The 72,089-nt window shown below is 36.2% G+C and overlaps 1 protein-coding gene and 1 non-coding gene across 2 annotated transcripts; one reads left to right on the top strand and one right to left on the bottom strand.

Moving 5' to 3' along the window:
- The first annotated feature begins 50,752 nt into the window (after positions 1-50,752).
- LOC131155161 (probable indole-3-pyruvate monooxygenase YUCCA5) lies at positions 50,753-52,453 on the top strand. The gene is made up of 3 exons (XM_058108108.1): positions 50,753-51,418; positions 51,544-51,915; positions 52,229-52,453. The coding sequence occupies exons 1-3, from the start codon at positions 50,753-50,755 to the stop codon at positions 52,451-52,453; spliced, it is 1,263 nt and encodes a 420-aa protein (XP_057964091.1).
- A 904-nt stretch (positions 52,454-53,357) lies between these two features.
- On the bottom strand, positions 53,358-53,431 carry TRNAV-AAC (transfer RNA valine (anticodon AAC)). The gene has a single exon. It is a non-coding gene; the product is annotated as a tRNA-Val (tRNA).
- Between the last annotated feature and the right edge of the window lie 18,658 nt (positions 53,432-72,089).

Below are 72,089 nucleotides of genomic sequence, written 5' to 3'. Positions count from 1 at the left end.
ACTAAGAACACATAGTGGCAATATCTGGTTCGGAAAGTAGTCTTCGCTACATCCTCTGATCTGACTCTCACCTGATGATATCCTGACCTTAATTCGATCTTTGAAAAGACCCACGTCTCCTGCAACTGGTCAAAAAGAACATCGATGCGAGGTAAAGGATAACGATTCTTCATAGTTACCTTGTTAATCTCACGGTAATCAATGCACATCCGCATCGACCCGTCCTTCTTCTTCACAAACAATACTGGAGCTCCCAAGGGTGAAACACTAGGTCGAATGAATCCCCTGTCCAATAATTCCTGCAACTGCTCCTTCAACTCTCGAAGTTCTGCTGGAGCCATCTGGTACGAAGCTTTAGAGATCGGCGCCTTACCAGGCAGCAACTCTATGACAAACTCCACCTCACGATTTGGAGGTAAACTGGGTAAATCATCTGGAAACACATCTGGGAACTCGTTGACTACCCAAATATCTTTGAGCCCCAACTCATCCCGAGGCGGTTCCTTCATACAAGTTAGGTACCCCTGACATCCGTCCAAGAGTAGCCCCCTCACCTGCAATGCTGATAGTATCTGTGGAGCTGAACGCACACATGATCCCTTGAATTCATATTCCTGCTCCCCAGGAGGTCTGAAAACTACTACCTTCCTACGACAGTCGATCACAGCATAACTGGAGAACAAGCAATCCATCCCTAGAATAACATCGAACCCCGACATGTCGTATACAACAAGATTCACCGATAGCAGCTTCCCCTGAATTTCTATTGGGCAATTTACCAACATCTTCCCACAGAAAGATACACTCCTAGATGGCGTAGCCACCGATAACATCTCATTCATGTCTTGGGTCTCAACCCCATATCGTCCAACAAAAATTGCAGATATAAACGAATGGGTTGCACCTGAATCAAACAAAGTAGAAGCTTTATTTGAAAGCAACAATAAGGTACCTGTCACCACGTTCCTTGAATGCTCAACGTCTGCTAGAGTAAGAGAATATACTATGGCCGGAGCTATATTCATTTGAACAGTTCCCGAGGTATCTGGTTGCTCCCTCAGTTCCCACGGAATGCAGACACGTCTCGCTTCAGTGCACGACAATCGCGAGCCATGTGACCAGTCCGACCACAGTTAATGTAGTTACCTTCAAAAGACTGACACTCACCCTCGTGCCGTCTGAGGCACCTAGTACAACGATCACTAGTCTGGCTCCCCTGAGAACCCTGGCACTCGGTATTCTAATGGTAGCCCGAGCCCTTATTCCTCTTCTTCCACGATCACTGACGAGATCCTAACTAAGAACTAGAAGGTACTGTCCTCTTCCTTGATTCCTGATCCACCTCATCCTCTCGGATACCGGTCTCAATCACTGTGACTTTATCCACCAACACCGAGAAATCGCAGATCTGAAGCATATCCACCAGTCTAGGGATATCCTTCCTCAGGCCCTTCTCGAACCTCTGAGTCTTCTCATACTCATTCGATATCAGACACGATGCAAACCGGGACAGCTCTATATACTGAGCCGCATACCCCTGCAACGTCATACTCCCCTGAGTCAGAGTAGAAAACTCATTCGCCTTTGCATCACATACAGAAGTTGGGAAGTTTCTATCAAAGAACACCTTCTTGAAACAGCTCCATGTCATCTCCTCAGGACCGGCTCTCTTCTTCTCCAGCAGACTCACCGCAGTCCACCATTGACCGGCCTCCCCAGATAGCTGGAAGGTGGCATAAAGGACTCGCTGCCTATCCATGTAGTGCAGGACCTCAAAGATCATCTCAGTCTTCTCCACCTAATCCTCTGCTATCGTTGCGTCAAGTCTTGCAAAGAACGTTGGAGGATGTATGCATGTGACCTCTTAATGGTGCACCCCACAGCAGTAGAAGAGCCCTCGTGTCTCCTCACACTCTGCTCGATCTCCTGTAACACATGCCTCGTCAAATCTTGAGGCACAGAAGGGAACTCATCACTTGCAGTCTCCTCGGAGCCACTTCCCAGGTCATTATCCTTAGGCTCCATTCTAAAACACAATAGGAATCTATCAGTATCCCTACAACACATACAGTTAACACAATGATCTACACTAATCGTGTTAACTACTCCCTACCAGGTCCAGGTCTGTCCTATCCCACTAACACGAAAGTCATTAATGATCTCCCCTGCTTTTACAAGAATTATCATGCCAGGAAAAACACGAAATACCAACAAAAAATACTGGTCTAGCAACCGAACAACCCTCAACCAACTCTACCCATATCCAATATCCTATACTCTAGTATGTACTCACAACTAAACGTAGCCAAGTCTACAAGACATAACAACCTAATTTGCTCTAATACCAAGCTGTCACGCCCCAAACCCGAAAATGGGACCTAAGGGTGAAAATGAAATCTAACATATCCCTATATCATATAACATCCAAAGATACAGTACAAAGGATGAGGGTCCGACCCCGTGGGGTTCCCAAGCACCCTAAACACATCCAAACACAACTATATACGCAACGAAAAAAGGTCATTATATATATATATATATATATATATATATTCAGTACCATACCATAGTCTATACAAGAGCAGAAACAGACTCTATCATACAACGTACAAATGGGTGCCCAACACATCCCAAAATGGCAACCCACCAAAACACAGTCCTAGCACTGACCCAAGTGCTAACCGCAGTATACTGGCCACTATGCTCCCTACACCAGAATGCTAGTTCCGGTTCCTCGAAGGACCTGTAAAAATGTACATATTGTAGGGGTGAGACACTTCTCAGTAAGGAAGAACACAGGTTATATCGTCGTGTGGCATTTGAGTGTTATCATGATGCAACATACAAGCAATTAAATGCAATTCTAGTAGTAATTTCACAATAGTGCATACACACACACACACACACACATGATCAACAATCCCGGTGTCGTCACACCCTTTGGCCCGAAGCCAGCCAGCGACATACGGCGTTGGCCCATAGCCAACCAGCAAACATGGCACCACCAGCACATGGCTAGTCCCCGACTCCCATGGCATCGTACCGGCGCTAAACTAGTGAATCCACACCCTTCGGCATGATCTACTAGTATAGGCTCACGCCCTCGGATATAGAGCTAGACACTCTTGCCTATACCACAGGCGATAAACATATGCCCTCGGATATAGAGCCGGACACTCTCAGTACCTGGAACAAATTCGGAATCTCATTCCTACAAGCATTTAAACCAATCACACACACATGCATGCTCATATAACCAAACAAACCACACCCATTTGGTAATGTAAAGTCATGGTTTTCCAAAAAAAAAACAGTTTAAATAAGTCAAGGCATAGCCATCCCCATAACACAGTATAAATCAACGTATATGCTCGATTTTCAACAAAACCAGGGATGCAGCCCATCGCCACCTTTTTCCTAAAACTGTAATCATGAAAAACCCATAATTTTCCCCATTAGATCCCCCCAAATGAATAACCAAAACACATACAAGACCGTGAACCACAGTTCCACTGAGTCCGATTTTAAAAATAACTGATATAAACATAATTCCCCTTACCTTTTCCGCAAATAGCAAATCCCAAACTCTAAGGCCCCTAAACAGCGAATTGAGTTCCAAAACCTACAACCAACAGTACAGATTATACTCACAACACTGTTCTCTACTAAACTACCGGAGTAGAATTGAAAACTGAGTCTTACCTCGATTTTAAACTGAAACCCAAAAATCTCCGAAACGGGATTCTGATCCGTAGAACTTGTAGAGAATCCTTCCACATTCCTCTTGGTAACTTCAGATTTACGATTCTCGCGATGAACAATGAAGAAATCAAGAGAGTAGGGAGAGTTCTAGAGAGAAAGAGAGAAGATATTTGAGTTTTCTTAGCTTGGAAGTAATGAAACTTCTATTTATAACCCTTTGACCCAGCCACTTCTTGTCGACGAATTGCGTCCTCGTTGACGAGGCTCTATAGTCTTCTTGTCGATGAGACCAAGACCTCGTCGACGAGTCTAGGATCTCCGATTTTTTGAAACCCCTCGGCTTCTCCTCGTTGACGAGCCTCTGAACTTCGTCGACAAGAGATACACGGACTTCGTAGATGAACTCTACCTTCATTGACGAATCCTATTAAATTCCCAATTTGCCCCTTTCTTATTTATTTAAACCCATATATCACGGTTCAAGTTCTTACACGGTACATGTTATATGTCAGTACAATCCTCTTCCGACCACACGTTGGGAATACAATAATAATAAATAATTTTGAGTACAAATAAAATACTTTTATATTAAGTTGATGATGTACAACAATAAGCACAAATGCACTCACAAATGATAAGAATTAATATATCCTCAGTAGAGTATCAAATTTATCTTTTAAAAATGTATATTCATCAAGTAATATGAGAGATGATGGTATAAGTGATATTCGATTCAAATGTATAAAAATCAATAAGTATTTTTCAAAGATCTAAGCCTCAAATAATATTATCTCCGCAAAAATGATTTTTTTTTTACAATAAAAATCTAGGAGATAACGAAGATTAGCTTCTCAAAATATTTTTGCAATAGCCACAAGAAACAAGCTTTTGAATCTTGCAATGAGGACGCAAATTAAAGATTCACAAGCTATAGAGAGTTTTCCCAATTAAAATTTATGAAGGAAATATTATGAAAAGCACTCAAAGCAAACTCTTAAGAAAGATTTTCAAGTGTATATAAATATGTGAGAGTATAAGCTTAAAGATGATATATGAGTTAAGCCCACAACAATAGAATTAAACTCCCTTCAATTTGCAATTGATTTGCAAATAAGGAGTATATAAAAAAATGATCCTCTCTTCTTTAAAAAATAATTTTAGCAAGTAAGAATGGAAGAGAAAAAGTGTAATATGCTTGAAAATCAAAGTAAGCATTAGGAGTATAAAATTTTCATATAGAATTTTGCTAATTAAATGGCTAATCTTATTGCTAATCAGGACAAATGAAGGGATATATATAGAATTCCCAATATTTTAGACCATTAGGGACACAGAGGGAATTTTGGATAAAGTTTAATTAAAATTAACCCCGATTAATCGCTGAAAAAATTACGGAATCCGAGAGATTCGGTTAACTAGTGCTTAGCGTTGGTCGCCCAAACACACACAAAATTTTGAATTCAATTTGAGGGTTCAGTTGGCAGTGTATATCTCAGCTTGTATTTTTAAAAGCAATTTCATATAAAAAAAATGATTTTAATGTACTGGTTGGGTTCAGTCCGTCAATTGAACTAGGGAGTCTTAGCCCTATAAGTGAGACCGGTTCGGTTCAACCCGAAATTGAACTGGGGAGTCTCAGCCCCCGTAAGTGAGACTAGTTCGGCTCAGCCTAATAATTAAGCTTGGGTTTTTCTTCGCCCCGTAAGGAGAGGATGTAAAAGGTTTTTGCTCCGCTCAGTTAAGTAAGCAAGTTTAGTAGAATCCTTAGGGGGTATGCCCAAGGCGGGGACGAAGGCCGGTTTGGCCGAACCTCAATAACAAATCTTGTGTCTCTCTCTATCTTATTTAAATTCCTGCACTTAAATTTCAGCATGTGTATGAATGGTTGCTTAATGTCTTAATTATTTGCATACATGTATTTAATTTAAATAAGATATACTGTGCTCGTGTATGTTAGCTTTTAGTGTTAAAATCATTTTACATACACGTGTATATGTTGAATGAGATATGATATGTGGTGAATCAGCATAATTATTTAAATTAGCCAAAAATGTTTTAAAACCCAATTCACCCCCTCCCCCCCTCCTCTTGAGATCACAGTAATTCCAACAGTATATATACAAAGTGGGCAAGGAAATTAAAACTTTTGGCTATCAAGAAATTTTGAAAAGGAATTTGAAGTTCGATACTTGCAGTCCTACGACTAATAGAGTTCTTTTGTTTATTTTAAGGCTCCATTTGAAATTTATAAAATGTTAGAGAAGAAGAAAAAAATATGAAAGAGTTGACTTTTTCAAGTTATCAAGAAAAGTGAAGAAAGAAAATGAAAAAAAATAGTTTTTCAATAAATAAATATATATTTGATTTTATACATTACTCATATTTAATTTTCTTAATTTTCAATCATATGATAAAAAATTATTGTTTTTTAAAAATAGTACTTGATTCAACAAGAGAAAAAAAAATTAATGAATTTTCTTCTTATTTTCCTTTCTTTCCTTCCCCCCCCCCCCCCCCAAAAAACAATGTTTTTAATTCGAACAACCTAAATGATTTAATTTTTTTTTTCTAAAATTTAAGTTGTTTGTTTTGTTTTGTTTTCGCCTACTTGGATGATCACAATGATGAAGTTTGCCGAGAGGACAAGACCGGTTGGTTGTCCAATTTTAAAGCGCAGAGGCCAATCAGCTGAGGTCTAACTTAAATAGTAAAAAGCATAAGGATGGTCGGCCGAGCATTTAGTTCATTTAGGGGCCAGTCGACCGAGGCTTTTTAATTAAGCCTAAAAACACAACATTGGCCAACCTTTGTAAAATAAATTTTAGCCCTATTTTTTTTTTACTTCAAGTTCATTTTAAAACCTTAGTAAGATCTTATCATTTTAGGAAAAGGTTTTCCATGAAGGTGTATGAGTCTCTAGAGTCTATCTATGGTCGTTCTGAGCTTTTCATCCTCATCATTCATGCAATGCATTATTACAAACCAGATAGAAAACAAAATGCAATGACAAATTAAAATATATATGCCTTCTTTTTTTCTTCCCTCTTCTGTCTTCATGGAATGCGCCAAGAGTATGTGCTCTTCAAGTTTCATCCTAGCTTCCATCTTCCCTTTGTCTTATGTGTGTGCCAAAATAATAATCCTATTCAAACACTTAAAAACACATAAGATTCTTGTGCTAAATAGGGATCGAACTCAAAAGGTCAACATTATCATTAAATACTATGAAATTTTCATCTACCCATAATCCTTCATGATGGATCACTTTATAGGATTAGACAAATTGTATAAATGGGGTTATGCTAGAGTAGATATTTCGTAGACATAACGCATGATTGATAGTCCTTGCATATAAATAAATATGAGACATCTCTAACCTTAAAATCCTCTAACAATTGATCAATTCCTAAACCTTCTTCTCTTCCTTCGTTTTTCCTCTCACTTGGACAAATTATGTTTTAAGATGGTTAGCTACAATGGGCTCTCCTTTAATCATCATTCTTCTATCCCTATAAATTGGTGGAAAATGAAGAAATAGCACTCAAATTGTAAAATGTGATATGTCAATAACAAAAATAGAGTGGGCTTTATCATTTGTAACATCGACACACAACACACTATTATAGTTATTTCTTAGTCCATAAGCGGTCTGGTCTCCGATCTGAGACAAGAGTTGAGACCCAATAGACTTGAAAGCCTGAACCCTTTTCATTACAAGATTATAAAGAATAATTTGGCGTTCTTTAAATAAATTTTAAATCAATGCAATTCTTACTAGCTAACATATTAATGCTATATTTTGGAAGCATGAATTTCGAATCTTGGAATTGGATTTGGATGGATTTCATCAAATTTCAATATAAGTTTATATTACATCTTATCCTTATTCAAATCTAACACAAATCCAAATCCAATGCCTCGCCAAATATAGGGTCAAAGTATTCTCACCAATTCCCATGTACCCTATTTCAATTGAATGTAATTTAATTTGACTATTCTAACATATACTAAACCATTCCATAATTTGGTTTGTGAAAGGTCTAGTTTAGCATGAAAAAAATACATCGTAATCCCCAAATTTACTTTGTGCCATAAATTTTCATTTATAATTGTTTGTGCCCAAAAAGTAAAGAAATAAAACAAAAGAAAGGAAAACAAAGATGAACTTAATTGGTATATATACAAAGTGGGCAAGGAAATTAAAAATTTTGGCTATCAAGAAATTTTGAAAAGGAATTTGAAGTTCAATACTTGCAGCTCTATGACTAATAGAGTTCTTATGTTTATTTTAAGGCTCCATTTGAAATTTATAAAATGTTAGAGAAGAAGAACAAAATATGAAAGAGTTAACTTTTTCAAGTTATCAAGAAAAGTGAAGAAAGAAAATGAAAAAAAAAATAGTTTTTCAATGAATAAATATATATTTGATTTTATACATTACTAATATTTGATTTTCTTAAATTTTAATCATATGATAAAAAAATTCTTGTTTTTTAAAAATAGTATTTGATTCAACAAGAGAAAAATTTTTTTTTAAAAAAAAAAATAATTTTCTTCTTATTTTCATTTCTTTCCTCCCCCCCCCCCCCCCCTAAAACAAAGTTTTTTATCCGAGCAACCTAAATGATTTATTTATTTTTTCTAATATTTAACTTGTTTGCTTTGTTTTGTTTCGTTTTCGCCCTACTTGGATGATCACATTGATGAAGTAGGCAATATGTTGATCAAAGATGTCATATAATCTTAGAGATAATAAATTAAACGTGCCCTCGTTTCACAATCATTCCAAATAAAATTAACAATAAACATTTATACAAATAATGAAAGGTACCAATTATACACGATTACACCAAGACTTTATGTTCTTGTATCAAAACATATCGAAACACATGCAAGGAAATATTCTAACTCCAACAAATTGCCCTAATTTAATTGCATGCTTATCACCAAAAGAGAATTGATCACATGAGAAATATAGAAGAAGTATTTGAAGAAAATCTTTCTGAGGTTCTCATGTACATTTTCTAAGAACATGTTTTTTGTTTTCTTATATTGTTTATGCACTATAATTTTATTGGTAGATATGAAGTCCTCATGGCGTGCCATGTGATCCATCTTTAACCCTGAGGAAGTTCAATTATAGAAATTATCGCACTGGCCCCTCCCTCTACAGGGCATTTAAAAACTCATGGTAGAGATTCCTAGCTAGCTACATCAATGGATGCTTAAAAGGGGAAGGGAGGCATTCACCTTTTGATGATTGAGGGCAGCATTACTGGCTGATTCAATAATGATGGTATTAAAAAATAAGGAGTTGGTGGGAGCTAGCAATGAGTATGTGTATATAGTTTATACATGTGACTTCTTAAAGGTTCAAAGCTAGAAATGGTACTTGTTGCAATCTTTTGGGACCCTTTGTTAATCATCAATCGAACCTAATCCTACAATATTTTAATGTGTTCTCCAAGTTCATTTTGAGATATTATTTGCTTGCATCATGTTGACCAAGATGAAGAATATATGTAATTGTATTGCAAGACTAAAACAAAGGCTAAAGGGGCCAAAATTAATTTCTAAATTAAGCTAGAAAAGGCAAGATACACAAAAGAAAATTATATTAAAAGCCAAAGTGGAATACTCTTTTTAAGAAATACGCAATTAATGTTTTAATTAAACTAACAAATTAATGTGTCATGTATAAGCGGGTTATAAGCATTCATTTGTAGGTTTAAGCAATCTATGTATGAATGTTTGTCCTGAATTTGAATTGAGCTAATTTTTTCAAGTTTGAATACTTAATGATTTTTTTATATGATAATATTGTGTAAGGTAACACAACGAGTATTGCCCGATAATTATATCATAGCGGAACAAGAAAGACTCGTTTGATTGAGAATCATAGTTATGTTTCCTACTGTATACATGATATTTACTTATGGATTATCAGGATTTAATTTGGTATAACACATAGGACCTGGTTTAAGGGTTCGGGGCGATACATTTTGGTATCAGAGCAATAGATTTTGGGTTCTGCAAACTTAGGAATGATTTATACCAGAGTATAAGAAACAATTAGGATAAGGATACTTGATGAATAGGTTAGGTGTTGAGAAGTAGGTTTGGTGTAGGGAAGTATAGGATTTTGTTTTGTAGTTTAGAGGTGGAAGTACGCCAACGATTTCCTCTGATTTTTCTGAAGCAGTCAACTGCCTCAGAAAAGCCATCGTAAACTGTAGATGATTTTGTTTCTGAAATGTGAGACTGGTCCTTATAAGGAGAATTTGGATGTATGTTGGATTTAAATTGAATAATTATGTTGTTAGGATTATGATATGGAATTTTTATCTATTTTTTGTCCTATTTTTTAAGATGGATCCTAGAGATGATGACGTAGAGGCAGAAGGAAGGGATGATTCAGAGACTTCTAATGAAGAGTAAGTTGATACCTCCAAGGTGCTACAAGGTATAGCCTGCCAGGTTAGGCAGAGATGAAGAAGGATCCCCAAGAATAGAACTGTCCACCTGTAGGTCAGGGCTGCAGCATTAAGGAGTTTATGATGATGAACCTTCCGATCTTTATAAGAGGACCTGATCTAGTGGCTGCAAAGAATTGGGTATCGGAAATAGAAAAGATCATAGTTGTACTCGACTGCACGGATGAGTAGAAGGTCCGTTATGCCGCTTTCAAGATGACTAGGGAGGTGAAACGCTGGTGGCTTTTTGTAAAAATGCTAAAGGAACAGAGGCTAGTAAAGATAGCTCTTACCTGGGAGAGATTCAAGGAGCTATTCTTTGACAGATATTTTCCTTCATCTGTTAGGGAGAAAAAGATTGAGGAGTTTACTAATCTGACCCAAGGGGATATGACCGTGGCTGAATATGTAGCAAAATTTGTGGATCTATCACGCTTCGCACCATTTCTGATCCCGAATGAGGCAAGGAAGGCTAAGAAATTTGAAAAAGGCTTGAGGTGTAGAATATACGAGCTGGTGGTGGGGTTTCAGGTTCAAACTTTCTCAGAATTAGTTGATAAGGTTTCGGTGTTGGAAAAGAGTATCCAGAGTAGCATAGAACCTTCAGAGTAGAAGAAGAGACCTGCACCATCTAGTTTTCAGTCTGAGGTCAATCAGGGATCAGGGAAGAAAGGAAAAGATGTAGTGGACTCTATAAGCCAGAAATGTAATAAAAGGCATAGGGGCGAATGTTGGTTTGACACTCCTAATTGTTTCAGGTGTGGTAAGTCGGGGCATATCAAGAAAAATTGTCAGGAACTGTTGCCTATGGTATCTGTTCAGAACTAGGACCGGGGAAAATAGTAGGTATCACTTGGAAGAGGTGCTCCAGCTTGACTGTATACACTTCAGGTTGAGGTGGATGCCATCAGAGAAGCAGGTATGGATTTATGATTTAAAAAGTAGTGATTTACTTAAATTATGGATAGCTGGCAAAGTTATATGATGATGTTATGTTTTGAATAGTATGGATATACGAAATAGAATGAGTTTATGAATGCTTGAAATGAGGAAAAAATGAATTAGTAGGAAAAATTTTGAGGAAGAAATTTTTTTAAGGAGGGGAGAATGTAACGACCCGGATAATTTTAACTATTTAAAATAATAAGAAAGAAAATAAAAGAAAAAGGGAAAATAGAAGAAAGGGAAAAGAAATTTTAAAAGGGTAACAAGCAGGTGCTCGTCGACGAGAGATCTTGTGAGCCTCGTCATCGAATATACATGTTTCATCGATGAGGATTAACTAGGAGGGTTTGAGATGTTTTGAAACTCATTGACAAGCTTACGGCCGTGTCGACAAGTGTTCTTCAGTGGTTCATGGATGAGTCCTATCTTCTTGTCAGTGAGTCCACGTGGCAACAACGAATATATAAGGACCTAACGTAGCTTCTTTGTGAAGGAAATCATTTTTCCTTTATTTTTATCTCTCTAAAATCGTCTCTCTCCCTTCTCTCCAAGAATTTGGCTCGGATTCAGCCCGAACCGATGATCAAGGGTCACTACGATGTTCAAGGGAAGATTCTCTACACATCTAGCGGATTAGTGTTCTAAACTAGGCTTTTCGTAAAATGCTCCTAAGTTGAGCTAAGGGTTAGGATTCCTAGTTTTGGGTTTTTAAAGGTTTAACTGAAGTTTATAAATTGATAAAATGCAGAAATAGTAGTTTATTTGGGATTTATTTAATTAAATTAGGGTTTTTGAATCAGCGTTCGGGTGAGCGTCACAAGCATATTTTGGGGATTCTTTTTAACATAGTTCAAAGAGTCGGGCAAGGGAAAATTTATATATTAAATCAGGTTTTCATGAATTAAATGAAAATGGACTATGTTATATATATGTTTTCATGTGAGTATAAAATGCCATTCATGAAAATTACGTTTTCTGAGCTTAGAGCTGCTTATTTAGCAACGTATATGTGAAAATGAACTAATAAAAGTGAAAAATATTTTCAAGATAAATATGCAGGAAAGGAAGGTATATTTTCAATATATAAAAGTTAAATGTTGGTTGGCTTATTTTACAGACAATGTATGAATTTTACTGCAAAATTATGTGGCATGAGTATATGGTAATGCAATGTAAACGTATGTTATATATATGAGATGCAAGCTATGTAAGAAATGCATTGATAATGAAATGTTATAAGGATTACGTTATTTGTGTTTGATGATGCAGCCATGTATACAATGACAGCTAAAAGGAGCTGTGAGTTGTGATAGCAAATTTTAGTGCATATTTATGTGGACTAACTGGTGTACAACAAGCTGTAGTACGAATGAATGAAATGAAAATGAAATGAAATGGAAATGTGAATGAAATGGTTATGAAATATGAAATGTAAACGATGTAAAAGGTGAAAGGCTACGTAAAGTGAAATGCTAAGAAATGCTAAGAAATGCTAAAGTTTTGAACATGAAAAGATATGGATGGTTGAATAACGATATATAGAATAATGTATTAGAGTATTATCAGTATTTATGTTAGTAGAATATGTCATGTTAGGGCGGGGCAAAATCTTCACCTGAGGGCTTGCTGAGTAAGGCGAGTGCACTAGTAGTATCAGATGTAGTAGTAGGCTGCATAACGCACTAGGGCAGAGGAAAACTATTTGTATGGGTTGGTAGATTTCCCTATTCTCAGGGGCCTATGCTGATAAACATTTTTATGAACCGTGTGAGTGCAAGATTTATCTATCACTTGAGGGCTTACTGAATAAGGTGAGTGCCCTTGTATGCTTCAGTTGTAACCTTTGCGTTGCCGAATGTATTAGAGAAGAGGGGTGCTTCTTGTATGGGCGGGTAATCACCCCTATCCTTGGGTAGTCTCGTGGGTAAATACTTTGCATGTGTTTGAATAGGATCAGGAAATGTTTTACATAATTTATGTTAATGGTTTGAGAATGATATTAATATGTTATTTATGAATCTCATTTTGGCCACACGCTGTTTTAATATATATATATATATATATATATATATATATATATTGTTTCTTCCGTTACTAAGATTTGTCTCACCCGAATACAAATTCATCTTTTTCAGGACCTCCATGAGATCAAGCTTAGAGAGCTCGAGGTTAATAGAATTTTTGGGTTATAGATAAAGAAAGGGTATACACATTTTGATAGATTTTTGGGATGTAAATATTTTATGTTTTATATTTTAAGCCTTCTGAAATATGGATAGTTGTGGAACATACTAGTGTTTGTGAATACTGAATATTTTTGGAGATATGTGTATATATGTGAATACAAGTGATGAATGGTTATTATGGATTATGGATAGAAATAGTAAACTCTAGTAAATTTTTATAATTGAGGATCATAGTTATGTTTTCCACTGCGTACATGGTATTTACTTATGGATTATCAGTATTTAATCAGGTATAACGCACCAGACTGGGTTTAAGGTTTTGGGGCATTACATTTTGGTATTAGAGTAATAGATTTTGGGTTATGCAAACTTAGGGATGATTTGTATCAGAGTATAGGAAATAGTTAGGATAAGGATACTTGATGAACAGGTTAGGTGTTGAGAAGTAGGTTTGGTGTAGGAAAGTATAGGATTTTGTTTTGTAGTTTAGGGGCGGAGGTACGTCGATGATTTCCTGTGATTTTTCTAAAGCACTCAACGGCCTCAAAAAAGCCACGGTAAACCTTAGATGATTTTATTGTTGAATTGTGAGACTGGTCCTTATATAGAGAACTTGGATGTATATTGGATTTCAATTGAATAATTATGTTGTTTGGATTATGATATGGAATTCTTATCTCTTTTCTGTCTTATTTTTTCAAGATGGATCCTAGAGATGAGGTCGTAGAGGTAGAAGGAAGGGATGATTCAGAGACTTTTAGTGAAGAGGAAGTTGATACTGCTAAGGTGTTACGGGGTATAGCCTGCCAGGTTAAGGTAGAGATGAAAAAGGATCCTCGAGAATAGAACTATCCACCTGTAGGTTGGGGATGCAGCATTAAGGAGTTTGTGAGGATGAACCCTCCGGCCTTTGTAGGAGGACCTGATCCAGTGGCTGCAGAGAATTGGGTACAGGAAATAGAGGAGATCAAAGTTGTACTCGACTACATGGACGAGCAGAAGGTCCATTATGCCGCTTTCAAGATGATCGGGGAGGTGAAACGCTAATGGCTTTCTGCAAAACTGCTGGAGGAACAAAGGCTGGTAAAGATAGCTCTTACCTGGGAGAGAATCAAGGAGCTGTTCTTTGACAGGTATTTTCCTTCATTTGTCAAGGAGGAAAAGATTGAGGAGTTTACTAATCTAACCCAAGGGGATATGACCATTGCAAAATATGCAACAAAATTTGTGGAGCTATCATGCTTCACACCAATTCTAATCCCAAATAAGGCAAGGAAGGCCAGGAATTTTGAAAAAGGCTTGAGGCGCAAAATATACGAGCTGGTGGTGGGGTTTCAGGTTCATACTTTCTCAGAATTTGTTAATAAGGCTTCGGTGCTAGAAAAGAGTATCCAGAGCAACACAAAGCCTTCAGAGTAGAAGAAGAGACCTACACCATCTAGTTTTCAATCTGAGGTCAATTAGGGATCAGGAAAGAAAGGAAAATATGTAGCGGACTCTTTATACCATAAATATAATAAAAGACATAGAGTTGAGTGCTGGTTTGGCAATCCTAATTGTTTCATGTGCGGTAAGCTAGGGCATATCAATAAAAATTTTCGAGAACTATTGCACATGGTATCTGTTCAAAAGCAGGATCGAGGAAAATAGCAAGTACTACTTGGAAGAGGTGCTTCAGCTCGACTATATACAGTTCAGGCTAAGGTGGATACCATCAGAGAAGCAGGTATGGATTTATGATTTAAAAAGTAATGATTTACTTAAATTATGGATAGTTGGTAAAGTTATATGATGATGTTATGTTATGAATAGTATGGATAAATGAAATAGAATGAGTTTATGAATGTTTGAAATGAGGAAGAAAAGACTTAGTAGGAAAAAATTCGAGGATGCAATTTCTTTGAGGAGGGGAGAATGTAACGACCCAGAGAATTTTAACTATTTAGAATAATAAGAAACAAAATTAAATGAAAAGGGGAAATAGAAGAAAGGGAAAAGAAATTTTAAAAGTGTAACAAGCAGGTGCTTGTTGACAAGCAGGATTTTCTCATTGACGAGAGATCTTGTGAGCCTCGTTATTGAGTACTCATGTCTCATCGATGAGGATTAATCGAGAGGGTTTGAGATGTTCAAAAACTTGTTGACGAGTGTTCTTTAGTGGTGCGTCGACGAGTTCTATCTTCTCATCGATGAGTCCATATGGCAACAACGAATATATAAGGACCTAAGGTAGCTTCTCTATGAAGGAAATCCACTCATTTCTCTCGCTTCTCTCTAAGAATTCGGCCTGGATTCAGCTTGAACCGATGATCGAAGGTCGCTATGGTTTTCTAGGGAAGATTCTCTACACATCTAGCAGATCAATTTTCTAAACTAGGCTTTTCGGGAAATGCTCGTAAGTTGAGGTAAGGGTTAGAATTCCAAGTTTTGGGCTATTAAAGGTTGAATTAAAGTTTATAAATTGAGAAAATGCAAAAATAGTAGTTTATTTGGGATTTATTTAATTAAACTAGAGTTTTTGAACTAAGGTCCTAGTGAGCGTCACAGGCATCTTTTGGAGATTCATGTTGACGTAGTTCAAAGAGTCAAGTAAGGGGAAATTTATATATTAAATCAGGTTTTGATAAATTAAATGAAAATGGACTATGTTATATATATGTATATATGCTTTCATGTGAGTATAAAATGTCAACCATGTAAATTATGTTTTCTGAGCTTAGGGCTGCGTATATGTGAAAATGAACTGATGAAAGTGAAAATATTTTCAGGATAAATATGTAAGAAATGAAGGTATATTTTCAGTATATAAACGTTAAATGTTTGTTGGCTTATTTTACAGGCAATGTATGAATTTTACTGCAAAATTGTGTGGCATGACTAGATGGTAATGTAATGTAAACGTATGTTATATGTATGAGATGCAAACTATGTACAAAATGCATTGATAATGAAATGTTATAAGTATTACGTTGTTTGTGTTTGATAATGCAATCATGGATACAATGACAGCTAAAAGGAGCTGTAGACTAATTGATGACAGCTAAAAAGAGTTATGTTAGCATATTTTGGCGCATATCTATGTAGACTAACTGATGTACAGCTAAAAGGAGCTGTAGTACGAATGAATGAAATGAAAATGAAATGAAATGGAAATGTGAATGAAATGGATATGAAATATGAAATGTGAACGATGTAAAAGGTGAAAGGTTACGTAAAATGAAATGCCAAGAAATGCTAAAGTTATAAATATGAACAGATATGGATGGTTGAATAACGATAGATAGAATAATGTATTAGATTATTATCAGTATTTATGCTAGTAGAACATGTCATGTTAGGGCGGGGCAAACTCTTCGCCTGAGGGCTTGCTGAGTAAGGCGAGTGCACTAATAGTATCAGATGTAGCAATAGGCTACATAATGCACTAGGGCAGAGGGAAACTATTTGTATGGGCGGGTAGATTTCTCTATTATTGGGGGCCTATGCTGGTACACTTTTGTATGAACTGTGTGAGTACGAGATTTATCTATCACTTGAGGGCTTACTAAGTAAGGTGAGTGCCCTGGTATGCTTCAGTTGTGACCTTTGGGTTGCCTAATGTATCAGAGCAGAGGTGTGCTTCTTGTTTGGGCTGGTAATCACCCCTTTCCTTGGGTAGTCTTGTAGGTAAATACTTTGCATGTGTTTGAATAGGATCGGGAAATGTTTTATAGAATTTATGTTAATGGTTTGCAAATGATATTAATATGTTATTTATGAATCTCATGTTGGCCACACGCTATTTACTATATATATATATATATATATATATATATATATATATATATATATATATAATTTCTTCCCTTACTAAGATGTGTCTCACCCGAATACAAATTCATCTTTTTCAAGGCCTCCATGAGATCGAGCTTAGAGAGCTCAAGGCTAATAGCATTTTTGGGTTATAGATAGAGAAAGGGTATAAACATTTTGATAGATTTTTAGGATGTAAATATTTTATGTTTTATATTTTAAGTCTTCTTAGATATGGATGGTTGTGGAACATACTAGTGTTTGTGAATACTAAATTTTTTTGGAGATATATGTATATATGTGAATATAGGTGATGAATGGTTATTATGGATTATGGATAGAAATAGTAAACTTTGGTATATTTTTATGATTGAGGATCATAGTTATGTTTTTCGCTGCGTACATGGTATTTACTTATGAATTATCAGAATTTAATCAGGTATAACGCATCGAACTGGGTTTAAGGGTTCGGGGCGTTACAACAAAGGTCTTAGCACTCTGGTATTGTATAACATTTTGGATGGTATTGTATATTGGGCTTAGACATTGTATGTAATCCGCTGCATGGATAGTATGTTTGGATGGACTGAATACCCGGTACCCCCCTTAGGATCGGGTTATGTGTAATATATGATATCAGAGTAAGTTGACATATGATGATTGATTATTATTGTTGGGAAAAAAATGGTAGAAAAGTTAATTGGCACAACAAATGGCACAATTCTTACAATCATGCCACCTCCAATTGAACAATGTTTGCAAATCATGTACAGACGGCCATAAGTGAAGGTGGAATGAAGTTTTATTAGAAAAACAAGGCAAATATACATGTGAATAAAAAAATACCCCTTTCTAAGATGAGTTGAGATTAATACAGTGAAGGTCAATATTTAGGTAGCCACAAGCAATGGTGCAGGACGAGATGGTACACCCTAATTTTTTATGCTCAAATGATCTAGGGCGCAGTAGGGTGATCTAATCCTACTTTTGTTCAACCTTTATTCAAAACACACATGATAAACTGTAGAGACCCGAACTTGGGAATTAAATAAGAAAGAAGGAAAGGAAAATTTCAACATGGAACAGTAGGCTTCGTTGACGAAGTCAATGTTCTCATCGACGAAGGCCCTTTTGTACTTCGTCGCTGAAATTAAGAGCCTCGTCAACGAAGAGATCCAGAACGTCCAGAAAATATAAGGTTTAGGGTTTGTCAACAAGGTCCTCCCTTCGTTAACGAATAACCTTCTGTGGTTCATCGATGAAGGTGTTATTTTGTCGACGAATTTGACTGGGTCAAGGGGCTATAAATAGGATTTTTTTTTGCTTCTTCATTAAGATATCTAAATCTCTCTCTCTCTCTCTCTCTCTCTCTCTCTCTCTCTCTCTCTCTCTCTCTCTCTCTCTCTCTCTCTCTCTTTGATCATTCGTCGTTCGTCGCCTGTTTCGACGATTGGAATATACCACGAGGATCAGGGGACAAATCTCTACAAGTCTAGTAGAGTAGATTCTAGAACTCAGGGAAAAGTTCGGGTTCTGTTTTTAAGCGTCTCCTATCATTTCTAGGAATTAGGTAAGGGGATTATATTATGTCAGTTATGTTTAAGAGTTTTAACTGAATGGAATGTTAAAATGATGTTCATATACTTAGTTACGACTTTTCTAAGGTTTTCGGGCCTAGGGTTCGGTTAACCGACTTTACTTTCAAAACCAATTGTTAAAATTTAAGTATGTTATTTCTAAAGTATATAAATGGAATTTTTGAATGTTTTCTCTGGTTGGGAAATTGTTAAATTAAACCATAAGCTTGTTTTAAAACCAGACAATGACGGTAGGGTTGTTTATCTCCATTTTTCCTGTAATTAGCTATATATTTATATCTAGTAAAAATAACAACCTGGAGATATTTATACCCCAGTTTTAGCAGCAAAAATTATGTTCTAAAGCAAATAATGTATGTATGAGTTAGCAGATGAAAACTTGAGTGGCATGAGTATATTTGTAATTGGCATAAAATGAGCAGATTTTGTGTAATACTGAAATATAACGGCTATATGTCGAGATATGTATGATAGCTTTATGCCAAAAGATGAGATATGATGACTTTATATGTCAAGTTTATGATACGTCGATTTTTACCGAGCCAGTATCCAGCAGATATGTAGCATAAGTATGTACAATTTTTATGAAATGAATTATGAATACAGTTTTATATACGATGTAAACTGTCATATATGATAGTAGAGCCCTATTATGATGATCTTATGTTAGAAGCACGGTACTGTAACTAAATGTATGTAGAAGTGCAATCCACACACCGAGAGTGTGGATAAGAAAGGCAATTGGTGACCTGGGTAAAGTACCCCCCAAAGGTTTTTTGGGGCTCCATCCGATGCAGTAATTTTGGATGACTCGGCCTTTGGGCAGCCTTCAGGTACAGATTAAGTAGGCACCATCGTACTACTTTATGTTTGACTTAGCATCAATCAGTCGGCTATTTGCTAGGTCCAGCCTTCAGGCCACACAACCCGTCATACACGGAAGCATGTCACACGTGTATGTGATGGCGTGACGACGCTAGTCCTACAGACCAAGTTGTATCTTCTAGGCATATATGGGCACATTTACTATAGAAAGGGGGGCTATACATGTTGATGATAATGTAATCTGTCTTAATGAGAGGTCATACTGAACATTATATCTGGTCTACTTGTTGTTAAGTAAAGTAAGCTTCCTATCATGCCTCGGTAATGCTTGGTATCAACTTGTTTCCCTTTTTCATCCTTGTCTAAACTAGTTGAGGTGCTCATAGGAGTCCCTATAGGTTTACTTTCTTCCATATCAAACTTCTTTAACATGTCTTTAATATACTTAGTTTGATTTATGAAAGTTCCATTCTTAGCTTGTTCGATTTGCAATCCAAGAAAGTAATTTAATTCTCCATCATGCTCATTTCAAACTCTCTCTGCACAGTTATAGCAAATTCATTACACAAGTCTTCATAAGTTGCTCTAAATATAATATCATCAACATAAATTTGTACTATAAGCATATTATTATCTTTGGTTTTTATAAATAAAGTGCTATCTATCTTTCCTCTTGAAGAATTATTTTGGAGTAGGAATTTGCTTAGTCTATCGTACCAAGCTCTAGGAACTTGTTTCAATCCATATAGGGCTTTAGTTAGCTTAAATACATGATTTGGATTTTTAGAGTCTTCAAAACCTGGAGGTTATTTAACGTAAACTTTTTCATTAATATAGCCATTTAGGAATGCACTTTTTACATTCATTTGGCATAATTTGAAGTCTTTATAGGCTGCATAAGCAAGAAGCATTCTTATTGCTTCCATTCTTGCTACACGAGCAAAGGTTTCTTCATAATCAATGTCTTCTTCTTGATTATAACCATGTGCTACAAGCCTAACTTTATTTCTTACAACTACCCCAGTTTCATCCTTTTTATTTCTAAACACCAATATAGTTCCTATGATTGACTTATCTTTAGGTTTAGGTATAAGTTCCCATACTTGAATTCTTTCAAATTGATTTAGTTCCTCCTGTATAGTTATGATCCAAGGTCATCTTTTAAGGCTTCTTCTATATTCTTGGGTTCATCTTGAGACAAGAAAGCATAATGATTACAAATTTTTTTTAATGAGGCTCTAGTGGTTATTCCTTTTGATGGTTCTCCAAGAATTTGGTCTTTTGGGCGAATTTTAGCATATCTCCATTCTTTAGGTAGTTCTAGATTTTCAATTGTGTTTTCTTTTGAGGCTTCATTATTATTTTCTTCTTTTATTTCAATATCTTCTTCTTTTTGTGAAATATTTTCTTTTTCATCAATCTTAATTTTGTTAACATGATCATTTGATTCATCAAACGTTATGTGTAGTGATTCAATAATTGTAAGAGTTCTTTTATTGTAAACCCTATAAGCTTTACTATTTGTTGAGTAACCTAAGAAAGTTCCTTCATCAAATTTTGCATTGAATTTTCCTAGATTATCTTTAGTATTAAGGATAAAGCATTTGCAACTGAATACATGAAAGTAAGAAATATTGGGTTTTCTTCCTTTCCATAATTCATATGATGTTTTGTCTATACTAGATCATATGGATACTCTATTTATTATGTAACAGATTGTATTTACTACTTCTATCCAAAAATATTTAGTTAAATCATTTTCATTTAGCATGGTTCTTGCCATTTCTTATAAGGTTCTATTTTTTCTTTCAACAACTCCATTTTTTTGTGGAGTCCTGAGTGCGGAAAAATTATGGTTTATTCCATATTCATTATAGAATTTTTCAACATTTTTGTTTTTAAATTCCCTACCTTGATCAATTCTAAAATTTGTTATATTATAGCCCTTTTCATTTTATAATTTCTTACATAATATGATTAGCATGTCACAGGCTTCATCTTTGTTTGCTAAAAATAATACCCAAGTGAATCTTGAATAATCATCCACTATTACAAAAGCATATTGTTTACCTCCTAGGTTTAAGGTTCTAGTTGGATCAAATAAGTCAAGGTACAGCAATTCTAGGGGTCTTTTTGTAGATATGTATTTTTTTTCTTTTAACTTGCTTTCCCTTTTGGCATGCACCACACATCTTGTCTTTTATGAATTTTGTATTAGGTAGTCCTTTGACAAGATTTTTCTTTGATAATTTGGATAATAGGTCCATGCAAGCATGTCCTAGTTTCCTATGCCATAGCCAACTTATTTCATTCATTGCTGCCAAACAAGTTACGTTCTGATTTACTAAGTTCTCAAAATTTATACAATAAACATTATTTATCTTGTGAGCTATAAACAAGGTTTCATTGTTCTTAGGATTTTGAATAACGCATTTTTCTTTCTTAAAGATTATTTCAAACCCTTTGTCACTTAATTGGCTAATGCTTAAAAAGTTGTGCTTCAATCATTCTACTAAGAGCACATTGTTAATAGTGAGAGAAGGTTTTTTACCTATTTTTCCAATGCCGATAATTTTACCTTTGGCATTGTCGCTAAAGGTGACATATCCTCCATCCTTTTGTCTTAGAGAGGTAAACTTGGTCTTATCTCTAGTCATGTGCCTTGAACTCCTGCTGTCCAAGTACCACTTATCCGTTGATGATGTTTTCCTAAAACATACCTACAATGGAGGATTTTTTGTGTTAGTCTTTGGAACCCAAATTCTTTTAATTTTTTTTGTGTTGTTGTTAGTTCCATTATTGACTTTCCATTCTCCTTGCACTTTAATATACTTTCTTTTTAGTGGGCAATCGAACATTACGTGACTTTTAGTATTGCACATATAGCAAGTGGTGTGTTCATGTTTGTTGTTTGAGGAAGTGCTAGCATAGTGCTTGGCTTCCTTGACGAAGTATCCCATGTATAATTTCTTATTCTTTTTATTTGTCTTACCATTATAACCTATCCCTTCTTTATTTCCATGTAGCATTTGCTATCGAATCATCTTTTCAAAATTATATTTACCTTTGGTAAAGTTATATATAATTTTCTCCTTATCCTCTACTAATTTCTTAAGTTCATTTACTTCTAAATCCTTTTTATTCAAACTATTTTTATGAGTTTTGCCTAATTCTTGAGTTACTTTATGTACTTCCTCTTCTAACTTCTCAATACAAGTGTCTTTTTCTTTTTCAATGATTTTGAATGATTCAAGTTGCTTTAATAGTTCTTTATTTTGATCTTTCAAAGTTATATTTCTTTTGAAAATTTTTATGAATCTCTTATGCAAAGAAAACAACTCAGCTTGCAATTTCTTATAGGAAGGCATGCTGTCACATGACTCATCACACGACTCATTGTAAGATTCTGTAGAGGAATAGTAGGAGTTTACCTCTTCTTCATTCACCATGAAGCATATATTTGTCATCTCTTGTCCACTTGATTTGTTTTCTGTCTCGTTGGAACTTGAATCATCCCATGTAGCTTTCACAACTTCCTTCTTTTTCTTCTTGTCTTTCTTGAGCAACAGACAGTCCGGTTTGATATGCCATGGTTTCTTGCAGTGATAACATATTGGAGGTCCATTCTTACTTTTATTTTCTCTCCTACTTGTCTCTCCTTTTTCAAGTTTCTTTTTATTGAACTTCCTAGTAAATTTTTTATTTCTTCTATAAAACTTACCTAGTCTCTTAGTGATGAATGCTAATTCATCTTGATCTAAGTCACTTATTTCACTTTCCTCTTCACTAGAGTTGTGGATAGACGCTTTTAGTGCAATGGATCTTTTATGATTTGGTTCAGGATTCCTTTCTTTTAAGGTCATTTCATAGGTAAGAAGTGAACCTATGAGTTCATCTAAAGGGGTGGTCTTAAGGTTTCTACCTTCAGTGATAGTTGTAGCCTTTGGTTCCCATATTGAGGAAAGGTCTCTTAGGATTTTTCTGATCATTTCGTAGGTAGTATAAGTTTTCCCTAAGGCACTTAAGGAATTTATTATGTGGGTAAATCTGGTGTACATACTTCATATTGTTTCATCAGAATTCATTTTGAATGCTTCATATTCACTTGTTAACATGTTTATCCTATTATCTCTAACATCAATAGTTCATTCATATGTCACTTCTAATTTGTCCCATATTTCTTTAGCTGTCTTGCATGCCATGACCCTATTAAATTCGTTAGCATCTTAAGGCACAGTATAAATAATTTATAGCACTTGAATTGATTTGAAGCATTTTATAGTCTGAATCGGTCATATCCTTTTTTTCTTTTGGAATCTATTTTCCATCTACTATTTTAGTGGGAATAAGGTCTTCTTCCATAACTACTTCCCATGCTTTCCAATCCATGTGTTGGAGATAGATTTGCATTCTCTTTTTCCAAAATGTATAATTATGTCCACAAAAAATTGGTGGACGGGTTGAGGTTTGGCCTTCACCAAAGGGTGCTAATCCTATATTTGTCATTTGATCTTTTTATAGTTTCTTGTTAGGAATTACTATAACTAGGCTCTGATACCAATTGAAATTGGAATAGCCTTCTAATAAGGGGGGTGAATTGGGTTTAAATAAAATTATTCCCTTTAGTCTTAGTTTTTTTGAGTTATAATAACAATCAACACTTAGATACAATCACAATTAACACAGCAAGATCAATTACTCAATTTATGTAACAATAACCCTGTATATATGTGAAAATTTGTTGAACACGTTATAAGCCTTGTATCACAATTATTTTTCTTCCTAATGTTCAGTTTCTAAATAAACTTTTAGATTAATAAGTCAAGGATAATCAACCAACGTAGTCCCTTTCGGTTTCCGCAATCAATGTTGATTTATCCAAAACGAATTACCTTCCGGTTTATTTAACAACCAAACATTTAGATTTGAAATTTAAAGCATCCACATAGATTATATCTTTTGTAAAAATAAAAATAATGAGTAGAGTAAAGAAAAAAGAACACAGAGATTTTTACGAGGTTTGGCTTCAACACAGCCTACATCCCTGCCTTTGGCAAAACCACCAAAGGATTTACTATTATCGTTCCTTTATCAGCCAGAACAAAACCAATTACAAGCACTCTTTAGGTAAGGCTAGAGCCTGCCTTCTCTAAACAATATCCCCTTGTTTGGTCCAACGATTCAATACTCGAACCATCAACTAATCCTGTTACAAAGATAGAAAACAAGACGTACAAGAACTTTCTCCTCAAAGAGCTGATTAGTACAAATTTGAAACACTTATGTACTTCAGTAAATTCAAAACATGAATTTCAGAATGAAGCTCTTAGAAACTTATCACCATAGATATCTTTCAATGGATACAAGAATAAACAACTTGATGCACAGCTCAGTAAGAAACTTCAGCAAAGCTTTTAGAAAATTTTGAGAGTGATGAGAGCAATAGCACACTTTCAGAATTTCAGTAGGCTTTGAGAGAGAATGAGAGTTGAATTAATTTCTTGGTATCTAAAACAATGATCCTTGAGGGTATTTATAGAGGTATAAAACTTCCTTGCATGTTCCTTAAGAATACTTAGAATTGTTTCCAAATATTAAAATTATTTAAGTTTCCAAAAATTTGAATTTCAAAAATTATATCCATTGGAAGTTTGAAAAATGTCGCAAGGCAGACGACTGTGAAGTCCTGGCAATCGTCTGTCCATATGTTATAACCAAAAAAAATAGATAGAGAAGTGGCAGTCGTCTGTCCCTTGAGTGGCAGTCGTCTGTCACCCCTATAATGTAGATATGATACAACTCAATGAGGTGGCAGTCATCTGTCCATATGGCAACAGTCGTCTGTCCATGAACACTTCAAATTTTTCAATATACATAGAGTGGTGAACAGTCGTCTGGCAGAACACTCACAAACTTCTTACTTGGCAATGGCAGTCGTCTGTCAGAACCTTGATAATCGTCTGTTAGGCTTCTGTCTTTAGTTAAGCTTCACTAAATTGGTCAGTCGTCTGTCCATTAACAGACAGTCGTCTATCCAGGTCGTTTTTCTTCTTTAAGCCCTTTTTGATTTCTCTCTCTTTTATTTGAGTTTATCTTGGAATATTAACTTATTTAACTTTTAAAAATATGTTCCAAGGCTTAAGTTATGGTCTCTAAGTCTCCTTTTGCCTAATGAGCTTCAAAATGAACACTTCATATTTGAATAAACTTGAAGTACTTACAAAGACTTGGACCTAAGTTGTTTTGATATTTTCTTGGCTTTAAGGTCTCTTGATCTTCTTTGCTGAACTTCTGATCTTCCAAACTTCTCTGAGCTTTCAATTTGGATCACATGTTAAATTTTGGCTTTTTATTCTTGAATCCATGCCTCAAGCTTGATATAATTATCCTTTTCTAAAGAACAAGCTTTCATGAACTCTTTATCCTTACATTCTTCATTTAGTCCTGAAAATAACAATACTTAACCAAATATGTTAAGTTATACTTGTTTGTTAGCATCAAAATAAGATATTAAGCCTTGTAAGGCCAACAACCTTATCACATCAATAAGAGATGAAGGAAAAGGGGGACAACATTAAAAATCCCAAGGTCACAATCTAGATTTACAAAGTCATTTGGATCTTACTAGATAGCAAACCAATTGATTAATAAATATAGTTAGGTCAAGACCAACCAAAGCTCAAGAACCAAGGACCGACACCATGAGTAGAATCTCAAGGATTTCCAAAGAGAAAGGAAACAAAAAGAAAATTAGGTCAACTATATTGTAAATAGAAAAGTTAGACTTCATATATTTCATATGAACCTACCAAATAGCTACTTTCTTCTCAAAAATTTTAATGGAAAAACAAGAGAAGAATATACGTACCCCCAATTGGTTCCTTAACAATGGAGATGTGGGCATAAGGGGCAATTGATGATGCATAAATCCACCAAATTAATGTGAACAAACAAGCTTGGGACATTGAAGGTTCAAGTAAGTGATTGACCACATACCATTTAGGTTAGCTCAACACTTGTGAAAAGTTTACTAACATATGACATTTATCAAGACCAAAGGTTAGTGAAACAACAACGAGCAAGGTTAGCCAACTAAGAGGCACATAACTAGATTAGTCAATCTAGTCACAAGCCTGCAAAGTCGAATCAACTAAGTGAAACATTAGAGAGGCCAATGCAGACTCACTTTGCAGAGACCCGAAGAATTATAACAATTAAATAATAAAATAAAGGAGAGGAAAAGGAAATTGTTAAGGAGGTCACAACAGGATTGCGTTCGTCGACGAAGCGACTTATTGGGATCGTCGATGGTGACACGTGTCTCGTCGAAGAGGAATTATCAAGAAGGCTATTCCAGGGCCTGAAATTCATCGATGAAGGTTATGAGTTCTTCAACGAACTCCCTTCTTGACCTCGTCGATGAAGTGACGTATCTCGTTGACGAAGGCAAGTGTATAAGTATGCCAAATTCGGATTTCAACGCAAAAAATTTGCATGCAACTCTTTCTCTCTCTAGATTTTTACCCTCCTCTACCTTCTCCTTAAGTTCCTGGCTAGGGTTTTTGCCGTTTCGATGATCCAAAGCCATCACACTACTCCTGGGAAGATTCTCTTCATATCTGCTAGAGTAGATCATTGATTAGGCTAACTTGGGAATCATCCCAAAATTTGCGTAAGTAAATTTCAGTATTATTGGGTATTTGGTGCTTTTGTACTGAGAAGGATATGTTAGGAAAAGAAAAACTCAAGTTTTGTTAGGGAAAATGTTAATTTCAGCGTGCTATTCTAGGAACACTACGAGTGTAAGAATCGGGGATTTTGTGGGCTTCTTAGTAAGCCAGGTAAAGGGATAAACTAAGTCAAAATTTTTCATGAAATTATTTATTATTTATAGCATTAAATTTTAGGAAAATATGTACATTATATAATTATGTTCGAGAAATACTGTTATGAATAGGGATATGATTTAAATATGTTTAATCAAAAAATATGATTTTGGAACAGGTTTTACATTCAGGAGATTACCCTAATTTTTTGTGGCATGAGTTTAATTTCCATAAATTTGTGTATATCAGAATAGAATGTTTTTTCCTAGATCAAGCATGATATGATAGTTTTCATGGAAATTATAAAACAGTACATAAATCATGATTTTACATATTAAATAGTACAAAAAAATTATGTTCAATATATTATGTTATACCGGCGCAGATGTCGTGATTCATGTTATGTTATGCAGGAGCAGATGTTATGATTCAAGTTATGTTATATCGGTGCAGATGTCGTGATTCATGTTATGTTATGTCGAGGTAGATGCCAAGATTCATGTTGGCGCAGATGTCATAATCAAGTATGATCAGACAGAATTTATGATATATGAATATGATAGTTATTACTATGAAATACGAAACAGTTATGTTTAGTATATGGAACTTATTATATGATATTAAAACCCGAATGACATGGTTTAGTACAGTTTCAAGAGCATGGTACCGTAGCTATATGTTCAGAATTATGATAGTGCTACCACACAACCAGTAGTGTGGGAGATGATAGTCGATGTGACTTCAGTGTAGAGTGGGGTAATCCCTCTAGAAATACGGGACTAGGTAGAGGTGGATCCATCATACTTATAGACTTATGTTTGATCTAGCATGGTCGGCCAGTCATTGCTAAGTCCCATCTTCGGGCTGCACAACCTAGTCATGTGGCGGTAAGACATGACATCAGCTAAATATCCATCCTAAGTGTTATTTCAGTATTTTACAGTTATATAAGATGATTTTCATGTATATAAATCTAGTATGCCTTATTATGATATGACAATCGTGTTTTACACAGCTATGCTACAGAAAGATTTTACCAAATATGCTTATTATACTATTTATATATATAACACAAAAATGCTCATAACGCCACACACTCATATTAGTTTATGTTGACTCTACGAGTCCAATCTAGGTTTTGATAATAACAAATCACTAATTTGATCTGTACGTTAAGTTTGTGAACATGACTTATATTAAGCATGCATGGAAGGATAACGAGTCATGGAAGCCTTAAAGTAAAGCTTACATATCTTGGCAAGATCCATGGAACTCAAGAATACGAGAATCAAGATAGAAGCGGCAAAGTTCAAGCACATCTTGGGAATGGGTACTTAGACCTCATGTATTTACATTTTTGTATGATTTAATTTGCAACTCAACATATACCTTAGAATGATTTTAGGACTCATGCATTTCATAAACATCATTAAGGGACATTCATGGATTTAGAAATAATGTCAAAACCCTAGAAAATATTTTTATAAAAGAGCCAAGAAAGAAAGCAAAATAGATTTTTGAATTGGAAAGAAAATATGCAAAAATTTGGAACTTCAGATGACTGAACTTTAACTTCAGTTGACTAAAGAATTTCCTCAGATGTTTGAAGAATAAGTTCAGTCGTCTAAAGTTTTATGGGTGAAAAACAAAAACTGGCAGAAGCACCTCAGATGATTGAATTTGACACTTTGGTCGTGTGAACTTGACACTTCGGTCGTATGACACTTGACCTTGGTCGTCTGACCCTATGTCCAGGCTATTTTTTTAAAGGATAAAATGACTTCAGTCGTCTGGGCTCTTGACCTCAGTCATCTGAACTTGCAGGAAAGATTAAAAGTGTAATTTTTATTGATCAAACACGCGAGCTATCTCATTGATCCAACGGTTGAGATCAATTCTAAGGTTAAGACACTATATATACTGAATATCTAAACCCTAGTACGTTAGCTAAACACAAGAAGATCAACGTAAAGCGAAGAACACATCTTGTTGAAAATAAAACTGAGATACTTGAGCTGATTGTTGTACGTTTGCCCACACTATAGTTTCTATACATCATCTTTGGGAAAATCACCTCAAAAAATCTAAAGGGATCTTTATTATACATTTTGTGCTTCAACTTGGTTTGAGGTTTCGTTATTACATTTAGTTTTGTTAGAGAATCTCATATCACCATCTGTTTTGATAGTTTTAGAGAAGCTTGATATTAAGTTTTCACATTCATATAATGATCGTTTTTGACAAACTTGAGAAATTTTTGTATTTGACCATTGATTAAATTTTCTTAATTCAAGTGTATTTTTAGTTTAAGGCTTATATTTTTGAAGACATCTAAACTATTTGAATATACATATATCCTTGGAAGTGCATAACTATCTATATACATATTAAAGGATATTTTCAGAAAATCATATAGTAAGAGTGTTGAACTTTGGTATCATCATCTTAGAGATACATATACATATACATCAAGTCAAATATTACCTAGATCACATTAAGATTGAAATATTATTGACGTTAAAATATTTCGTGAAATAATTTTTACAAAATGGGGGTAACATCTTTGCAATCTACAAAGTTATTGTTATATTCAAAGATCTAACTTAAGTTCTCCAAAGCATTGAGCTATACAAATATTTTTGGGGAGATTTGATAAAAAGGAATTTGTGTATTGAAGCATATCATACATAAACGATTGTATCGTTTTTCCTACATTCTAAGCTTCAAGTTATATCATATGTTAATGTATTAGAAATTTGAATTGTACTCACGAGCTTTTTTTTGGAAGCATTTTTGAGTGTTTTTACAGATTATATTGTATTCATGGTTCGGTGTGTGAACCGGGGTGTTGATTAAGGTGTAATCCCAAGAGGGGGGGTGAATTCGGTATTTAAAAAAATTCTTGAAACTTATTTACCAATCAAACCCTATTTCTATATTTAACTGATTAACGGCATAGACTTATGTCTGAATTAAAGTTATTTTATCAATGAATTCCTTTTTACCCAATTAAGTACGTGTAAAGTTATTCAACATACACAAGCAAGCAGGACATTAAAATACGTTGCAAAAAATAAAAAGGATAAGGGATGAGAGAATGCAACCACGATTTTATGAGGTTCAGCCAACCTGGCCTACGTCCTCGCCTTGAGCAACCCACTCAAGGATTCCACTAAAATCTCTACTCCTTAAATTGGGACAGAACTTCCCTTACAATCCACTGCTTACAAGAGGTACAGCTCCCTCTTAATCCGCTGCTTACAAGAGGTACAGCTTCCTCCTCACACCTGGTTCACAACCCGAACCGTGTTTACAATTTAGGCTCAAATCTGCAAACACTCAATGTTGCTTCTAACAAAAGCTGGTGAGTACAATTCAAAGTGCTAGTACATTAACATATGATGTAACTTGAAGCTCATAATGTATGGAAACAATTCAATCGTTTATGTATGATATGCTTCAACACAAAAATCCCTCTTTAACCAAAACTACCAAGTAAAGAAATATTTGAAATGCTTTGGAGTATATTAGGGTTCTAGTTCACATTGTAAAGATGCACAAATATGTCTAATGTCAGCTTAATAAAAGCCTTATATCTTGAATATTTTATCAATCTATATCAAAAGGCTTTCTTTCAAATTTTTTAATCACAACCCGATCTTTGTAATATGTAAATAGATATATGATATGTAATTCAAAGATCAAAATATTGAGTATAAGGTTTTCCAAACAAGGTATCCCTCAATAAGATAAATATTTATGAGCACCAAGGATATATATATTCAAGTGTTTTAAAATATCTAACTTATGAATCTGTTAACTGAAAAACACACTTGAATCAATTCTTTCAATCAATCACACAACTTTAATCAAGTAATTATCTTGTTTAAAATAATTATGTATATGTATAGGCACTTTCAAGATCAATCTTTTAATCAAAATAGATTTTTCAATAATAAGCTCTATGAACTATATATATGTATATTTATATACTCTTGAATCAAAGACCAATCAACCAATAGCAAAAAAACTTTATCAAGTAATGATCTCGTCAAAAGCAATTTTTATATATATATGTGCACACTCAAGATCAAACTTTTCTAATGATGTTGAATAACAAGTAATGAGATGAGACGTTCTTGAAAATAATAACTTGAATGATCAAACCTCAATACTAGATTGAAGTACAGTAGAGTAAACAAGTTCCCTTTGAAAATCTAAATTGATTTGCCTAAGTTTGAAGATATGAGATTGATGTATAGGCGAATGAATAGCACTAAGAGTAGATAATCAACAAACTAGCAACAAGGTGTGTTCTTCTCTTTCTTGTGTGTCTCTCTATCTCTTCTAGGGTTTAGATATTCATAATATATAGTATATTACCCTTAGAATTGATCTCAGTCATTGGATCAATAAGATACCTCGCACGTCTTTTTAATAAAGAACTGATTTTTAGGTTTTTCCCACGAGTTCAGGCAACCGAACTTGACTTCAGGCTCCTGAAGTGTCAACTTCAGGCGCCTGAGGTTCCAAGGTCAAGCAACCGAGGTACCTCTGCTAGGTTCTATGTTTCCCATTTAATTCTTCAAGCTACTGAACTTAATCTTCAAGATACCAAAGAAATTCTTCAGGCTACTGAAGTGAAGTTCAGGCTACCAAAGTCCAAATTTTTTATTTCCTTTTTCTAATTTTAGAAAACGCTTTGCTCTTTTTCTTGGGCCTTTTATAAAACATATTTTCCATGATTTCAAAAACATTTCTAAGTCTATGAAGGTTCCCTAATGATATACATGAAATGCATGAATCCTAAAATTATTCTAAGTTATGTTGAGTCTCTAGGTAAATCATACGAAAATGTAGATACATGAGTTCTAAATACCCATTCCCAAGACATTCTTGAACATTGCCGCTTGCATCTTGATTCTCATACTCTTTGAGTTCCATGGTACTTTCTAATATGTATAAGCTGTACTTTATGGCATCCATAACTCGCTATCTTTCCGTGTATGCTCAGTGTAAGTCCTGTTCACAAACTCAATGCACAGAACAAATATCAAGTGATTTGTCATTATCAAAATAGGATTAGACTCGTAGAGTCAACACGGGGTTTGAGGAGAGAGTTGTATCTCTTGTAAGCAGCAGAATAGGAGAGAGTTGTACCTCTTGTAAGCAATGGATTGTAAGGGAAGCTCTATCCCAATTTAAGGAGTAGGGATTTTAGTGAAATCCTTGAGTAGTTGCTCAACGCGAGGATGTAGACCGAGTTGGTTGAACCTCGTAAAAACCATGTTTGTCTTCTCTCTTCCCTTTACTCCTTACTTTCAGCACTACATTTAAATTGTTTGTCTTGTATGTGTAGGTTGAATAACATTGCACATAATTAACTGGGTAATAAGAACTCATTACTAAATATACAAGTAGGGATTAAGTGGTAAATAGATTCAAAGAATTTTAAAATACCCAGTTCACCCCCCTCTTGGGATTACACCTAATTCAACAGTTTATTTCCCTTACTGAGAGATGTCTCACCCCAACTATATAAAAATTTCAGGAAATCCAAGTAGAGGAGCGGACCGAGCTCTATGACAGTAGAGATCGATGAGGCTACCCTGTCTAAAGGGTGAGTTGCTAAGGTAGGGTCAAGTTTATTTTTGGGTTATGACCCTAGGGTACATTTGGCCTTTTTGGTGGATGATTATAAATATAACACATTTAGTTGAACTCTGGTATTGTGGTTGGCTGGATGATATGTATATGATTACATTTTCGCCTGCATAGGTATTAGAATGGTGTTTTGGGTGTATCCCTGGTACCCATGGGTCCAGATTGTTGATGTTATTCAGTTGAACAGGATATCATATTTATTACATTAAATGTTATTATGGAATATATATATATATATATATATATATATATATATATATATATATATAGTAAATTAGGTAGGTCGTTACTGTTTGGTATCAAAGCCTAGGTTGCAAGGTTCCGTAGACTCTAGAGTATGGCAGAAACAATACTAGAATATCGGAAAAAGATTTAAGGTTCTGTTTTTCAATTTAGGGACAGAACTTCCGTGGTGGTTTCTGTGTTTTTCCTAGGGTGACAAATTTAGGAAAGTCATAATAAACTATTGTTGGGTTGTGTTTCTAGGGTGTAGGACTGGATCTTGAAATAAGATAAGGATGTCAAGATAGGGGATTTTAGTTAGATGCGTAAGTTATAAGGATATGGTCCTTAATTCATGTTTATTGTCTTTTTAGGATGGACCCTGAAGGAGGTAGCGCCCATGTGAGCGGTAGTGACGGTGCAGGGGCCTCGAGTGCAGGCAGAGCTGATTTTGATGCGGTATTACGCAGTGTGACTCAGCAAGTTATGGTTGAGATCGCTAGGACCTCCAGAGAGCAAGGTGGCCCATCTACATGTCATGGGTGCATGATAGAGAAATTTACCAAGATGAATCCTCTGGTATTTTCAAGCGGAGTTGATCCTGCAGCTTCCGAGAATTGGATGCAGGAGATTAAGAAGGTTTTGACAGTATTGCAGTGCACAGAGGAGCAAAGGGTCCTCTTCGCCACCTATAAACTGACAGGGGAGGATGAGAGGTAGTGGACTGCGGTGAAACTTTTGGGCCAACAGAGGATGACACCCATAGTTATGACACGGGACCAATTTAAAGAATTATTCTTTAACAAATATTTCCTAGCCATTGTCAGGGAAGCTAAAGTGGAAGAGTTTCTGAATTTAAAGTAGGGACAGTAGTCGGTCCAGCAGTACGCAGTGAGGTATATCGAGTTGTCCCGCTTTGCCCTGTATATTGTTCCTAATTAAGTAAAGAAAGCAAGACAGTTTGAAAGGGAATTGAGGCGTGAGATCTACAGGAAAGTTATGGTGTTGAAAATACAGGACTTTGCTAAGCTTGTGGATAGCTTTGGCTGAGGTTGGTGTGTAGTTAGGCGCAAAGGAATAAGGATAGAAGAAGAAGTCCAAACCTTCACGCTTTTAGCAGGGTTTTGGTCAAGGTCAGTGGAGGAGAGGAAACTACAGTAGAGGTCAGAGGCAGGAGACTGGGGGTCGTGAGGTTCAGGGTACCCAGACCTACCCTGTATATCATATATGTGGAAATAGGCATCAGGGGGAATGCTGAGTTGGGAGAGGTGTATGTTATCATTGTGGAGGATCGAGGCATCGAGAACGAGATTGTCCTACACCTATTGGTACTACTCTTGCTCCCAGGCAGTTTAAGGGAGGTTACCAGGCATCTCGTGGAGATTAGCAGAGGAATGTAGCCCCGATGAAGGTTTATGCTCTGACATAAGGAGACACTGAGACTGTCGCGGACGTAGTGACAGGTACCTTTACTGTATTATCATGCCATGCTATTGTTTTATTTAATTCGAGTGCTACTCATTCCTTTGTGTCTGTGAATTTTATTAAATTGTCTAAAGGTGAGACCCAATTATTAGATGTAGAAATGTCAGTAGCTTCACCAGATGGTTCAGTGGTAAAGTGTCGTAGGGTGCTCAGAGGTTATCCCGTAGAAATTCAGGGGAGAGTGCTACTTGCTGATCTAATTGTACTTGAAATGTATGGGTTCGATGTAATACTAGGTATGGATTGGTTGGCATTTAACTATGCTAATATTGACCGTTATTTGAAAGAAATTATTTTCAGATCACCAGGCAAGCAAGAATTCAAGTTTGGGGGTCGCAGGTGTGTTCCCTGCCTCAGTTAGTGTCAGCTATGTAAGTAAGAAGGCTACTCCTAGATGGTTGTTCGGGGTTTATGGATTTTGTAAAGGAGGTGTCAGGAAATGAGTTGAAGCTTAGCAATACACCAATGGTTAAGGAGTTTCCAGATGTTTTTCCAAAAGAAATGCCAAGATTGCCTCCTAACTGCAAGTTAGATTTCCCTATTGATCTACTTTCCGGGACGACACCAATCTCTAAGGTTCCATATAGAATGGCTCCGGTAGAGTTAGGAGAGCTAAAGGGTCAGTTGCAAGATTTGCTAGATAACGGTTTTATTTGGCCCAGTGTATCACTGCGGGGAGCTCCAGTGTTATTTGTAAAGAAGAAGGACAGGTCTGAGGATAAGTATAGATTACAAGGAAATTAATAAGGTGACAATCAAGAACAGGTATCCTCTACCCCGTATAGATGATCGATTTGACCAGTTTCAGGGTACGCGAGTCTATTCTAAGATTGACCTCAGATCAGGCTACAGCCAAGTGAAAGTAAAAGCAAAAGATGTCTCAAAGACAACCTTCAGGACCAGGTATGAGCATTATGAATTCCTTGTTATGCCTTTTGGTTTGACGAATGCTCCTACAGTATTTATGGATTTGATTAATAGAATCTTTCATTAGTATTTAAACTGGTTTGTCGTGGTTTTCATTGATGATATACTGGTCTATTCAAGGAGTTTTTAGGAGCATGCAGCACACCTACGACTAGTACTTCGGACGCTTAAAGAAAAGAGATTGTATGTCAAGTTCAGTAAATGTGAATTTTGGTTGGAGAAAGTGATGTTTCTGGGGCATGTTATATTGGGGGATGGTATTTTTTTGGATCCCAGCATGATTGAAGCAGTAATGAATTGGGCTAGGATGAGGAATGTTCATAAAATCAAGAGTTTCTTGGGGCTGGCAGGTTATTACAGATGATTTGTTGAGGGATTCTTAGCATTGTTAGGGCCTCTAACGCGTCTGATTAGGAAAAATGTCAAGTTTGAATGGGATGACAGCTGTGAACAAAGCTTCCAGGAATTGAAGCAGAGGCTTGTCACTGCACCAATGTTAATCATTCCATCAGGGGGGTAATGGTTATGTAGTTTACAATGACGTGTCTTTGAAAGGGCTCAACTGTGTATTAATGCAGCATCGTAGGATTGTAGCTTATGCCTCTCGATAATTGAAAAAGTATGAAAAAAGCTACCCTACCCATGATCTGGAATTGGCTGCAGTGGTTCACGCATTAAAGATTTGGAGGCATTACTAGTATGGTGAGAAATGTGAGATATTCTCCAATCACAAAAGTTTGAGATACGTTTTCCCTCAAAAAGAGTTGAACATGAGATAGAGAAGGTGGTTAGAACTTATTAAAGATTATGACTGCACTATTGGTTACCACCCAGGGAAAGCAAATGTGGTAGTTGATGCTCTAAGCAAGAAATCAGTGGGACCACCCCTAGTAGCTGTGGAGGTTCAGCATCCGATCCAAATGGATCTAGAGAGACTCGGTGTAGAGTTGGTAGAGAGTGGTCCCCAGGCATTTATTGCCAACCTAGTATTGCAGCCTACTCTATAGGAAAGGATTAAGACCGCTCAGAGGGATGACGTAGAACAAGCAGAGCTAATAGCTAAGGTGTAGGACGAACAGGGAGATGAATTCAATATTTTTGATGATGAGGCTTTGAGGTTCTATTCCAGGTTGTTCGTGCTTGTAGATATGGACATCAGGAGAATAATCTTAGAGGAAGCTCACAGGTCCTTGTATACGGTTCATCCAGGTAGTACTAAGATGTATAGGGATCTGCGAGAGTCTTATTGGTGGAGTGGCATGAAAAAGGAAATTGTCGAGTTCGTACAATAGTGTCTGACGTGCCAGCAAATAAAAGCTGAGCACCAGAGGCCGGTGGGCCAGTTGTAGCCACTTTACATCCCATAGTGGAAGTGGGATCATGTATCTATAGACTTTGTGATGGGTTTGCCACCGGCACTGCATTGTTAGAATGCTATTTTGGTGGTCGTTGATAGATTGACGAAGACCACTGACTTCATTCCTATTAAAGTCAACTACTCCATAGACAGACTGGAAGACATTAACATTCAAGAGATAGTCCGTTCTCATGGTGTTCCAGTGTCTATAGTGTCAGACCGAGACCCACGTTTCACATCATGGTTTTGGAGGAGCTTTTAGGAGGTTTAAGGTCTCAGCTATCATTCAGCACAACATTTCATCCTCTTACGAACGGCTAGACTAAGAGGGTGATTCATACATTAAAGGATACGGCATGCGTACTGGATTTTGGGACTAGTTGGACATGCCACTAGTAGAGTTTGCATACAATAACAAATATTAGGCCAGCATTGGCATGGAATCTTATGAGGCGCTCAATGGTAGGAAATGTCGATCTCCTCTTTACTGGGATGAGATTGGTTAAAGGCAAGTTTTGGGACCAGAAATTGTGCAGTAGGCGTGCGATAAAGTTTGGCTCATCAGAGACAGGATCAGTGCAGCTTTAAGTCAACAGAAAAGCTACGCTAATACGCGCCATAGGGAATTGGAATTTGAAGTTAGGAACCATGTATTTTTTAAGATAACGCCATTGAAGGGAGTTATGAGGTTTGGGAGGAAAGGTAAGTTGAGCCTTAGGTTCATTGGCCTTTTCGATATTTTTGAAAGAGTAGGATTAATTGCCTACCGGCTGACTTTACCACTAGCATTATTTAGAATTCACGGCGTATTTTATATTTCCATGTTAAGTAAATACGTCCCAGATTCCTCTCATATCATCAGTTATACCGAGTTAGAACTCAGTGATACTTTGGCTTGTAAGGAAATTCCAGTGCATATTCTAGACAAAAAGGAACAAGAATTGCGCAGTAAGAGGATTCCATTAGTAAAAGTCTTGTGGAGGAATCACGCAGTGGAAGAAGCTTCTTGGGAGCTTGAGGAAGAGGTATGAAAAAAATACTCACATTTGTTTAGAGGGAAATAGAAATAATCAAGAAGAGATAGAGTAGATATGTAAGGTTTTTTTTATGTAGGTTAGTCTGTATATGTAATAATTTTCAGTTGTAGGTAGCGTTTTGGTTTTGGAAGAATTTTATTTCATGTATTTGTAATCTCCCAGAACCCTGAATGTAACCACGGTATTCCTCCGCCACAAGTGAGGATAAGTAATAAAATAAGTAGTCACTTTCTCTTAAAGGGATGATGTTTAACAAGGATAGTAAATTTCAAGGACGAAATTTTTGTAAGAAGGGGAGAATGTAGAGACCCAAAGAATTATAACAATTAAATGATAAAAGAAAGGAAAGGAAATTGTTAAGGCGGTCACTGCAGGATGTTGTCGACGAAGCAACTTATTGGGATCGTTGACGGGGACACGTGTCTCATCGATGAGGAATTACCGAGAAGACTATTTCAAGGCCTGAAATTCGTTGATGAAGATTATGAGTTCATCAACGAACTCCCTTCTTGATCTCGTCAACAAAGTGACATTTCTCGTCGACGAAGGCAGGTGTATAAGTATACCAAATTCGGATTTCAGTGTAGAAAATTTGCATGCAGCTCTTTCTCTCTCTAGATTTTCGCCCTCCTCTACCTTCTCTTTAAGTTTCTAGCTCGGGTTTTCGCCAGTTCGACGATCCGAAGTCGTCACGCAACTCCTGGGAAGATTCTCTTCATATCTACTAGAGTAGATCATTAGTTAGGCTAACTTGGGAATCATCCCAAAATTTGGGTAAGTTAATTTCAATATTATTGGGTATTTGGTATTTCTAGACTGAGAATGATATGTTAGGAAAGGGAAAACTAAAGTTTTGTTGGGGAAAATGTTAATTTCAGGTAAGGGGATAAACTAAGTCTGAATTTTACATAAAATTACTTATTATTTCACACCATTAAATTTTAGGAAAATATGTATATTATATAATTATGTTTGAGAAATACTATTATGAACAGGGATATGATTTAAACATATTTAATAGAAAATGTGATTTTGGAACAGATTTTACATTTAGGAGATTACCCTAATTCTGTGGGGCATGAGTTTAATTTCCATAAAATTGTTTATATCAGAATAGAATGTTTTTTCCCAAACCAAGCATGATATGATAGTTTTCATGGCTATTATAAAACAGTACAGAAATCATGATTTTACATATTAAACAGTATATAAAAATTATGTTTAGTATATTATGTTATGTCGGCACAAATGTCGTGATTCATGTTATGTTTTGCTGGCGCAAATGCCGTGATTCATGTTATGTTATGCTGGCGCAGATGTCGAGATTCATGTTGGCGCAAATACCATAATCAAGTATGATCAGACAGAATTTATGATATATGAATACGACAATTATTATTATTATGAAATATGAAATAGTTATGTTCAGTATATGAAACTTATTATATGATATCAAAACCCGGATGACATGGTTTAGTACAGTTTTAGGAGCACAGTACTATAGCTATATGTTCAAAATTATGATAGTGCTACAACACGACCAGTAGTGTGGGAGATGGTAGTCAGTGTGGCTTCAGTGTAGAGTGGAGTATTCCCCTTGGCAGTTCAAGACGAGGTAGGGTCGGGACCATCGTACTTACAGACTTATGTTTGATCTAGCATGATCGACCAGTCATTGTTAGGTCCCGCCTTCGGGCTACATAACCTAACCATGTAGGGGTAAGACATGACATCAGTTACCTATCTATCTTGGGTGTTATTTCAGTATTTCACAATTATATAAGATGATTTTCATGTGTACAAATATAGTATGCCTTATTATGATATGACAATCATGTTTTACACAACTCTACTACAGGTAGAATTTACCAAATATGCTTATTTTACTATTTATATGTATAACACGAAAATACTCAAAATGACACATACTGATATTAGTTTATTTCCCTCACTGAGAGGTGTCTCACCCCAATTATATAAACATTTCAGGAAATCCAGGTAGAGGTGCGGACTGAGCTTCGCGACAGTAGAGACCGATGAGGCTACCCTGTCTGAAGGGCGAGTTACTGAGTTAGAGTTAAGTTTATTTTTGGGTTATGACCCTAGGGTACATTTGACCTTTTTGGTGGATGATAGTAAATATAACAGATTTAGTTTAACTCTGGTATTGTGGTTGGTTGGATGATATGTATGTGATTATGTTTCTTGCTGCATAGGTATCAGAATGGCGTTTTGGGTGTATCCCTGGTACCCATAGGTCCAGGTTGTTTATGTTATTCAGTTGAACAAGATATCAGATTTATTACGTTAAATGTTATTATGGATATATATATATATATATATATATAGTAAATTAGGCAGGTCGTTACACACTTATTCCACTTAAATTCAAAGAAACCTTAGTTAATTGGATACAATTGCACGTTATGCCTAACATAATAGAAGGCATAAATGATAGATGTTAAAATCAGTACCACATTTAAACTATAACTTTATTTGTAATGCCCTCAAAATCACGAGAGATTATAAAATATGGATTAGACATCTAACAAAAAGGTAAAAAACTTAAAGGAAAAAAAGATAATCTAACTCAAATTCTTTTCCTTGTAAGATTCTTAAGAGCCTGAACTAATTTAGATGTCAAAGAGCCATTGCCAGCACTTCCTCCAGCATGATCTTGTTTTGTAAGTCATAAATTTGTTGATAAAGTAGTCAATATTGATTTGAAAGAGTCCATAATTATTGATTTGTTCAAAATCGTGCAACATCACATACATATAGATACAAATACATATACATGTAGTTAATTGCAAATTTTGTCATTGAACTTGTCAAATAGCTTCGATTCAATCACTAAACTTCAATTTGATATAATTCATACACTCAAGTTTAACAAAACAATCCAATTTTAGTCAAAACCTGCTAACATCTATTAGAATCACCGGACAGAAAGATACCTTGGCATATTCCAGTCAGCCACTCAACACCCACTCATTAGTTCAATTAGGATTTTACCAATTCACATAGTGAAGTGCCCAACCCCTCTCTCTCTCTCTCTCTCTCTCTCTCTCTTTCATCCAATGCTCCTAATGGCATTAGGTTTTGGTTAAAATTGAATCACTTTCAAAACTTGAGTACCCGAACGACATAAAATTGACGCTAAGTGACTAAACTGAAATCAAGTGACAAGCTTTACGATTCAAATTGTCATTAATCTCATATACATATGCGCCTGCGCACACACATAACATATATAATATTAATGAGGTGCACGTACAATAATTAGCTTTTAGGAAAGTACGTTGGCAAGTGAAGAGGCTGTACGTATATCCTAATTGACTAATCTAACTATTCAAGGTTGGTAGGCATCTAGCTAGACGAAGCCGCGCGCGGTGATATCCCAATGATCCAATTTGGCCCTATAGAGCTTTTCATTACGCGTGACTCAAACGTCATTATACAATTCACAAAAACTTCTTTTGGTTAGTCTAGTTTAATTACTCCCCCATGAACACCACCACTAAAGGCGTTTTCGCCACACCATCCAACACCTGCATGCTTCATTAATTCCAAGTCCCGCCGACCCCGGAGAGCCAGAATATATATCCACGAAACCCCTAGGGACTTGCATGCCCTAAAGTAAAAGCGAAAAAAATAAAAATAAAGTCATTCAAAGATAAAATATAGAATATACAATCCCCAAAAGAGGAAAGCTAGAAAGCCTCCAGATCGAACGAACCCCCAAGCTGGCTGTGGCCTGTGCAGCACTCATGTAAGCAAGGCTGGTGGGAATACCACAGCACATATATATATATATATATATATATATATATATATATATATAAATATTAAACATATACACATACACATATCCCAAGCTAGCAGACCCATCAGATGTGCCATGCATGGGATATGACCAAGTGTTATCTTTCTTTCTCCTTTCCCCATTCCTTTTGTATGTTTCATTTGGAGGCTTGTTTTCTTAAATGGGCTGTGGTGAAGATTCTTCTCATTTCAAACTTTTTTCTGTAAATTCAAAGAAAACGGAGTTATATATATGCGTGTACAAAAAATCATATACACAGACTCGTATAGAAAAGCCAAACTCATAGGTCTCGATCTTTTTTCATGAAAAGTAGAGAATGTAAGAGGCCCTCAGCTTCCTGCACATGCTCCCCTCTACTTCTTCCCATGAATTTTTACTCTTAAGGATATACATGACATGGGTGGGTGGGTGGGTCATGCATGCATGCACAGTACTGCACCATGATTTTCCCAACTCAATTAACAACATTGACACAAACCACAGGAGTGCACAAGAACCACAGCCGAAGTATGTGTAATAAAAGCTCAAAAACTTAAAAACCCACTTTGGTTACTTACTAGTGACAATCATGACAGCCTTGGCCACCTCATGACTATTATATTGAGCTCAGAGTAAGGGCGCATATTGGCCTTACACGTATCAAGTTTAAACATTAGGGTTTTGGAGAATAGCAATAAGATATTCATGCATAAACCATGGAACAAGGCTAAACAATCATAGCTCATAATATTTTACCATTGTGCTTCTTCCATTGCCACTATGAGTTAACTAGCATGCTTTGGATTCTTAGTGCAGAATGGACCAATGCATATAAGTGATCACTGGCATTATTTAACCCATGGCATGCATAGGTAAGGATGTGGATTGGAAGCTACAAACCTATCCATATATAAAGAGTTTGGGAAAGGAAAGGTTGAGGTCATTTCAATTAGTAAATTATTTTTTAGTTAAATTGTTTATTTAAGTAGTAGCTACCAGTGCTACATTTATATATTATTTAAACATTGTACTTTATATATATATATATATATATATATATATATATATATATATCCACTACTTTGTATATAATTATATCAAAAATATGTATATATAATTAAAAAGTAAGTAAAATAATATAACGTATATACAATATGTAATTATATCATTTACTTTTAGTTACTCACAAAAAATATGCAGTTAACTTCATTCTTTTTGAGTAAATCCCAAAAAAAAAAAAAATGCCACTTAAATAATAAAATTTATTACCTGTTTCTTGTAAAAAAATATTTTCATTTTTATGTCCAGTTTTTAAAGAAATTAAAAAAAAAATGTTGCCTTCTTTCAATTCGTCAACATTTGTATAGGAAGAAGTTTTGCAATTTAATTTTTCTATCTATATATAAATATTAGAAAATAATTAAAAAACAAGGTGAATTTTTTTTAATAAATAAAAATAAAAATTATTTTTTGTGATTAAATATATATAGACCCTTAATTTTTTTCCCCTTAATTACTTCTTTAATTTTAATTTTTCACAAACTTCCTTTTCTGTCTTTCTCTTGTCCTGTTGGAGATTACATTGTAAATTTGGCATCTGTTGCACTTAATATGGAATTGATTTATTTATGTTTAACACATGTAGAATTTCTCAAGTTTTCATCTGTTTCTTAAATAACATTTCAGGAATGATTGATCATATCGAGCTAAGATGTCGAATGATCACCTCGAGCACTAGTTCTTGACTATGATTTTTTTTTTTTTCTACTTCGTCATTACGGCTCACACCTTTACAAGAAAAAAAAAAAAAAAAAGGAAATTAATTGTATAATTGATAAATATATGTACTAATTAAGTCGCTTTCATCTTTCCATAAGTGATCATAGTCCTTAGCCAATTATCATTCTAGCTGATGAATATATTTAAATAATGTGAATTCTTGATACATATGCAGGTTAACTTCTTGTAACTAGGAAAAAAAAAATGAACTCATCTTTCTTTAATTTATCTTTTTATTAATTGATTCTAAACTCTCCTGTGTGTATTGTGTTGAAGATCATGTAAATAAATTTATTTCATGTGTGGTCTTTAACTCAGTTAATATATAATTAATAAATAATGGCATCTCTCTCTTTCCTTTAAACTTGACCTTCCAAGTAGAATCTACACATAAACAATATTAATTAATCATTTAACACATTCAGTTTTCTCATGATGTGTTAATGCATTTGAGGTTATGTAGCTTTTGCTTTTCAATTGAAAGAAGCAAAGATCGAGGAACCCCAAGTGAATGATCCTAAGATTAACAAAATAAATGATAAAATTAATTAACCACACTCAATGAACCCAAACAAGTGGGTGACCGAAAGTTGCATGTAGACACATAAAAACTAATATATAGAATGTTTGACTAGTCTTTTTATTTTTATTTTTTGGGGAGTGCACTATAAAAGTACAAAGAAGTGTTTGTAACTTAGTAAAGAAATGGTTAAATGAGGGCCAACCTCTCTCTCTCTCTCTCTCTCTCTCTCTCTCTCTCTCTCTCTCTCTCTCTCTCTCTCTCTCTCTCTCTCTCTCTCTCTCTCTCTCTCGTGGCGTGAAGTGAAGGCTGGTTGGAAAGGACTAGGGGTTTGTGGGCTGAAGCAGCCTTTTAAGCTAGCTACCAACTCCCAATCCCAATGCATGAAATGGAACTAGCTAGGTTGCTTTGGTGAGGGGGTGTAAGGGTCTAGCTAGGCAACAGTACTATTAGGGTGGATCTAGGAGTAATAATCACACACGATCAAAATTACACAAACAAGAATGGAACACCAGATTTACGTGGTTCGGTCAAATCGACATACATCCACGGAGCACACACAAATTCACTATAACAGGGAGAATAATACAAGAAGGAGAAGGTTATTGCCTTCAACTCAACTCTCTCTCTTTCTCACACAATGCACATAGTTCTGAACTTCCCCTCTACACACATCCACCCACAGATACACCACAACACACGGCTCTGCACACAGCTCTCTGCTACACACACACACACAACCACGCCCAATTCTACATCTTGCCCCCACTCACAATTACACACATCTCCTTTATATAACCTTTAAAGGAGGGGTGTAATTCAAATAAGGTGGACATGTTGGTGGCTGCATTTCAACCATGGTAGGCAAGGTTGGTGGAGGGCTGCTGGTCTCCTCTGCAAAATCAACATAAGCTGCTCGGGTTGGTGGCTTTCGTCTACACCTATGGTGCATAGCTCAAGTTCACAAACATTAACCCTTTTTCTTGTGTAACTTTCGGTGTTTTTGCCTGCTTTTCCAATGCGCTCACCAGCCGCACTGAACCCACCCTCAGGGCATTATCCTCTTCCTCCTCGCTTTCCAACTCTTTTCCTGAAGTGGAAGCTTGTAAGGCATTGAGTAATCTCTTGTGTTGACACTCACTCACTTTGTGAGATCCACCACACAAGTAGCATGAAATTTTATTCTTCCCCTTTCCATTAGGTGTGTTGAACCCTTAAGACGACGAAACTTCCTTTGAGGTTGATGATTTAGAGTTGGCTCCCCCACTCTTGGGTTTGCCTTTCTTAAAAGACTTTCCACTATTTCCCTCTCCGCCAAACTGTTTGGATGAAGCGATATCATCACCAACGTAGTCAGTCAAGCATTCTGCAGCTGTTTGTACAATTAACAAGTCTTGAACCCTTTGCCTATGAAGTTCAGTTCTTGCTCACGGTTTCATCCCCTCTAGAAAATAGAACAACTTGTCCTTTTCCGACATATCCCGAATATCCAACATTAAAGCAAAAAATTGTTTCACATATTCCCTGATCGACCTCGTATGCTTGAGATCTCTCAGTTTTTCTCCTTGCATTATACTCAACATTCTCATGAAAGAATTGGGCCTTGAGCTCTCTCTTCAAGTCTGCCCAACTATCGATTACACAGCTTCCATTTTCAATTTATCTGTACTTGGTACGCCACCACAGTTTGGCATCACCAACCAAGTACATGGTCGCAGTATCCACCTTTGCCTGTTATGAGGCCATCCTCACAGCGCAAAAGTACTGCTCCACATCAAACAAGAAGTTCTCTAATTCCTTGGCATCTCGGGCACCCCCATACGTCCTGGGTTCTGGTACGTTGGTCTTGCTAACTCCCGGAGTGTTGGAGTTCCCCATAGCAAGAACCATCAGATTCACCTTTGCATCTAGATCAGCCATTCGCGACTGCAAAGTTTCAACTATATGGTGAAATTCCTCTAACATGTCACCTATCAAACCTGCTTGATGTTTTTGTGATCCCATCACTTCATCAACATGTTCTCTCATCTGGGCCACCTTCGCGGCCATAGTGTTGGTTGTTGTCTCAACTTGTGCTTCCAGCATGCTAATCCTCTCAGCATTATTTGGTGTCATGGTCACTTACCAAAGGTTTCCAAATCCTGCAACGAAAGCAATTGAATTCACGTAGCAACTCAACCTTGGGCTTTGAAGCCAAGTGTCACGAACTTAGCTCTGATACCAAGTGTCACGGTCCGACTATTTTCACACCCTTGTGAAGGGTCGTGCAATGCTAGCTAAAGCACTCTTGTTTAACCAGCCAGTCTATCATTTATGAACATTCATCCACGAAACACTTTCATTAGCATTCAATCAAATGGTAGCAGAAATAGTAAGCATTCATGAAAGTCGTGGCAAGCAAACTGTAAACATTGAAGCAAATGTAATTCATTAACCACACCTCCATTGACATCGTGTGTTTAGCGAGAGAGGCAAGTAGGCTAAACACGTTGACAATAGTAAGTGAGTTTTACAATGACTGATGAACACTCATCCTCCCCTAAAGAGGTTTTTATGTAATTATCATCCTGACACTAGGAAACATCAAAGTGAGCGAGGAGTCATACTGCCTTATTTGGCATACAAAGACTCTATTAGCAGAAAATAACCCTACACTAGTATTTACATGATGGAAACTCATCCCAAGCACACGAGATAAGTGGTCACAGGCAAGCATAATACCCTGAACAAGTTTAACTCGTGACATACAGCTTTGCACACAGCTCTTTGCTACACACACAGAGCCACGCCTAATTCTACATCTTGCCCCACTCACAATTACACACACACACACATGGGGGGTTTAATTCAAACAAGGTGGGCAGGGTTGGTGGCTGCATTTCAACCATGGCAGGCAAGGTTGGTAGAGAGCTATTGGTCTCCTCTACAAAATCAACATAAGCTGCTGGGGTTGGTGGCTTCCATCTCCACCTATGGTGCACAGCTCAACTATCTTCCACTTGGAGACAGAGACATCATATCAACCAGTGTGTAGATAAATGATGTGCTCACATCTGTCTTCAACCATGAAGACCAACTGAAGTTGAGTACAACTTCAACTTCTCTACAGTCACCACCTTCGTCAAAACTGATCTTGTGGTCGTCAACTTCATAACTGGTGCAAAGATGTCTATGTAGTCAATTCCTTCCTTCTGCTCAAAGCTTTTGACTACCAATTGGGCCTCGTACCTTCTGCAGTCATCCTGGTCCTCTTTAATCTTGTAAACTCACTTGTTGTGAAGAACCTTCTTACCTTTGGGCAACTCAACTAGTTCCCATGTTCTGTTGGAGGTGGGGGCACTTCATCTCGTCGTTCATCGCAAGATCCCACATTTCATCATAGCATTCAGGCTCTCCTCCATTTGTAAGAAGTAAAAAATTCATATATTTTTTATTTGGTACATTGGTGTCGTCAAACATCTCGATTTGTGAGATCTCCTAGTTCGACATCTCTATTCGCTAATCTAGAGATGAAATCAGCTCAAATGGATAACATTGTTAGATTTAAAACGACTGAAAACCTTTAAAATGGTTCAAGACGTTCAAAAAATCGACCCAAAATGGCTCCTAAAAGCTCGGTCAAACTTCTAGTCAAAACGGCCAATTTCTATTAAACTTAATGGAATATCTGTCTAATGACGTGGCACTATAGGGCCTAGCTGTTGACATGGTACCGAGACCCACTTGTTGATGTGGCTTGTTGACTCGATGCTAGCGTGGTGAGCTGTCATCAACGTCTTCAACCTCCAGACATTTGCGGGTCGATTGATTGCGCGTGGGAGCACACGAGGCCACCTACTGGCATGTGGGACGTTGCCTGGCCATCGGTGGTGCGTGTAGGCACGTGTGGCCTCGTTTGAGCTCCATTCGAGCTTTGGTTACCGCTGTTGGCTTTGTCTCGACATGAGGAACGAGATGATGGCCTCAAAACACAATTTTCAGATACTCGACAAAGGCTCCAATCTGGCGATTTTGCTCTGATCTGAAAATTTTGCTCTAACCTCGCTCTAATACCAATTGTTGGGGTGGATCTAGGAGCAATAATCACACACGAGCAAAAATACACAAACAAGAATGGAACACCAGATTTATGTGGTTTGGTCAAATCGACTTACGTCCACGGAGCACACACCAATTCACTATAACCAGGAGAATAATATAAGGAGGAGGAGGCTACTGCCTTCAACTCAAATCTCTCTCTTTCTCGCACAACGCACACAGCACATAGCTTTGAACTTTCCCTCTACACACACTTCCACCCAAAAATACAACACAGCACACAGCTCTGCACACAGCTTTTTGTTGCATACACACAGCCACGCCCAATTCTACATCTTGCCTCACTCACAATTGCACACACACACACACACACACATCTCCTTTATATAGCCTTTAAAGGGGGGGTGTAATTCAAACAAGGTGGGCAGGGTTGGTGGTTGCATTTCAACCATGGTAGGCAAGGTTTGTGGAGGACTGCTGGTCTCCTCTACAAAATCAACATAACCTGCTAGGGTTGGTGGCTTCCGTCTCCACCTATGACACACAACTCAACAAGTACAGTGGCTCACCTATCCATGCATGTAGGTGCCACTGTGTCCATCCTACTCAGCTTGGGTGCACTGCCACGTTGGCACTCGATGCAGACCCATCCAAGTCAGCTTTGGTGCAATACTACCACTTGGCATCAAGTGCACTGCACCCATCCTACTCAGCTTGGGTGCACTGTTGGCATCAACTTGGCTCTCTCTCTCTCTCTCTCTCTCTCTCTCTCTCTCTCTCTCTCTCTCTCTCTCTCTCTCTCTCTCTCTTAATCAGATGTAAATTAATGTTGGCGGACCAACAAAAATGAGACGAAGATGTGAAGTCACTTTCATGGTTCCTAAATTCTGTGTATAATGGTATGTTTAACTGTGTTTAGTGAAATTTTTGGATGGATTATATATATATATATAATACCCCTTTATTATATTAATATTGTATATCTATCATTATCAAGTTATCCCTCTCTTTAGTCTCCAACAAATGTTCATTATAACCTTTCATCATTGACTCATATTTTGTGGGTCTATCAAATCAAAAGAGAGGTGCATGATAGGCCTTAATTAATGACGAATGAAACAACTTGCAACTTTATAATATGTTTATTTTCTTAACTGTTGTAAGGTTTAGAGTTTCTAGAATATTGAAATTGGTAAATTATACAAAAGTCTTATGTGTAATGTATATAAGAAAATGTTTAGAGTTATGGACCCAATAATAATTATGGATCTGTATATTACGTTACTCAATCTATATATTGTCAATTGTACTAAATTATAAAATATGGATAAAATTTAGAAAAATAATAAGTATGATTAAAAAGAATTTCAAGTTTTAATAAGAAATACTCCCTCCCTCTTTGGCACTACCCCCTATAAAACAAGCTTGTTTTTTTTTTTTTTATTCAAAGTGAGGGTTAGGTGGGTTATGCACTAAACGTCAACTCTGATCCATATATTTAGCTTAAAATTTTCAATTCACCAGTCAATCCAAATATTATTCAAAACTACTTTTCGTAAGTAATTTGGTTCAAGATGGTTATTTAAGTCAGGTTTGTTAGTTCTTTAAACATATCAAGTATTCATGTATCTCGCACATCCTTCTAACATAGGCTAAAAGAGTGTATGGTGCACATCTTCTTCATATAAATATATATAAAATAAAAGGCCTCTTTCTTTTGTGCATGATCAAATCAATCTAAGATTGATAAAAAGCACTAAAAGATGCAATGATTAATTTGTTATGATTTTAGAATTGAAGTAAGCATGTAAACATTTGATGAATTAGAGATGGGATGACATTATATTACCATCTTAAGTAAATACATAATATACCTCCTCCTCTTACTATACCTTAAATCATTCGAGACCCTACCTCTAAGCAAAGCTCTAACTATCATCATGTATGCTAACCTATACCTCAAACTCGCACCAAATATTGAGTTAAATTTCAATTTCTTACATTTTAACTATTCTCAATGCTCATATAGATTCTATCATATATCTGCCTTAAATTATAGAATTTTTATCAATTTTTAACCTAAAAAAGGAAAAATTACTATTATAAAATTTTCCCCACAAAAACAAAAAATAATCCCAAGAATTATGTCAATCCTTTAATCAAATATTATATGCATAGAATAAGGTCATATCAAAATATAGTCATTCAACCCATAGAGTAAAATAATAGAAGGCAGCCATAGGTTTATGATTTGCGACTGACCCCAACAAAGGCATCCACTTCCCACTGGCACCACCCGCACCTCTAATGCCTTTCACTCCTATATAAGCCCCCCACCAGCCTCCCTCTCCCTCCAAACTCATCTCCCTAACTCTCTAGCTATCTCCCAACATCAACATCAACATCAACAACAACAACAACAAGAACAATTTCCTCAATTCAAATCTCGTCAACAATCCCACATTCTCTCTCTCATTTCATTTTCTAGAACCCCTTCCAACTGTCCCACAGCACTCTTTCTTCCACCTTCACCATTTGCAGTTCTAGAATTTGAACTTGTATCGCCAGTACATGGAGAAAATGTTCCGCATTTCAGATCACGAGGACTTCCTCGCCCGCCGCTGCGTGTGGGTGAACGGCCCGGTGATTGTCGGCGCCGGGCCGTCGGGGCTGGCCGTCGCCGCCGGCCTGAGAGAGCAGGGTGTGCCCTACGTTGTCCTCGAAAGAGCCGACTGCATAGCTTCTCTCTGGCAAAAACGCACCTACGACCGCCTCAAACTTCACCTACCCAAGCAATTCTGCCAACTTCCCAAGCTCCCATTCCCTGAAAATTTCCCCGAGTACCCAACCAAGAAACAGTTCATCGACTATCTCGAATCTTACGCGAAGCATTTCGAAATCAATCCGCAGTTCAATGAGTGCGTGCAGTCGGCGAAGTACGACGAGACTTGTGGGCTTTGGCGGGTTCGAACCACCGTCGGTTCTAGCCGGTCGGAGATCGAGTATATTTGCCAATGGCTGGTAGTGGCTACAGGGGAAAATGCAGAGTGCGCGATTCCGGAGATTGAAGGATTGGGGGAATTCGATGGGGAAGTAATCCACGCTTGTGACTACAAATGTGGGGAGAAATTCCAAGGAAAAAGAGTTTTAGTCGTTGGCTGTGGGAATTCGGGAATGGAGGTCTCCCTTGATCTCTGCAATCACAATGCCATGCCATCCATGGTGGTTCGAAGCTCGGTGAGTTTTTAGTTTTACTTTCTTCATTGACATGGTTTATAATATATGGCAAAATGGGTATTTGCAGAACGATTGGGATGAGCTTGGGTTGTAATGGGTCATGTTCTGTTTTTTTTTTTTGACAGGTTCATGTGCTGCCGAGGGAAGTTTTGGGGAAATCCACGTTCGAATTGGCTGTTCTGATGATGAAATGGTTGCCCCTTTGGCTGGTGGATAAGCTGGTGTTGATTCTGGCATGGTTGGTGCTAGGAAATGTGGAGAAGTACGGGCTGAAAAGGCCGTCAATTGGACCATTGGAGCTGAAGAATATAAGAGGAAATACCCCTGTTTTGGACATTGGCGCGCTGGAGAAGATCAAGTCTGGTGGCATTAAGGTGGTTCCCGGAATCAAGAAGTTCTCGAAAAATAATGTGGAGCTTGTTAGCGGCGAAAAGCTCCACATCCATTCAGTTGTTCTGGCCACTGGGTATAAGAGCAATGTGCCTTCTTGGCTTAAGGTGAGACCCTGTTTCTGATTTTTAACCTTTTTTTTAGTAATATAACAGTTTTTGGCAGTTGATTTACTGTTTATTTTGGGTTTGAATTTGATCAGAGAAGATTGTCAGACCCTGAATGTCCTTGGCAGTTTTGACTTTGTTGCCAAAAAAAAAACAACAATAATAATTTTTTTTTAAAGAAAAGAACAGAGTTTTGGAAGGTTCTTGTATGACTTGCAATTCAATTCTTTTTTTTAGATGAATGGCATATTTATTTTTGTTTAGGGCAAATGGGTAATGTAGTAATTGTTGCTGTTTGACAAATGATGTACAGGAAGATGAATTGTTCTCAAAGAATGGGCTCCCAAAGGCGCCATTTCCAAATGGGTGGAAGGGAAAGGCAGGGCTGTATGCAGTTGGGTTCACAAGGAGAGGGCTGTCCGGTGCATCCTCAGATGCCATTAAAACGGCTCAAGACATTGGCAGGGTCTGGAAAGAGGAAACTAAGCAGAAAAAGCAAAGGGTTGCTTGCCATAGAAGATGCATTTCTCAGTTCTAGTTTTGTATTTTGTAATGTCTGGTGATCTTCTTTCTGTTTTGTTCCCATTTGTAGTCTTAAGAGTGAAAATTATGCTGTATAAAAAAAAATAAAAAAATAAAAAAATAAAAGGAAAAAGAAGTAGATAGGAGACAGAGAGAACAGGTAGCCCTCTCCAGAGGCCCAAGTTTTGATGTGTTTGGGCATTTTGTATACCCCCCTTCACTCCAGGATGATGAGGCTTTTTCCACAGTTCTTTTGTACCATAATTCACCATTCATCTTCAATCAAATAGTTCTCTTCAATTCCTCTCTCTCTCTCTCTCTCTCTCTCTCTCTCTGGGTAAGAGTATGACCGTATGAGGAAAGAACAAACCACACTCCTCTGATCCTCGCTCTTTCATGTTAAATGAGTTCATCCTGCTTGGTTGAAATTTTGAAGTGCGACTTTCTTGAATGGTGCTTTCTTTTTCCTTTTTTTTTTTTATTTTTTATTTTCAGTAGAGTTCTAACAGAGCGCATTAGCCCAATTATTTGCACCCCCAATATCCATCAAGTCCAACAAAAATAAAAAATAAAAAATAAAAAAAGGGTTCCCCCCATACCCATCAAGTTCTGTTCTTTCTTTTAAAAAAAAATAATAAGAAAAGAAAGGAAGAAGATTATGGCCCACTGATTGAATGATTATTAAGATGAACAACTTGCCGATGGGTTAATCTCTACCGTTGGATGGATGGGACCCGTGAAAGAGTGTGTGTGTTTTGGGGATGGCCAAAAACAGAGGATTTGATGCACATCACCATTCCCTAAAATATAATTATCTTGTTGAGTTTGACCTCTTCTGTTCTCTGCAGATCGAGTTTGTAAATGGGTTGTTCAAAACTGTAAGCCCTGCACAAAAATTTGAAAAATAGGGCAAACAAAATTGGCGTCGCCCGGACTCGAACCGGAGACCTTCAGTGTGTTAGACTGACGTGATAACCAACTACACCACGACACCACCCCACCCTCTGCATTTTATGTTCGCAATATTGTACTATAAAAAGTGGCCGATACATTTTCTTCTAAACTGGAATATAATAGCTTGACGTTTCAAGCATGAAGGCCAGTATTAGAAAATTATGCCTTTAAAAGAGTGAGTAGTGAAGGTTTGAAGGAAGGTTTTGCTCTAGCTCGCCAATGCACTCGCAAAACAATGCTGTTCCTCCCACTCTTTGCAGCATTCTGCAAAGAAAGCCCAATGTTAATTGTTACGGTCTGGATAAATTACTTCATGTTAAATGCTAGCAGCACGAGTAACTGCAGGGATTACTATGATCATACTTCCAAACCAAGAACAGACAGGTCCGCATATGATGTCGATCGAATTCAAACTCGAAGCAAGAGCACTCCAGGGGTCTGATTAATCAGATTCAAAATTTTAAACGATAATAATAATAATAAAGAAGAAAAAACAGCCCACATGAGTCTCCATGCTGCCAATTCAAATATACAAACAACGGTCCCTCTTGTTTTTCTCCACGCCACTGCTTCAAATCTGCAACTCGGTTTTCCTCAAAACTTGACCGCAGCTTACAGCTGCAAATTGTCCTTTTGTTGTTGGTTTATTCGCATGATTCTGCCTCACCATTTCAACCATTCTTCTTTGGCCATCGCTGCTTAATAGTTAACAAGAGTAAAATCACACATGGGAAGGTCAGAGCCTCTCCTGTTACTCCTCTTCCCATCACGGGGCCCCATTTCTTCTACTTGCATAGAACGTACATGGTCTGCAAATCATAATACGATCCTCCACATGGTTCTGTCCACTTTGGACTCAAACAAGCAATCTGGACTGGCCATCCTCTGCACATATTTTTGCAAGAAATTTAAAAATATATATAAATAAAAATCGCATAGGTTTTAGAACAGAGAAATTTAACTATTCCATTCACTTATCCATTGTCATCTCCTTGGTAATTCAGCTACTGCTGATGTTTTAAACTCCAAAAGAACAGGCTGCTAAGTCCATTTAATTTCAGAGAACATTCTGTTGAGGATCTGAACTTGGTGAAAAACAGAGAAGGCAAAGAGTAATATTGAATTGTGAATGAATGAATTTTTACGTCATACTTGAGTCTTATTTATAATACATCAAATAACAAAATAAACTAATAACTAAACTCTTCTAACTAATTCTTTTCTTCTTTCTTTAACTACTCTCTACTAACTAACTTTCTCTTCTAACTTTCTTTCTATTTTAAGTCTTTCTTCTTTCCTTTTTAATTCCATGTTCTCAATATGAGATGGAACACTCCAAACCCCCCCCCCCCCCCCCCCCCCACTTCAAGATGAACATGGATGTTAATGATATTTATCTTGTGAAGATTATGATGAAAAGATAGAGAGTCGAGGGGCTCTATAAAAATGTCTACTAGTTGCACAATGGAATATGGAAAAGTTTAATAACATGCTGCTGCAATTTTTCTCCAATAAGATGGCAATCAATTTGGATGTGTTTCGTCTCTCATGCTGAACAGGATTTGTGGCTGTGGACATTGCTGATTTACTGTCAGTATATAGCAAAGCAGACTGTGAATGATTGATATCCAAGTCTTGTAAGGCATATAAAAGCCATTGAATTTCACATGTTGTGGTAGCAAGGGCTCGGTACTCTGCCTCTGCAGATGAGCGACTGGTGGTAACTTGTTTCTTTGATTTCCATGAAATCAATGAGTTGCCAAGAAAAATTACAAAACCAGTGACACTCCTTCGAGTATCTACACAGCCTACCTAATCACTATTGGAAAAACCCTTTAATTGAAAATCTAAAGAGGATGGAAAGAAGAGACCTTGCCCCGGAGTTGCCTTTAGATACCTCAATACTCGAATGGTTGCTTAATGGTGATTGACAGTAGGTTTTGCTAAAAACTGATTGAGCACTTGTACATGAGAGGCTAAGTCAGGCCTAGCAAGAGTTAAGTAATCTTCCAATAAGTATTCGGTAACCTGATGGATCTTCATATAAATTGGTATCATTTGCTGATAATTTGAGGGTAGATTCCATAGGGAAGGCAGCAGGTTTGGATCCAGTTAAACTAGTTTCTTCTAGTATGTCAAGTATATACTTTCGTTGGCATAAAGAGATAACAGTTTTGGACCTTGCAACTTCCAAGCCAAGAAAGTATTCAAACTGTCCTAAGTCTTTAATAGTGAATTTTTCATCTAAAAAAGACTTCGACTTTTCAATTTCCTAAATGCTATCACTTGCCAAGAGCACATCATCCACATAAACTAATAAGGCCATAAAGGAACTGTCAGATTTCTTAATGAACAAAGAACAGTCAAAATTACCTTGAACAAATCCATAGGAAATAAGAGCATCGGATAGCATGGCAAACCATTGCCTAGAAGCCTGTTTTAAGCCATAGAGACTCTTTAAAAGTCGACAAACTTTCTGTTCTCCTTGGACAACCAATCCAGGAGGCAATTCCATGTATACCTCTTCATGTAAATCATCACGCAGAAATGCATTATTTACATCTAGTTGATGGAGATGCCATTGTTTAACTGTAGCTACAACAAGTAGTAATCGAATGGATGTAATTTTGGCCACAGGAGAGAAAGTATCAATGAAATCTAGGCCTTCTTGCTGAGTATACCCTTTAGCTACCAATCTAGCTTTATGTCTTTCTATAGTGCCACCAGCTTTATATTCCACTTTGAATACCCATTTACAACCAATAGTCTTTTTGTTTTTAGGAAGAGTAACAATCTCCCAAGTTTTATTCAACTTCAAAGCATTAATTTCATTTTTCATGGCAGCTTGCCATTCAGATAGCATAGAAGCTTGTTGATATGTTTTGGGTTCTAGAGAGTTATTGATAGAGGTTAAAAGAGTTTTATGTGATGTAGATAGTCTACTTGTAGAAAGAAAATGCTAAAGAGAATAGAAATTACCATTAGTTGGAGAGTAGTCAATTGAAGTAGATGTCTGAGTTGCACTTTGAGATGAAGAGATATTACCACAATAATAGTCCTGTAGATATGAAGGTTTGTTTTAAATTCTAGTTGATTTTCTAAGCTATAGGACTTCTGGGTCAATTGAATTAGATATTGGATCCATATTGGATGGAGAAGGAAATGTAGGTGAAGCTGATTCAACATCTGCATGAGGTTCAAAAAAAGTAGTAGAATTATTATGAGGTGATGCAAATTCTATACTTTGATATGAATTGAAGAATGAGCTGGTAGAAGGTGAATCTAAAAAAGTTTGTGAAATAGGAAACGTAAAGGAATGAATTTCAGGATTTTGTGGTAACACTTGGAAAGGAAAATTTGTTTCATGGAATATGACATTCCGAGAAACAATTATCTTATTAGTGTTTAGATCCATAAGTTTATAACCCTTAATACCATAAGGATATCCTAGGAATATACACTTTGTCGCTCTTGAATCAAATTTCTGTCTATGACTGGTTAAAGTGGATGCAAAGCAAAGGTAGCCAAAAACTTTTAAATGAGAAAGGTTAGGTGTTTAGGTTAGGTGTTTTGTTAAAGGTTTTTCAAAAGGAGTTTTATTTTGAAGTAGAGGAGTGGGAATTTATTATGTGTGCTACAGTAAGCACACAGTCACTCCAAAAAATTAATGGTAGATTTTCTTGAAACATTAAGGCTCTAGCAGTGCTTAGTAGATGTTGATGTTTTCTTTCCACAACACCATTTTGTTCTACAGTTTCCACACAACTTCTCTGATGCAAAATACCATTTTTATGATAAAATTTTGTGAGTAAAAAATCTAGTCCATTATCAGACCTTATAGCTTTGGCAGAAGAAGAAAATTGGTTTGCTATCATTTTACATAAAGTTTTGATTAAAGATGGCACTTCTGATTTAGCTTTAATAATGTAAAGCCAAGTACACCTTGTGAAGTCATCAACTATAGTTAAAAAAATATCTAAAACCATAATAAGAAGTGGTGCCAAAAGCACCCCATATATCACACTGGATCAAATCGAAACTTTTATTAGAATTACTTTGTGATACAAAAAAAGGAAGCCTTATTTGCTTTGCTATAGTACATATGTCACAAACATTTGTACAATTAAAGGTGATAACAGAGTCAATCTATTTGAGGGAATGTAATTTTGAATTAGATACATGTCCTAAATGACAATGCCATATATCTAATTGTTTTTTAGTAGAAGATAAAGAAAAAGGTACAGAATTAAACTAAAATGAATTGCAGGTTATAGCTTTTGATGAAGCTTGAGTTAGATGGTAAAGTCCTTCTTTCTCAAGAGCAACCCAATCATCTTCTCCATTGACTAGTTCTGTACAAGACAATGAGAAGCAGTAAAGGTAACAGAAAGATTAGATTGTTTAATGAGTTTGGAATAGATCGTAGATTAAATTAAAAGTGAGGAACACACAAAACATTACGCAAAAATAAGGAATCTAAGAGACATATAGTACCAATATATGTAGCTACAACTGTATTGCCATTAGGAAGATTTATGGATGCAGTAATTGGTTTAGGTGTAGAATGATATAAAAGTGGTGAACAGATCATATGATCTGTTGCACATGTGTCAAGAATCCAATATAAATTGGAATTTGGCTTAGAAGTTGTTAGCTTTGGTGTATTCCCAAGAGTGGGGTGAACTGTAACTTTAAAATTTATCTCCTAGGTTAAATGAGATAGCTGTATAGCACACCCTAGGGTCTTTCTAAGCATACACCAATTGCACAAATAATGATATGCGAAAATTAAATCATGCGCAACATTCACAATATAACATACATGTGTGGTAAATATAAAGTGCGGAAATATAAATAGACACACGATATGTTATCAGGGTTCGGCCAACTGTGCCTACGTCCCCGCCTCTAGCTCGCAAGCTTGAGGATTCCACTAATGCTCATTTAATGGGTGGAGCGGCACCTAATACAACCAGGTCAATTAACACAGGGCTAACCTCAACCATTACAACCTCTCCTTGCGGGGCAGAGAAGGCCCTAGGTCAAATTCACAGGGCTGACCCCAACCTTTACACAATTCTTATCGGGCTGGATTACCGCCCCCTCAGGCCACGCCTGGAAATAAAACAATATGTTTCACAATATAACTGGTACAATGATTATGCTTTTCAAGTAAAGTAGATATGTACCCCAATACGCACAGTATACTCAATCAATCACATACATAACAACAATGTAGGTAAATGTAAGCTCAGTGATGTGTATTTTTATGCAAGCCACAATCAACAAGATATGATCGCTAATATGCTCAAGGGTTTTCTAATCAAGCTATTTCTTTGAAATAGTATATATCAAATCTCAATAATAATCAGGGTTTCAAAGATGCTGCAAATATTCAAAATAACTCAAAATATTTTCTTCAATGTAATATGCTCAAGAGTTGTTTGAAAGAATAATATAACTTGTAGAAAAATATTTTTGCACAACAAAATCAAGCTATAGGAATATATGCAATGACAATGCAAAGATCCTTAAGTTAATGAGTTTTTCCCAACACTAGATTTATCAAATAAAAATATGTGGAAAAACTCTTGCTTGACTCCCCAAAAATAATATCAAACAATCAACTAAACAAATGGGAGTACTAGCACTATATAATGAACACAAGGACAATCAATAAACTCTCACACTATCAAGATGTATCAAGGGAGTGAATATTTGAGAGTATTTTGGGAAAAATGAGATTTTGAGATAGAGGGGATTTTTGCTAATTATTTTGGCTAATTTCACACTAATCCTTACAAATGAACCCATATTTATAGACAAGGTAAAAAATATAACCGTTTGGGACCTATTGGGTATTTTTAGAAAAGTTTCAAATTGTTTAAACACAATTAACCTTCATTAACTCAATTTCACCTCAGTTAATTAATTTTTAACCCGGTGAGGTTTGGGTGGCTGAACCATGGTTCGGTTACCCGAACAGACACAGGAATAAAAGGTATTTAAATAGGCTAAGTTGCCCGTGTCATGCTTCAGCAACCCAAATCAAAGTCAGTAGCCTTTATTCGTAACTTTGGGTGCCTAGTCATAGGGTCGGTCGCTCGAACTCGTGTGTTTGGTCGCCTGGGGTCTCTTTTTGAACTATATCTCTCGATAGTCCGAGCTGGTGGAATGTCCCTTTTGAAGGGTTCGAGCGCCCAAGGATAGTATGCATAAAATGGTTCAATCGCCCGAGACCCTAAGTCAACTATTGACTCTTCAACAGTTCGGGCGCCCGAGGAGTTTTGAACTCCTGGGGTTCGGTCGCCCGAGCTCTCTCAAATTCCTTAGAAATATTCAATTTAAGCACATTTTTAACACTCCTGTATTTTGTATGATATATGTATGAGGGTTGAGACCTAGAGTCATACTAGGGTCTTACTGAGGCCATTTTGAGATAGTCCCAAAAAATTTGGCGTCGGTCGACCTGCCCTAAGGTCATTCGGTCCCTATGGTTATTCTACGGTCATTTTGAGCTTACAAAACCTTCATGCATGACATGCAGAGATTATTACAGACCGATATCCTAATTACTATTACAGACCCATATAATATAAATTACAATAAGAAATAAATGTGCCAGGGTCTTCACTTCTCTTCAGGTTACCGCATGCCATTATATAAACTTGTCAATGAGAACTTGCACACAAACTTGACAACCATTAAATACTTGAGTATTTGTCATAATCAAAACTAGGTGCGACCTTTAAGGTCAACATTCTCCCCCTTTTTGCATGATGTATTTGATGACAAATACATCATGCAAAAAATGGGTATAGCCTTAAATGGCTCCCCCTAACAATGTGCATCATGTAAAATTCAAAATAATGAGTTCAATTCAATTCAATCTAATACGTTAACCCAATTTTTGCCCCTACATCTCCCCCTTTTGGCAACAACAAAAAGGGCCATAAGAATGACAATTCAAGGCAACAACAATGGGTAATAAACATTGTTATACACAGGAAGTTTGGAAAGATTTAGGAAAATTTCGGCAGAGTGTCGTTTGAAAATGGGACTTTCCAACATAAATCCTGTTGACCTCATGTGTCACACCCATTTTTGATAATGACAAATACTCAAGTATTTGATGGCTATCTAGTTTGTGTGCAGGGTTATATTAGCATATCAATTGACGGCACATGAAGTAAAGCCTAAAGGCCCAGAAGATTTGTCTCGTGTTGTAATTCATATTATGTTTATCATTGGGTCTGTAATAGTAATTAGGATATCGGTCTGTAATAATCTTTGCATGTCATGCATGTAGGTATTTGTAAGCACTCAAGAAGAACGTAGTTTGACCCTAGGGACAATATGACTTTAGGGCACCCTTCGGTCGACCGACGCCAGGTTTTTTGGCGTACTCAGAAAGACTTTAGAAAAGACCCTAGGTCCCAACACTTGCACAAAAGAAAGTCACCAATATCACTTATAATATCAAGGGAATTAATTAAATAAAAATTTGGACTTAATTGAAAATATGTGAGAGGTCGGGCTACCGAACCCCAGGTGTTCAAAACACCTCAGGCGCCCGAACCGCTGAGAAGTTAGCAGGTTGACCAGGTTTCGGGCGACCAAACCAGAAATGAGCGCATCTCCCTAGGGCGACCGAACCCTTCTCAAAGTACTTTTCACCAACTCAGGCGCCTGAACCTTTTAGTTCAAAATGAGCCTCGAGCGACCGAACGCAAGAGTTCGGGCCACCGAACATTAGACTGGGCACCCGAAGTCACGAACAAATGTTTCTGACTTTGATTCGGGTTGCCGAAACATGATACGGGCAACCAAACTCAGTTGAATATCTTTTAAAACTGTGTCTGTTCGGGCGACCAAACCTTGGTTCAGCCACCCGAACCTCAGCGGGTTAAAAATTATTTAGCTGCGGTAAAACAAGGTCAAGTTGGGTTAATGAGCTTTTAACATTTTGAATCTTTTCTAATTATTCCGAACAAGTCCCCAACGGTTATAATTTTACCCCTGCCTATAAATATGGGTTCATTTGTGAGAATTAGTAATACATTAGCAAAAATCATTAGTAAAAATCCTCCTTATCTCAAATACTCTTTTTATCCAAATACTCTCAAATTTTCTATTCCTTTGATACATTTTAGTATTGTGAGAGTATATTTGTTGTGCTAGTGTATATTAAGTATTACTAATACTCCCAGTGTGCTTGTGTGATTAAGATATTATTTTTAGGGAGTTTAGCTTAGGTTTTTCCCACATATTTCATTTAATAAATCTTGTGTTGGAAAAAACCTAATAGCTTAAGGATCTTTGCATTGTCATTGCAAAGATTCCTATAGCTTAATTTTATTGTGCAAAATATTTTTAACAAGCTATATTATTCTTTCAAGCAACTCTTGAGCATATTACATTGAAGAAAATATTTTGAGTTGTTTCGAATATTTGCAGCATCTTTGAAACCATGGTTTATTATTGAGATTTGAAATTTACTGTTTCAAAAAAATAGCTTGATTAGAACACTCTTGAGCATATTAGCGATCATATCTTATTGAGTGTAGCTTGCACAAAAATACACATCACTGAGCTTACATTTACCTACATTGTTGGTGTGCATTTGATTGATTAAGTATACTGTGTGTATCTGGGTACACATCTGCTTTACATAAAAGCATAATCACTGTACCATTTCGTTGTATTTCAAATACTGTTGTATTTCCAGGCACGGACCTGAAGAGAGAGATTAGCCCTTTGAAATAGTCCCAGATTGGCTTAGACCCGGTTAGGAAAGTTAGGTGCGCCATCCTGTTAAGGCGTGTAGGTTGAGGTCAACCCCGCTAAATGACTTGGTTAAGGTTAAGGCTAGCCCTGTGCTAATTGACCTGGTTGTATTAGGTGCCGCTCCACCCGTTAAGTGAGCCATTAGTGGAATCCTCAGGCTTGCGAGCTAGAGGCGGGGGCGTAGACACAGTTGGCCAAACCTCGATAACATATTGTGTGTCTATTTATATTTCCACACTATATATTTACCGCACGTGTATGTTATAGTGTGAATGATGTGCATGATTTAAATTTCCGCATATTATCTGCACATTTGGAACAGCATAGACAGACCCTATGTTGTGAATGTACTGCTGTTGAACTAGCTAAACTTAGGATTAAATTTTAAATTCCAATTCACCCCCCTCCCCCCCCCCCCTCTCTTGGGAATACACCAAAGCTAACAAATCCTATATAAACAATGACCTATTTAAGTTTATAAATCCTAACAATTTATCCACAACTACTCAAATAGTTCCAGTATGATAAAAAATTATTACTTTTGACATCCAAAGAAATAATAAAATCATACAATGTACAATAAAAGACAAAGTATGAAGTACAGCAATTGAGCTCACAAACTATATAACTGGTCATTTAAATGATTTAAATGACATAACAAACGAAATTAGACTAGAATTTTCCTCAAACCATAGTAGTTTAAATCATATCATAAGACTCTTAAAAGATTTGAGTTAAAAGCACACGGCATATGATACCAAATAGAAGGTTTGAGCATAAAATAGTCTAACTAGTTCGCATGCATTTTCATGTGAAGTTACTGAGCCAGTTATGCGACTTTAAAACCATATATGTATATAGTAGTAATGAGGCAAGAGAAAATGTTTTAGTTTTGAAATTAGTTTTTACCATAAAGTATTACAATAAATATATATCCCCCTTATGATGTTAACTTAATGTATTGGGGGTTGCTTGCCAAAAACAAATTTAAAGATCAGGCAAGCAAGCAACAAATTTTTTGGTATCTCCATTAAGCACATACTAAAGTATAACCAGAAAATCACAACCACAATGATCCTAAAGATGTCAAACAATTTAAAGCAAGGATCACATGGCAAATTCAAACAACATGTGGCAAAGTAATATATATCAACTTAAGATTTTCACTTCACAGAGATCATTTCATTCAAGCATATGCCACATTTGATTCAACAACATACCTAAGCTAAAATGTTTGTGAGCATAATATGATAGGCATTTTAATTTTAGATGCTCCCTTTATCAATTTGAGTACGTGCTTAGATTCTTTAACTACTTATACTAACCAAAGATTAATTTCATTTTGCTCAGTAGTATAAGCCATCAATCCAAATCTTTAAAATCAACTATACTGAATATTCATCAATTACATATTATCACTTGATTAGTATAGTTGTCCCTATAGACCATGGATGCATCAGAAGATATATATTAAGGCATGCAATAATGTTCATGACCCAAGAACATTCCATATCAAACCATAAAACTTCAAGCGCAGGATATAATGTTCATGGATTTCATAAAAGCCTCAATAATTCAGTAGACGAAGGTGATGCATATAGATCATTTAGGTGCTTCCTATAAGGATGGATTTGAGCCTTTCTAAATATCTAATGATTATACCAGGATGAAGTTTAATTATTCAATTGATTTTCACTTATTCTTTGAAGAACATTTTAACATTTTTATTATCATAATCATCTTTAACACAAGGTTTTGGTTTAAGAAAAAATCCTATCAAAATTTCGGCAGCATGCCGTCTGTAAATCAGACATTTCCCAAATTTTCATGCACCAAAACCTTATAGATTTAAGCAATCAATTCAAAATAAATCAATTTGAGCATGCAAGAACCTATAATCCACTACCAGCATGCAATTCTCATCAACTGCATTCACCATGTAGGAGACATTCTATACTAAGCATACATTCCAGTAGTATAAAAAATTTATAAAACATAATCTATCCATCAAAGAATATGCACAGTAAAGAACAGATGATAGAATGCTTCCCCTGAGTTATGCAATTAATCATTTTATGCCTTTTTCTTATAGTTCAAGTTCTTTAGCCAAGTGTTTTAAGATTTTCAGTTATTATATCTTGGCGGTAAATGCATAGGCATTAAAGGACCAAAGAGTCACAATCAATATTCCTTCAATGAATAAAGCCTATAACTGCCTCTTTTCTTATGATCTTTAAAATGTGAGAGGCACGACTTCAAATGGCATTAAGCTTTAAGAATTGTGCATAGGTTTCTTGAAATTTTGCATCTTCATATATGTTGAAACCTAAACCAATCATGTTAGCCATTTAACTTAATTCACAAAGATGAAGCTCTAAAGGTTTTGACTTAAATTTTGAGAGCTTGTGATGATGATTTAAATACTCTTAGTAGTTAAATTTCTATTAGGTTTAGAAGAGTATTTAGAAGAGGTAGGATATTTTTTTTTTAATGTTTCTGTGATGGTAATCATGTCCATGCTTGGGTAAAAAGCATATAAGATATGTGAATGTTGAGAACAACGCTCTTTGGTGATTAGAAAGTATCCTATAAATATAATCACAATTTAAAGCAATGATACAAATAGATAGGTGAAACCTTACCGAATATGATCATGGTTTGGTAAGGATTCCTATGGATGGGATGGTGAACCAAAATTAGAGAAGTTTCATATTTTAAACACAAAAGAAATATTTGATTTAACTAGATGATTTGATTTCCTTAGTGGATGCCCATAATTTGGTTATAACTATGAGAAGCACTCAATACATTAGTCATTTATGATCAATAGTGCTTTAAGCCTAGAGCGATGACTTGATTTTGATTTAGGCTTTTCATATTCAAAAGTAAGTCTAGGGTATAGTGATATATGATATAAGATGGATCCCTAACACTCAATCTTGTGCAATGGACAACAGTGGCTCAACTTAAAGTATTATATTTAAGCATTGGTTAAGCATTTAAAATTAATTACTTGGCAAAGATGCCATGTCCAATTGGAAGTGAATTTTATTCAATTTTTGAATTGGCTTTCTAATCTTATGATTCTTAGTATGGAAAAAGTGTATAGTGAATATATATACTAAGAATTTTCATTTTAAGGACAAAACACTTCCTAAGCCTACAGTCATTACAACCCCTAAACCTAGGAACTACGGGAAGATTAAAATATTTATACAATTTCTATTGGAATTCGGTCTTCCTTAGATCCTATAGGGTTTGCCTTCATAACTACCCACACCATCTCCTTATCTAAGCCATTGGCACTTCTAGATGGACAAGTAAATTGAATGTGCCATAACATTTCACCAAATAAGAAAATTTTGTGTATGCGTGAAAGACTATGCTTATTTATTCTGGTTTTACTTATTAAAGCATTTTTATGACTGTGGGACTTCAAAAATGAACCCTTTTTGAAAGATTTATTTCCTTTAGCTCCTAAGGGTTTATCATGATTCTTCATTTCATTTTCTTCCAAGTAGTTAATTTTCAATATCTTCTTAATCTTTTTCTTCCTTAGAATAGCATGATAAGCTTTTAATTTGTCTAATTGCTTTGCTATCCTTTTATTCTTATTTTTCAAGATTGTTTTCTGCTTAGACATCCTAACTAGAAATTTATGCATTTTAAATAAAGTATATTCTAGAAGTATATTCTAGTTCTTTGTTCAAGGGCATGCTTTCCTCATAAGTTTCAATATATGATTTATCACAAGATTTATCTCTATAACTACCATATGAATCCATGCATGCTTTGTCAATAGATTTATTACAAGGAATACTAGATGATTCATCATACAATATATTGCAACATTCAGTATAAGAATCATCACATGCATTATTGATAGAATTATCATGAAATTCAACAGATGATTCATCATTTGACATATCATAACATTCGGCAACAAAATCATCTACGAAGGCTAAGATAGGAACATATACCTTATTGTCTGTTAATGCAACTGCCCTATTATTTACCACTTCCTGAGTGGTGGTCTCATTCTTCTGGGACTCTCTATATTTCCTTTTGAGTTCATCCCAGATATTTTTTGTAGTCCGACATGCCACAAACTCAACAAAAATATCAGAATCTAATGCAAGATATAACATGTCCATGGCATATGAATTTGCATGCATTATCCTAATATCATATTCATCCAAGGGCATACGAATCCCATTAACAATCACCCGCCAAGCCATCCAATTCATTGATTTTATAAATATGCTCATTCTAATTTTTCAGGTGGTGTAATTGACACCACAAAATACAGGAGGCTTAGACAGTGACTGTCCCTCTCCAAATTGGGATACACCAATGAGAGTCATTGCGATCTTTTTGCAAAAACGTTTAAGTCTAGTGCAACGAGGCTCTGATACCAATTGTCAACTTTGGCGTATTCTCAAGAGGGGGGTGAACTGGAATTTTAAAATTTATCTCATAGGTTAAACGAGATAGTTGTATAGCACACCCTTGGGTCTTTCTAAGCATACACCAAAGGCGCAGATAATGATATGCGAAAATTAAATCATGCGCAACATTCACAATATAACATGCATGTGTGGTAAATAAAAAGTACGAAAATATAAATAAACACACGATGTGTTATCGGGGTTCGGCCAACTGTGCCTACGTCCCCGCCTCTAGCTCGCAAGCCCGAAAATTCCACTAATGCTCACTTAACGGGTGGAGCAGCACCTAATAAAATTAGGTCAATTAGCACAGGGATGACCTCAACCTTTACAAACACTCCTTGCGGGGCGGAGAAGGTCTTAGGTCAAATTCACAGGGCTGACCCCAACCTTTACACAATCATTACCGGGCCGGATTACCGTCCCCTCAAGCCATGCTTGGAAATACAACAATATGTTTCACAATTTGACTGGTACAGTGATTATACTTCTCACGTAAAGCATATATGTACCCCAATACGCATAGTATACTCAATCAATCATATACAAATCAACAATGTAGGTAAATGTAAGTTCAGTGATGTGTATTTTTGTGCAAGTCACACTCAACAAGATATGATCGCTAATATGCTTAAGAGTTTTCTAATCAAGCTATTTCTATGAAACTATATATATCAAATCTCAATAATAATCAGGGTTTCAAAGATGCTGCAAATATTCAAAATAACTCAAAATATTTTCTTCAATGTAATATGCTCAAGAGTTGTTTGAAAGAATAATATAGCTTGTAGAAAAATATTTTTGCACAAAAAAATCAAGCTGTAGGAATCTTTGCAATAACAATGCAAAGATCCTTAAGCTAATGAGTTTTTCCCAATACTAGATTTATCAAATAAAAATCTATGGGAAAACTCTTGCTTAACTCTCCAAAAATAATATCAAACAATCAACTAAACAAATAGGAGTATTAACACTATCTAATGAACACAAGGACAATCAATAAACTCTCACACTATCAAGATGTATCAAGAGAGTGAATATTTGAGAGTATTTTGGGCAAAATGAGATTTTGAGATAGAGAGGCTTTTTGCTAATTATTTTGGTTAATCTCACACTAATCCTCACAAATGAACTCATATTTATAGACAAAGTCAAAAATATAACCATTTGGGACCCATTGGGTATTCTTAGAAAAGTTTCAAATTGTTTAAACACAATTAACCCTCATTAACTCAATTTTACCTCAATTAATTAATTTTTAACCTAGCCAGGTTCAGGTGGCTGAACCATGGTTCGATCGCCCGAACAGGCATAGGAATAAAAGGTATTTAAATAGGTTTGGTCGCTCGTGTCATGCTTTGGCAACTCGAATTAAATTCAGTAGCCTTTGTTCGTAACTTCGGGTCCCTGGTCATAGGGTCGGTCGCCCAAACTCGTGTGTTCGGTCACCCGAGGCTCTTTTTGAACTATATCTCTCGGTAGCCCGAGTTGGTGGAATGTCCGTTTTGAAGGGTTCGGGCGCCTGTGGACAGTACGCACAAAATGGTTCGGTTACCCGGGAGCCCAAGTCAATTGTTGACTCTTCAACAATTTGGGCGCCCGAGGAGTTTTGAACTCCTGGGGTTCGGTCGCCTTAGTTCTCTCAAATTCCTTAGAAATATTCAATTTAAGCACATTTTTAACACTCATATATTTTGTATGATATATGTGTGAGTGTTGAGACCTAGAATCATACTAGGGTCTTGCTGAAGCTGTTTTGAGATAGTCCTAAAAAATTTGGCGTCGGTCGACCTACCCTAAGGTCATTCGGTCCCTATGGTCATTATATGGTCATTTTGAGCTTACAAAATCTACATGCATAACATGTAGAGATTATTACAGACCGATATCCTTATTACTATTACAAACCCATATAATATAAATTACAACAAGAAATAAAGGTGTCGGGGTCTTCACTTCTCTTCAAGTTGTCGTATGCCATTATATAAACTAGTCAATGAGAACTTGCACACAAACTTGGTAACTATTAAATACCTGAGTATTTGTCATAATCAAAATCGGGTGCAACCTATAAGGTCAACAAAAGCAACATAATTACAAGAAAATAAAATTGGTTTAAGTGTAGATTGCACTTTACTAGAAAATTGAGAGGTGGTGACAAGGTTAACAGCTAGTTGGACATTATTCTGGTTGGAAGAATTTGGCTATGCTGAATTGGAAAATTCTATTAGTTTATTAAATTCCTCTAGAATGAAATAAAACTTTTGTTGCTTATTACTATTTTGATTGTAGACCTTTGAAGTTGTAATGGCAGCATGAGCAAAAGCCACATTTCTTTTTTCCTTTGGTCCATTCCAGCTGGGGGGATAACCATGAAGTTGAAAACAATTGTCCACTGTGTGACCATTATAGCCACAATGAGTATAGTGTAGGGTAGATTTCTTTGGTTTGTCTTTGAAAGATTTTGGTTGGTAATTTTTCTAATTGAATTGCTTTGCCATCAAAGCATGAGTCTCATTATATGTAGCAAAATTTGTATGCTGCCTCTGACTTTCTTCTTGAAACAGTAGAGAGAAAACCTTGGACATGCTTGGTAATGGAACCATTAGCAGTAGTTGGCTTCTAATAGAAGCATAAGAATCATTTATCCCCACCAAGAATTTGAGTACATAATCAGATTGCTGTCTGATTTGTAGAAAGTTGAAAAGTTTGCAAGTACATGTTGCCATTTTACCACATGTGCATGTTGGAAATGGCCTATAGCTAATATACTCGTCCCAAAGAGTCTTAAAGGCACCGAAATATTCAGTAACAGAAAGAGTACCCTGACTTATGCAATTCAAAGATTTTTCAAGATGGAAAACCCTTGGTCCATCACTCCTGAGATATCTGGCTTTAAGCTCATTCCAAAGATCAACAACAGATACCACAAACAACAACCTATTTCGTATTTCTTTTGAAATAGAATTCATCAACCAAGAAAGACTTAGATTATTTGCCCTTAACCATGTTGTGTGTTTAACAAGTTGATCAGTAAATGGAGAGGCAATCGAACCATCTATAAATTGTACCCTGTTCTTGACTGTCAATGCAATGACTATCCAACGACTCCATGCAACATAGTTCTCTCCATTGAAGATTTTTTATACTAACAAAGCACCAAGATTGTCGCTTGGATGTAGGTAATATAGACTCGATGAGTCATCCAAAGGATTGACAAAAGATGGACTAACAAGAGGAGAATTTCCAAAACTCATTTTCAAGAATTTTATTCAAGAAAATGCAAGAAACGTAAAATTCTCAAGAAAGAAAAAAAAAATTCTCAAGCAGAATTTGCAATGCAGATTGCAAAACTTAGGAAAGAAAATATGCGGAAGCAAGTATGGTTTTAATTTGATTTAGGAGAGGAAATGAAGTTTGCATGCATGAAAGCAAGTATGCTTTGCAAGAACAGAGGAATAATGCTTGTACTGCTACTGCCGCTTCTTGTGCAATGTCTCTGATACCATGTTGAGGATCTGAACTTGGTGAAAAATAGAGAAGGCAAAGAATAATATTGAATTGTGAATGAATGATTTTTTACATCATACTTGAGTCCTATTTATAATGCATCAAATAACAAAATAAACTAATAACTAATCTCTTCTAACTAATTCTTTTCTTCTAATTTTCTTTAACTACTCTAACTAACTCTTTTCTTCTAACTTTTTTATCTATTCTAAGTCTTTCTCCTTTCCTTTTTAATTTCACGTTCTCATGGAACACTCCAACACATTGGAATACATTTTTTAAGGCTAAAATGCCTAGTACCACGTCAAAAACAAAAGACATGAAGAAGAGAACGAACAATGCGAAGGATTCAATCATGCCCATGTTACCTTTTTTGTATATCTATATGTATATCTCTTCAGCTGGGGCAATCATGCCTATATCCCACACCGGATCAAGTTCCAAAGGCAAGATTCCAACAGCACAAGAGCAGCATGCAGACAAACTCAAAACAGCCGAGCCCATAGATGATGTCCAAAACAGCCAGTGAGCCAATACACACACCAAAGATATTTGTCGCTCCAAGCTACCCAGCCAAATGCGCCTTCTCTCATCGGACGTCGGCATAAAAATCTCCCTTCACTCAGCATCCAGAAACATCTCCCATCAACTCCTTCCATAGCCTCCAAGCAGTCCATGCAGATGCAGTTTTCTATGGAGAAAGGGGACGATGAGCTTGAAGTCCTATATTTTGCATTCTTTGCTTCATCCATCTGCCTTGTCTCCGCTTCCGTTGCCTCAGTCCTCATCTTTGACAGTTCAGTCTCTGCCCTCAAACAAGCAATCAGCTTGTTTTCCGGAGCCCACTACTTAGAAGGACGTATATACAGACATGCATAAAGATATACTAGCAGCAAGAGATCTTCCGATCCACGTCATCATCTGAGTCTGAATCGGATGAATCCAAGGAAGCTGAGACCGAGTTTGCTCCGCAGAGTAACCAATATTTTGTGCACCACTTTCACATAAGAATAAAATCAGACAAAAACAGAGTGTTAGGATTTTTATTTTTTTATTTTTTTTCACTAAAAGAGGACGGCGCCTCTTTTATTTATTGATATGCTCTCACTATATTATATTATCAAAGTTCGTTAATCATATTAAAAATAACATATGCCTTAGAGTTATACTTTTATTTAATTGGGTCTTTGGAATAGACATATGCCTGGGAGTTACACTCTTATTTAATTGAATTTTTTAGATGGGCATGTACCTTGAAGTTGGACTTTTATGCAATTGAATCTTTGGAAAGAGCATATATCTTAGACTTAAATATCTATTTATTTAATCCTTGGTTGTTATGTTTCTTAAATTCAAAATATTAAGTACCTTTATTTTAGGACTTATATACCTATAAATCGACCCTAAAGCATAGGCTTTTTGCACAGTCTCTGCACACAATTCTCTTCACATCACTCTCATACTATTCTATATATTATCCAAGTGTAGAGAGTTTGACAGCTTAAGAAATGTGTTTTTTTGTGGAGCTTTAGACTCTTTTATTTGTACAGAATTTGAGAGAGTTGTACAATTCAAATCGGGTTGTTATATCTTCGGAAGACAAGTCAAAATAAAGTTCTACTAGATCGATTTGTGATGAGCTAAGCTGAAAAAATCAGCAAAGGGTTTGAATCTCCTTAAAGAGAGCGAGATATTTGTGTCTCATCTTAATTGTAATTCATGTTTGTATTTGATTTGTATTTAATGTTGGCCTAACAAGGCTTACGAATCTTGTTTTGATGATAACAAAGTAAATGATCTTAACATGTTTTGCTAATATACATTTTAGAATACAAAAGTTTTCATAAAAAGAGATCAAGTTCAAAAGTTTTTATAACAGATCAAATCTCTGAAGGATCAAGCTTAAGTGTTTTAAAGAAGCTCACATGAAGATTGTGCTTGGCTCATGATGAA

Source organism: Malania oleifera, chromosome 5 (assembly GCF_029873635.1).
Source record: "Malania oleifera isolate guangnan ecotype guangnan chromosome 5, ASM2987363v1, whole genome shotgun sequence".
In the NCBI taxonomy this organism is placed as follows: Eukaryota; Viridiplantae; Streptophyta; class Magnoliopsida; order Santalales; family Ximeniaceae; genus Malania; species Malania oleifera.
Note: the sequence above shows the minus strand (reverse complement) of the source record. Positions and strands in the feature narration are given on the sequence as shown.

Bases quoted from the DNA above. Each gene is read 5' to 3' on its own strand.
- LOC131155161 (XM_058108108.1), top strand. From the start codon at position 50,753: ATGGAGAAAATGTTCCGCATTTCAGATCACGAGGACTTCCTCGCCCGC. The intron at 51,419-51,543 runs GTGAGTTTTTAG...TTTTTTTGACAG, and splicing joins CCATGGTGGTTCGAAGCTCG to GTTCATGTGCTGCCGAGGGA. The intron at 51,916-52,228 runs GTGAGACCCTGT...AATGATGTACAG, and splicing joins ATGTGCCTTCTTGGCTTAAG to GAAGATGAATTGTTCTCAAA.